We start from the raw sequence: 72,089 nt of genomic DNA on the forward strand, positions 1-72,089 counted from the left end.
AGTTCTACCTAGAACTGATCCTGACAGTTCTACCTAGAACAGTTCTAGGGTAGAACTGTTCTAGCTAGAACTGTTCTAGGACAGGTTAGAACAGTTCTATGACAGAATATTCTGACAGTTCTAATGAGAGGTTAGAAGTGATCTCCACTGTAGGTGTATTTTCACTGATATTAACATCTTTACACAATTGACTATAATTAAACACAAATTTCCGGGTAGATTTCTTGTAAATATAACAAATAAGAGGTAGCCCAGTATTGTCGAAATATCCAGGAATTTGTTCTTTAACAGAATGGTCGTTAAATATACCGGCAATATTTACAAAATCAAAGCCTTTATTGACATACTTAATTTTAATAAAATGTTTTTTATGATCTTCAGGGCGATCAATTTTGGGAAATAATTTAGAATAACAATATGCCATAATAATTTGAACAATTTCATACTTAGGACTGCTATATGAAATTGTGTTGCAATCCTCCAAAATTTTATTTAACTTATTAACCGGTAACGAACAGAGTTTTGTTAACAGATAATGTCTGCCGTTGTTTTTTGAAATAGAAATTAGGTCCGAAATATTGGTATGATTGGCCCGAAATTTTCTTTGATTGCGATTTGTTCTACGACCGTGAGAACGTTTTTTACGAACAGTTTTAGAAACTATATCCAAAATGTTAACGGAATTGGTTCTAGATATATTACCAATTCCCATGATATTATCATTTAAAATATCTTTAAATACAGATAATAATTGTTTGCATAAAAATTGATTCCAGGATCCAGCAATAATGATGTTTCTTAAAGTAAAGAAATCGAAGGAAAACGGGTAATTTTTTGCCACTGATTCAATTGAGAAAAAAATCCGTGGTCACAATGTATTTAATGTTAATAATTGTAGGTCCAAGTACGGCCTTCAAGATGGAGCCTTGGCTCACCCCGAACAACACTCTCAGCAATCTCAGCTTGTTTTTGCATAAAAATTGCTTCCAAGTCCAAGCAATCCTTAAAGTAAGGAAATCAAAGGAAAAAGGGTGATTTTTAGGCATTTTACTGAGAGAAAAAAATATGGCGGGGGGCTGCGCCCCAAACCCCTCTCAAGGGGGCCTCAGTCGGCGGCCCCCAAACCCCTGCCTCCCCTGAATTAGAACCCTAGTTACGGCCCTGTTAAACTGTCAAATGACTGTGATTTTAAAAACAAATCTTGAGATCTTTTTGTAATATTTACAAAAAAAAACGGTGCGGGAAATGGACATGATTGCATTTCCGAATGCAGGAAGCGGGAATATAAAAAAAATCTGTTTTGAAAAAAGTAGGTGTGGGCGGGTCCGTCGAACAGGGAATTAAATTAGTGTGGCCTTAGTTAAGATGACTGGCGTACTTACTTATAATCCTGGTACCTGGATTACTATTATTGTAATGCTAAATTGTTTAAATATTTTGATAAGCATGAACACATGTTTTGAATAATACATCAAAATCATATGCTTTTGATAGTTAATAAATACATTGTCATTTTGTTTATTTTCTTTGGTTACATCTTCTGACATTAGACTCAGACTTCTCATGAACTGAATTTTAATGTGAGTATTGTTATGAGTTTACTTTTCTGCATTGGCTAGAGATATAGGGGGATGGTTGAGATCTCACAAACATCTTTAACCCCGCCGCATTTTTGCGCCTGTCCCAAGTCAGGAGCCTCTGGCCTTTGTTAGTCTTGTATTATTTTAGTTTCTTGTGTACAATTTGGAGTTAAGTATGGTGTTCAATATCACTGAACTAGTATATATATTTGTCTAGGGGCCAGCTGAAGGACGCCTCCGGGTGCGGGAATTTCTCGTTACATTGAAGACCTGTTGGTGACCTTCTGCTGTTGCCTCCTTTATGGTCGGGTTGTTGTCTCTTTGGCAAATTTCCCCATTTCCATTCTCAATTTTATTGAACACAAGGAACTGATTTTTCTAAGAATAATATAGCTCATGGTTGAAATGATATCTGCCTGCACAAACAGATGATGAAAATGAACATATTAACTTGTGTTTGGTTGTTTAAGTGTGTTCTTACGTGCACAGATATATAATGAGACAAAAGTCACGCATGCTATTTTCTTTCTAAAACAGTCCAAAAACAACAAAAAACAAACAAGACCACAAAGTTAAATTATATTTGATAAGTAACGTTATTTTGACGTCATATATAGCACTTCAAGTAAGTTGTCTTTCTCACTCGGACATGCCAATAAAATAGTCCGGTTTAAACCGTTCGTCAAGGAAAATCAAAACAGATGTTGAAAATTGTCCAAGGAGTTTTCATCATCAACAGTTATTATATTCTAGTTCTATATGTTAATGTTGAAAGTATGCTAAATAAATGACGTGTTCCAGTCATACAGTAACTCTTTCTTTATCTCTAAGAATATTGATGATATTCTACTGAAAACAATGATGTATTATAAAAAAAGATACATACATTGAAACATAAAAGCCATCAACGTACAAACTACTATCTTAGATATTGTACATACTTTAATACTTTTATCTAACATGGATTTAATACTTAATTGTCGTTGAAAAAAATGTTAAATTAATGATCAGACCTCAAGATATATTTTATTTCACAAATGATAAACAATAATTTTTCAGCTTAGATTATGGCAAGTTAAAAAGTGGCTCCTCCTTTGAACAAGGTTACCATACACAAACATATACTGTTTCTGACAGTGATAAAAGCATGGCTGCCTGTAGTATTAGTTTTAAAGTAACAGGTAAGCTACAAAGTCTTCTAGTCACGTGTTGTGAAAATGTATTTAAATAATATTCTGGAAAAATTAAAATGTAAATATTGTGAAACTACAACTAAATTCAATAATTATATATGTTTTTTCGTGAAGGGTTATAGCAAAACAGAACTCTCTTCTGTATTGGCTAGTGGTATATGGGAATGGTTGGGATCTCACAAACCTGTTTAACACCGCTGCAGTTTTTCACCTTTCCCAAGTCTGGTCTTCGTAAGTCTAGTATCCTGTTCATATTTCAGTTTATTCATATGTTTGGAGTTAGGTGTGACGTCCATTTTCACTGCACTAGTACACATTTGTAGGGGCCAACTGAAGCCCGCTTGCAAATTCGGGATTTATTCTCTGTGTTGAAACCTATTGGTTGTATTCAGCTGTTTTCTGATCCTTCGTGGGAATTTTGCCTCTATAACACATTCCCCATTAACTTTGTGAATTTTATTTTCTATTTGCGTTGAGTTCGAGATTGATGATCGTAAATATGTTTTGAATAAAATATTACCACTAAATATTGGAACACATAGGCGTCACTTCTCCAATGAGACCATGGTCAAAATCGCAGTTTTATATAATTGTCGTATGTGGCACATTGTTTTTAGAATTTAGGTATTGAAAGCTCTACACTTTGTTTTTCATTTGACCGTCTAACGATTTTAATGTGTTTAATGAGTTTTACAATCAGTGGATCGATGCGCCTGTCGGTAGACGTTTCGTCTCCGAGGGCATTACCAGCTGAGTAGTCGGCAGTTTTGTGTAAACCTACAATAGCATTGAGTATTTATGTTTTCTGTACATTGACTTTAAATGAAGTGTTTAATTGTTGAGAATTCTCAGATATTTCACCCTGAAGGGATATATTAAAACAGAATGAAAAATGGAAAAGTGTCAAAGAGACATCAACCCGACTAAAGAGCAGACGAAGGCCAACAATTAATTTTCAAACAAGCGAAAAAAATCCCGCACCCGGAGACGTTCTTCAGCTGGCTGAAACAAACATATGTACTGTGAGCTTTGCGCATTGTTGAAGGCCGTACGGTTGTTGCATTTGGTCTCTTTTGGAGAGTTGTCTCATTGGCAATCATACCACATTTTCTTTTGTTTTTGTAATTCAATGATAATGGACGTCATACTTAACTCCAAAATATATAAAAGATCTCTAAACAATGCTAAAACAGCGAAAAAATACCGCATCGTAAGGCGGGTTTCAGATGTTCATATTACTAAAAAAATGTGTACTAGTCTAGTTTGCCTGAACTGCATTTGGAACAATTTGTCGGAAATGTTGGTATTAAAAGATCAAGTTCTAAGTTTATTGCCCTTCTTACTTGCTGCATGCACCAATTAAAAGAACAAAGCAGACAAAACGCGAACAAAATCGAAGACAGACACTGTATCTTTGATAAGTTTTGTTGTAATTAACCGGATTTTTGTGACAAAAATGTCGGTTATTGATTTGGGGATGTACGGCGGGCGGCCGGGCGGCCGGGCGGTCGGGCGGGCGGGCGGCAATCAAATGTTGTCCGTGCATTAACTCATGAACCGTTCAACCAAAGCTTTTAAAATTTTAATATGTTATTCCTGACAACTATACGAAGGTCAAGTTCAATAATGGCGATTTTGACTTTTACCGTTCAGGAGTTATGGTTCTTGAAAGATTGAAAAATGGAGTTGTCCGTGCATTTACGCATGAACTGTTCTACCAAAGCTTCCCAAATTTTAATATGTTGTTACTAATGAAAGAATGGAGGTCAAGTTCAATAATGACGAATTTGACTTTTACCGTTCAGGAGTTATGGTTCTTGAAAGATTGAAAAATGGAGTTTCCAGTCGTGTCCCTGCATTTATGCATGAACTGTTCTACCAAAGCTTCCGAAATTTTAATATGCTGTTACTGATGACAAAATGGAGGTCAAGTTCAATAATGACGATTTTGACTTTTACCGTTCATGAGTTATGGTTCTTGAAAGATTGAAAAATGGGTTTTCCCGTCGTGTCCGTGCATTTTCTCATGAACCATTCAACCAAAGCTTTTGAAATTTTAATATGTTGTTACTGATGACAAAATAGAGGTCAAGTTCAATAATGACGATTTTGACTTTTACCGTTCAGGAGTTATGGTTCTTGAAAGATCGTAAAATGGCGTTTCCATTCCGGTTGTTGCATTTAATCATGAACCATTCAATCTAAGCTTTTCAAATTTTAATATGTTGATACTGATGACAAAATGGAGGTCAAATTTGATTTTGACAATTTTCACTTTCACCATTCATCAGTAATGGTTCTTGTGATATTGCCAGGACACAAATAAATGTTAATAAATCCGGTTTGCTGTCGTTGTGACAGCCTCTTGTTTTCTAATTAAGATAAATATCCTCAAAAAAATAAGGTGACGACTAAATTTCGTTTGTTTTCCATTACCGAATATTTTGTGCTTAATTATAAGCCATTGATCTTTTCAACTTTTAAGAAGTCAATTGTCTACATGTCCTAAGTTGTATTACTTCCATAGAGAAATCTATAATTTTGTAATTTGACACTTTTTCCTGAAATGAAACACTTCATAAATATGCCCGCAAGTACAACAGTTACTGTTTTTTGCTCAAACGAGGCATTTCTCATTAACTGTTTGCTTTTGAAGACGCAAAAGTTCTGAATTGCAATAACTTTGTAAAACCATTGAACAAGACAGTCTAAAGTTCAAAACAGAACTTGAAAATAGCATGTTTCAATGTTGTTTTTGCCATCGAAAATTAGTACTTCATATAAAAAATGAAAATGAGTATTCATATAAAAAATTGAAAACAACTCGTTTAATAATTTCATGCGTCCGAAGCGCTTTTCTGGATTTATCTTCATCAAAAACGCTCAAAGTCAAACATTTGAAATCCGAAGTTGTATAAGTACCGAAACCGTTGAAGAGCTATATGACAAAAATACCTAAAATCAATAGCCAAATTCACCTGAAGTCAACTTTGCCTTTAGTTTCCTAATAATTTTAAAATTTGTAAACGGAAAATTTTAGAAAGGTTTTTTAAATCATGTCAGTACCGGAGTACTGACTACCTAGCTGAAAATACCGTCGGGGAATGATAGATATAGGAAGATGTGGTACGAGTGCTAATGAAACAACTCTCCATCCAAATAACAATTTATAAAAGTAAACCATTATAGATCAATGTACGGCCTTCAACACGGAGCCTTGGCTCACACCGAACAGCAAGCTATGAAGGGCCCGAAACAAATAGTAATGTAAAACCATTCAAACGGGACAACTAACGGTCTAATCTATATAGATAGTTCACCAGCAGAGGTATCAACCCAGTGGTGTACAACATTGAAAACAACACGTTTAATAATGCCATGCGTTCGAAGCGCTTTTCTAGATTTACCTTCATCTGGAACGCTCAAAGCCAAACATTTGAAATCCGAAGATGTATAAGTACCGAAACCGTTGAAGAGCTATTTGTCAAAAATACCTAAAATAAATAGCCAAATTCACCTAAAATCAACTTTGCCTGAGGGAGTTGAAACCTTAGTTTCATAATAATTTTAAAATTTGTAAACGGAAAATTTAGAGAGGTTTATTAAATCAAGTAACTGGAGTACTGACTACTGATCTGAAGATACGGGTATGCATTATAAACTGATAAATAAGTAGTTGTAAATAGACATGTATATTCTGAAACTATTAAAAAAAATATTAATACGATAATAAAACTGTTGTCATGATAGAGACAAAGCAAACAAGTGAAATCACAATTTTATAAAAGCTGAACTGAACGAGAATTTTGAGCGATATGTTTTGACAATGCGACAAATGGTTTCTTTATAATGTAGTTTGCATATTTTCAAAATGGCTACCACTATGAGGAAAATCGTAGTTGGTAGAGAATATATGTTAAATTACGATTACAACATACTTAGCTTATTGCACATACTTATTTATCTGAAAACATACACATTTGTTTACATTTTCATATTTCTTCTTTCTTTTTTTTTGTTGCTAAAATGCAAAATAGAAATAAAATGTATAGCAATTGTTATATGTCACGGAGCACTTGTCTAACTCGTATTTCTTGGGGAAATGTTATTGTCCTTATTTTCCTGGTTAAGTATTCACAAATGAGTATTTGGTCAGTATGCTAATGTGAATTTGTTATCATATAACTATTCTGTGTGGGTTTTTTTTTTCCAGTAAATTACTGTCATGAGAGCTTGTATGTAAGAAATGGATATACTGACTGTAATCCTAAAGATAAGATTTTCGGAAGTGTATGTGATATTCATTGCAATAATGGGTATAATTGGACATCTAACAGTGTACTTAAAAAAGTTTGTGAAGGAACAAGATTTTCAAGTGGACTTATTGAATGTGAAAGTAAATATCTTTAAACTTTTATTTTGATTTCTTCAAATATTAATTTGCTTAAAACATATACGTTGAAACGCTGGTTGTAGAAAAACATGGTTAAAGTATATGAAACAGCTTCTGTGCAGGTCTGATTATTAAAATGGAAAATTAATTGTTAATTATACAATGATGTTTTCTTTTTCTTTTTTACTGCGAACATTATTTTTTGTAGTTGATATATACACGAACATAATCAAGCTAAGTCAGATATTTATGGAACGCCAAAACTGTCTTGTTATGACCATTTTTCATTATATGATGTGCACTTGTCATTATATGATGTGCACTTACCTTTATATGATGTGCAAACACCTTTATATGACGTCCAAATATGCTTATATTATGTCTAAACATCTTTATATGATGTCCAAACATCTTTATATGATGTCCAAACATCTTTATATGATGTGCAACTACACTTATATGATGTGCAACTACACTTATATGATGTGCATACATACTTATATGATATGCATACATACTTATATGATGTGCATACATACTTATATGATGTGCAAATGTACTTATACGATATGCAAATGTACTTATATGATGTGTAAATGTACTTATATGATGTGCAGATGTGCAAATATACTTATAGTATGTGCAAATATCCTTATATGATGTGCATTTTCCCTTATATTATGTGCAAACATCTTTATATGATGTGGTTGTGTCATTATATTATGTGCTTGTAATCTTATATCATGTGGTTCGGTTCACTTCATTATATGATGTCGAAACGTCATTATATGATGTGCTTTCATCGTCGTTATGGTCAATGAACATGATTACGATTAGAATGATTACTGTCTACGTCATTACTGATTCCGATCTGCTTCTGTAGAATTGATATAAATCCGGATCAAATCTTAAGTTATTTAAAAAGAGAAAAACCTTGACATGTTTGTTCCTCGATTTAAGATGAAAAAAATAACACCAAGTATTGATGGAAAATTGTCAAATTATGAATTTTAATCGATGGGTCTACAATAATGAATATACGGGATCTACAATAATGAGCATACAGTTAACTTATTACGTTTTAGAAAAACATCTTTAATCTTTTCAGCGAAAGTGCATTTTTAAGATAAAGTGAGACAGTGCATTTTAACAAAAATTAACGTTTCAAACATTTCGGCGGAAGATTAAGATCAATTAATGCAGGAGCTAGTTGAAGAATTTCCCGGCAGCGGCGAAAATAAGATAAAACAAATTGTGTGGCTCTTATTTATAGCTTGGTGTTCGGTTTGAGTAAAAGCTCCGTGTTGAAGGCCGTAATTAAACCTATAATTGTTTACTTTTTACACATTATGACTTAGATGTAGAGTTGTCTCATTGGCACTCATATCATATCTTCCTATTTCTATTCATTGCAAAAGACACCAATGAACTCAAAGTCAATTTTAAAAATATTTTATAACGATAGCTATAATATTATCCTCCCTTGCATATATAATTATACCGGTATGGATGATTGGTTGATTAATTTGTTGATTGATGCTTTTTAACGCCACTTTCAACACTATCATGCTAATTCGTGGAGGTGAGTTTATATTGATGGAGGAAGCCGAAGTCCCCGGAAAGAAACACCGACTTTCGGTAGGAAAAACTAATAATTCTATTTAATTGAGATTGGAGTCGAGCTTACCTGCCACGTGTGGGATTCGAACTCACAACCTACATGTAAGTGTTGACAGGCTATATACTTGGACCACTCGGCCACCGAGCCACCCCCCCCCCCCCTTTTCACCCCAAAAAAAGAAATGAAAAGAGATATGGAATGACCTTCAACTCGGTGCATGCTATTTGCTTGCATCTTTTTATTATGTTTTCATGCATTTATTGCACACTTACATGATTATGAATGTATGTTTGACGTCTAGCGGAAAATTGATGTATAAAAGACTATGTGGTATGATTGTCAATGAGACAACTCTCCAGAGGCACCAAATGACACAGACATTAACAACAACTATAGGTCACCGTACGGCCTTCAACAATGAGCAAAGTCCATACCGCATAATCAGCTATAAAAGGCCCAAAATGACAAATGTTAAACAATTCAAACGAGAAAACTAACGGCATAATTTATGTACAAAAAATGAACGAATAACACATCAACAGACGACAACCACTGAATTACAGGCTCCTGACTTAGGACAGGTGCATATACGTACAGGAAAATATTAATGTGAAATGAATATTAACCCTGTTTTGTAATAGACCGAGTCGGATTTTTAATATGCTACTTCGCAGAAATCCATTTCACCTTACGGTGTTACATTGTACCTGGACAGATTATTCTAATTCCGAGCCGAACAAGTCTTTGATTTTACTCCTTAGTTTAGCAGGGAAGCAGCAAATATCAATTTTGAATTCTTTGGTTTTGAACCGGCCGGAATTCGAACCTACGACCAGCAACACTAGAGGCTAACATGCTACCATGAAAGCACCGCCACTAGACAGTTACTCGTAATACAAAAGGAAAGCCGTTCAGATATACAACTCCGTAAACAGGGCTAACATACTGACCATTGATTTTTTTTAGGATGATTGCGAGTGAAATGGGGCATGTTTTTTTGTAAATGTTTGTTGAAAGATATTTTATCTTTTTCAGGAGGGAATCAAAATAATTGTTTCCATTGAAAATGAGAGAAAAAATAAAACAATAATGAAATTAAAAAAAGACTATATTATTTAAAAAAAAAAGTTTTTTCATTAAAGTCGAAAAATATGTTTGTCCTGGAACAAGGAAGTACACGTCCTAATGCCCACACTTCATGTTTACATCACGATGACCGTGAGGGCATTCCGATGTATTATCGCAACAGAGATTTGACTTTCGATTTTGACTGGTACATGTAACCGATCGTATTAAAACACAGACATAATCGAGTGCAAAATGACATTCTTTGTCACATTTTTTTTAGAACTTTTGAAATTAATGATATGAAAATGTTGCGTCGTTAAAAATATATTTATACATTTGTAAGTAATATATATGCACACGTACAAAACAATTGTGTTAACACATGCAGAAATAATATCTCAAGTACGTTTATGCGGGGAAAATGAATGCCTACATAAATCCATACTATTAGAAAATCCGAATTGTTACAGAAGAGTTTTCACCATGCACTTGCACTGCACTATTATTCGAACAGTAGAAGAGAATGCTATAGCATTTGGATCAAAATAATGTATACATGTAACTGTTATATAAAAATATTAATTTAATATATAACAACAAACCAGAGTATACTGATTTGTCTCACTACAATATGATTGTGATTACGGTGAGGTTGAATTCCCTGTCATTTATTCATCATCCAAGCACGAACTTGTCTCAGAAAAAAATATATCTCTGTCAGTTAACCTCACTTTCAGGTATTGAGATGTGATTTTCTTTTAGACAAGTGCGTGTGACCATCCACGAGAACTTGCGGTCATCCGATATTCAGTACTTCAGTCCTTTGATACTGTTTGTTCTAGTAAATATTACATCAGCCAATGAAATTCAGCCTTCACATTTTTGAAGGTGTAGATAAATCCGACAAAACCGAGAATCCCAAATGGTCTTTAAACAGAAAATAGAATGGAGCGTTTTCAGATCCGCGTAAGCATAGCATGGACATATATGTACCCAATATCTGTATTTTAATTAGATTTGTGTCTGCATGAACATAAAACACTGTATTTATTTTTTGTTTACTGAGGCCTGGTGGTCTCTGACAGATGGAGAGTTGTGTTTTCAATTTTTCTAAGTGAAGATTTACGGCGGTGACTTTTAATATTTAGCGTTTATCTATAAAACTACAATAGATTAAAAAAAATAATAGTGCAATGTGTCTGAATATATTCTATGGTAAATTTTAAGGTCCCATTTTGGGCAATTTTGGCTCTTATGAGTTTTGTTGTTTTATTGCCTATTATCTTGATACATGTACTTGTTTATAGAGAAACCTTTTCTTAGTAAAACAGTTTTCTCGTTTGAATTGTTTTACATTGTCATCATGGGGCCTTTTATACTGAATATGCAGTATGGGCTTTGCTCATTGTTAAAGGCCTTACGGTTACCTATAGTTGTTAATTTCGGTGTCATTTTGGTCTCTTGTGGAGAGTTGTCTCATTTGCAATCATACCACATCTTCTTTTTTTATATTATACATGTAAGAACAGATTTAAAAATAAGTAAATTATAATTATTGTCATTTTCAATTTTCATCATTGGTGGTGGGGGCGGGGTAGGAAAGATGGGAATTCCTCTATTTTTTTTACCGTGAAATAGGGGAAAAATCATTTACACCCCCCCCCCCCCCCCCCCTTAAAAAACCCACCAGAGAACAATTACAAACACCTTTCTCAATACAATTGTTCGTAATAACAACAACAAAAAAAACGCATTGAATTCCTTTTGCATTATATAAGTTTAAAATAGCACGTCAATAGTGGATCTAGAACTTTAAGTGTGGAAGTTGTTTGCGACTTGGAATTTAATTTGGATATGCCGGCTATGGTCTCATTGGTATTTATCACACCTTCATTCAATATTACTAGCTTCAGATTAAACATACTCTGTTAGAAGAAATTATTTTGTTAAAAAAATAAGGATTTAGATTTTAACAGATGAGGCTAAAATTGACGTCTTTCGAGTCAAAACTATTAATTTTTACGGGGGGGGGGAGTACGATGAGGGTCGAACCCTAAACAGTTATGGCAAGTATGGACATAACCATTCCAGCTTTATACAGGTCTGAATTTGAATTAATTCATTATTCAATATCTGACACATCATAGGTTTGTGACACATTACCTATTATATTGTCCAATATCCGAAATCTTAATATATTGCTAGATTCAACATATCAAAGAACCCTAAGAATTGCTTGTTTTAAGTGCCGTTTTTGGCCCCTTATTTCTAAAAAGTTTTTGTCTGGCAACAAAGTATTTACGGACAATGAACACATCGCAAAAACATTGTACTGCGTCAAATCTATAAATATAAACAATTGAATACCACCATTTTATTTTAAAAAAAAATCAAAATCAAAGGCTCCCTTAATTTCTTCCTATCCCCTCTTTATGGGGTTGCAAATGACCGGTCCATTATATATATCATTACTCAGTTTCGTGTCTTTCTTCAGAAAAGTGATATATAAAGACAAACTTCCACAGCTAAAATGATCAGTAAAGCAAACTTTACAAAACAATGAACATACTGGAAATTCATGTACTTACTTCTTTAAAAAAAAAAAAAAAGCCGCTAACGCAAGATATAAATGTATTGTCAAATATAAGCCTAGTACAATGAGCATAGAGCATGGCATAAAAGAATCATTTCTTTAATTTAATAACTTTAACTGTATGCCCATTATTGCAGACCTCGTATGTTCATTAATGTAGACCAATTGATTAAAACTAAACTTTGCAATTCACAATTTGACAATTTTCCAATAATATCTGGTGTGATTTTTTTCATCTTAAATCGAGAAACAAACATGTCAAGGTTTTTTTTTTAACATCTCAACCATTTTCCAAACCATAGCTACAGATTTGATCCGCGTTTATATATTCTGCAGAAGAAGAAAGGAATCAGTTATGACGTAGACAGTAATCATTCTAATCGTAATCATGTTCATTGACCATAACGACGATGAAAGCGCACCATAGAATGACTTTTCGACATCATATAATGAATTTAACCGAACCACATGATATAAGATTACAAGCACATAATATAATGACACAACCACATCATATAAAGATGTTTGCACATAATATTAGGGAAAATGCACATCATATAAGGATGTTTGGACATCATATAAGGATGTTCGCACATCATATAAGGATGTTTGCACATCATATAAGTATATTTGCACATCATATAAGTACATTTGCACATAATATAAGTATATGTGCACATCATATTAGGATATTTGCACATCATAACTGAATGTTTGCACATCATATAAGTATATTTGCACATCATATAAGAACATTTGTACATCATATAAGTATTAATGCACATCATATAAGTATATTTGCACATCATATAAAGATGTTTGGACATCATATAATGACAAGTGCACATAATACAAGCATATTTGCACGTCATATAAAGGTGTTTGTACATCCTATAATGACAAGTGCACATCATGTAAAGGTAAATACACATCATATAATGACAAGTGCACATCATATAAAGGTAAATGCACATCATACAATGAAAATGGTCATAACAAGACAGTTTTGGCGTTCCATAGATATTATATATGCATTATATGCATTAATGCAACATACACTCATTGGTGGAGTTAAATCTTAACATATTCAAAGTATTCATTTAAAATTTCTGAATATACAAAAATCAAACTAAGAGATTAACCCAAATGTATGTATAAGATAATTTGTGTATACAGACAAACACACTGCGTATTGAAATAAATATAAGTCACAGTGTTCAAGTACTGCTATATGGGATCGGGAAAGAATTCTAATGGAGAGGACACATACAAGGTCAATGGATAATCTCATTAATTGAATTAAAGAAATATTTCAAAACAAACAAAAAATTTAAACATGTTGTTAAAAGTGATGAACTTTATGATCAGTTTCTTAGAAAATCAAAGTTTATCAGTTTAAAGTGTTATCAACGCTAAAAAAGGAGATTGCTCTTCTACATTTAAATGAAATAAAAAAAGTAAAAAAAGTTATTTATATGAATGATTTCATTACAATTCTTCGAATCATGTGTTTCTATATAATGTTTCAAATGGCTCAATGTATTTAAGGTATTACACCCTTTGAAGTTAAAAGTTTGGCCATATTATACTTTTTCAACTTACAGTTTATCAGCGCAACTCCTCTGAAACCACACACCATAATTAAATATGTACAGACTCACATGAAAAATTTATCAGTTGACTTTAATTAGAGTAATTGTTTTTTTTTTAATTGAAAATCAGGTGACATCTGTTTTATCGTAGAAAAAACTGCTTTCCTTAATAGTGAACTATATTTGTTACGAAATGGACCATTTCAAATCTCTTCTCGCCTTTAAATAATAACTCGATTTCTTTTAATTTTGATGTCAAATTGTATTAAATTGAATTTATGATAAATCAAATAGCAGTCGAGCTAGATTCCAATCACTTATTCTTTATGAAATAGGATGATGATAGAAGATCTTTGATTTGTGCAGCCAATGTTTTTACTTTTACCTGTATTTTGTCCGTGAGCATTACTGAAATATATTTATTGTCGAAATACGCATATGATGCAGAAAATAGGTACTGTTGATATTATTGCCTTTTTAGGTGGAGGGTACTAGAAACTCATATTAAATTCTTTTCATATATTTTGACATCGATTATCACTGAGGAGGCATTAATTGATGATATGCATATCTTGGAATTAAGGTTTATATTATTACTTCAACCTGTTTAAACACGCCGTTAATTAACGTATACCAACTCAGTAATCAGTGCATCGTTACTACTATGAACATGGATCATTGGTGTTCGATGTTATGAAATTTAAAAGTCATGTGAATTTTCCAGTTTTTCCCTTGAAGGTTTCTTGTAAAATTGTCTAATCTATATCATTTAAAATATGCATCTGTTGTATATCTATTGAATAAAATTGTGTGTCTTAAAAAAATTCTACTGATTAATTTTATTATTAGGGTTGATCTTCCAAAATGATTCAGTTTTTGTATTTTAGGAAAGAAATGCAGTGCACCAATGAAAATTTGCAACGGCAACTTCACATGTACAAACAGTTTGTATGAATTCGAAACTGTTTGTTATCCAGAGTGTAATGAAGGGTACAAAACGGAAATGAACCAGCACATACAATGCATTGGAGATAGATGGAATGGAACAGAACACATAACATGTGAAGGTCTGAAAACTGTTTGTCATATCACCAATTGAAACTAAAACGTAAAAACGTAACAAAGTTTTTGTCCGATGACGTCGAAACAAATAAGAGTTTAGGTAGATTCATGGTATATCGGCATCTTAGATTATACTATCCCAGTATAAAATCAGTCTAGTTATTGCCCAAATCAGCAAATTTGGAGACAGATGTGCAATTCATTGGTTAGATAATTATTTGTGTAAAGAAAACTTGGTCATTAATTGTATCAATCAACAGAATTTAACAAAAATCAAATTATGTGTTTTTAGAATCATTTTTGTTTGCATATTAAGCCACTTCAAAGATATATACTGGACTGATAGGGAAATTTACTTGTAGCAAGAAAAAAAGTTCGGTGACACCATTTTCTATCTTTATTTCCTTAAAACATATTATAAATCTATCTTCTCACAATTCATCTAATTGATATTTTTTTATGCACATAAATGTATTTTTTGCAATTCTAAACTATTCTTACCTTAAAAAATAGCACGGATGACCATACTTTTTATTTTTATTTTTGAAAAAAAACATAGTTAAATCTTCTTTGTGGCAAATATAAGAAAATTTAACTCAAGAAATATATACCTATGATCTATCGTAACTAATTCAATAAAAACATAAACACGAGGAACACATGTCAAATAATTTGTATACTAGTACTCTAGTTTTAGTCTACATTATGAATACTCCATGTATTGCAAGTCTTTCATTTATTATCACATTCGTTATTCGTCAGTCGGAAATATATACGTGTATATACTGTCCACTTTAGAAATTAACGATAAGTTCAAAGATATATGTTAGTTTGATATACTGAAAAGACTTAACGTTTTTAGATATTCAAAACGGTATTTTTGAATTTCAACCGCATTGGTCGTTTCAAATGCTTGACTTGTGTTAAGAAATGTAAATACTGCAGAGCATGTCTCTTTCACTTCCTTTACCTTTAAGTTAAAAGCAACTATCTTTACCAAAATATGTTAATTTGCCACAATATGACAGTATAATAGTACTTCATTGTTGGGCATGTCACTCATAGTTCAAAATGTTTATGTTAGTTACAAGCAGCAGAAGATTACCGATGATCGAACTTCATAGATACAAATCTTAGCGAAAAATAAAGGACCACAAGGATTTAAAAGAAACAGTCGGTAGAAAAGGTAGGCTTCACCTGAGAAAAATGAACATAATTTGCTGTTAAATGGGCTGTTATGCCCAAATCAGTCAGTTATGAATGATATTTCGAAAAAAAATTACTATCCTTTATTATGAAACCACTTATCAATAAATTGCGAACATAATTATTTTTGTTAACGATTTCAGGGGCCAAATAGTGATAATTTGTTTCTTCCTCATACGGAAACACTAGAAGATGCAGTTTTAAACAGGCTTACAGAAATTCGCATCAAGATCGATTTTTGAAAGATTAACTTAATTTTTTTAAGGCAGAGAAGAATGTACGCTCTTATATATAGTGAATAAAACGAAACATTTCCACATATTCAGGGGGTTAATACCAGTCCTTTTAGTTTTGCTACTTGAACTTTCCCATTCATGCCATTGTATAAATACAATATAAATTGTTCCCAATAGACTTTGTAAATCTGATCTCCATTTTTTTCTTTTCAAAGACAATCATGAATAATATTTGATTAATTTAGCTAAACGAAAATTTTAAATCACAGTGATAAAAATGCATTACCTTTACTTCAAATACTGTATATGTTCCATTTTCCAGGTGATCTAATTGAAATATGGTTTAATTTGAACTTTTATTCTTTGAGATTGATGAGACAAGACAAAAAAGAAGGCATGAAAAAGTCATATTTTAAACAAACTCTACAAGTGCGTTTATGTTTGATGTGTTTTGATCATTTTTATTATATTTAGACGCAGAACCACCTGTATTTGATAACTTTCCTCGCTCCATTGTCCGTTATGCTGATAGAGGAAGTGATACTGCAACTAATGTTACTTGGGATGAACCAATCATAATGGACAATGCTCAAAAAGGCGAAGCATGTGGGGATCGAAGTAAACCTTCATTAAAACAGGTTGGAGGGTCGCTACCAAAATCAGACTTTTCCAAAGGCTCTCATCTAATCAAATACGAAGCAATAGATGGAAATGAACAGACAGCTTCTTTCAGTTTTAACATCATTGTCGAAAGTAAACTATGTTAATTTTGAAAAAATGTAATGTCCTGCCTAAGTAAGGATTGTTTGGTATTTTTGGTATGTGTGTCCGTTCGTTTGTTAGTCCTGTAACGGGCTATAGTTTGTAGGTCGAGGTAGTGCTATTTGTTGACATCAAATTTGAAACACATATTTATCCAATTTAGTGTTTGATTATATTTTCCTATTGTTCGTGCGAGGATAGTGTCATATTCCATTCTTGTTTTATGAAATGTTTTGTTTTCAATTGTTCTCCTATAAATAAAATTATGCTTGAAAATGAAATGAGGAGCAACTTGCGACCCAATGACAGAGACATCTTCCAAGAATTAGTAAAAATTCAGACCTTTTAGTAAATAAAAAAAATGAAGGTGACATGAAAAATACAAAATAATTCAAACAAAACAACCAACAGTTAATTAAAAGTATCTGTTTGTTTTTTAATGTCAGACATTGATTAAGAAAGAACATCTTGTGAATTATAAGCTCCAGATTTTGACTTACATAAGCACAATTCGGATAGATGTGTTACTGCTTTTTAAGTTGTATGCCCAAATCTTGTTGAAAAGAAACATTTTTATATATTTTGAATACAGAACTTTATCAAAATCATGGAAAATATATCTGGGTACAATAACATGAGACTTATTTTCATCTTTACTAAATTGTTATTTACAGCTATTTCGTGTGACCCTTTGATGCCAGCAGACAAATTCTTAATATCCCGATGTCCAACAGGATACACTTATGGATCAACATGTTATTTCACTTGCTTCCTCAGCTATATTCTTAATGGGAGCAAAAGTGTCTCTTGTGAGATAGATAAAACCGGTAAACACGGAATATGGGCTTGGGCTAATGATACGGAATCATTCTGTGAAAAGCTAAGTTAGTATATCTTGTTTTTATAAGAATTTATATATTAGGTTATAGTCATAAGTCATCAGATTTCAAGAATGACATTTTTTAAGTAGCACATGTGTAATAATCTAGAATAAAAAGTGTTGGGGACACTTTTTATACCCTGACTATTGTTGAATTCCAGATGTATTTTTACATTGCCTTAATTTCGTAGAAATGTAAGATAACATATCAAGTATTGCTGTGATATCATACATGGGTACAGTTATGTGCACTCTGTAAATGTTTTTTTTTTTGGTTCAATATTTTGTTTGTATTTCGTGATGACGACGATTTCTGAAGAAAAAAAATTATCGTTCAAATGAGGATAAAAAAATCGTCTGTTCCAATTTCAATAAAACATTTATCATGAATCAGATTCATGTTACTAGTTTAGAATTCTATATCATTTAAACGTCTTTCCACTTTTCTGTATTCTTTGTTTTTACCGCTCAAAACCGTTTCTTGCGGCTTAAAGTAGGTTTTTTTTTCGCAAGATGTCGCTAAATATTTTGAATATTGTTTCGAAAAGTTATTGCGTTTTTAAGACTCACTCTCTTTAGCCGAACATTTTTCGTCGTAAGAGTTTTTTACTCTTGCACTGTTTTTCTTGTTTGTGTATCTCCTCTGAAACCCAGAAAGATAACGACAAAATTCATTTTTCTATATTTTTTGTTGCATTATCAGGATTTGTGGCTGATTTTGGATCGCACAGATCGTTCAAATCTTTTTATAATAGGAGTTTTCCATATTAACCAAATATTTAGTTATGTTTTTTGTAACTCACAAACCGCAAGTTGTCTCAAACTTGAGTCTTTTTAATTGAGGTCATTGGGTCCTTACTTAGAAAAGGAGGTCAGATCAATAGTTATCAAAGGTACCATGCTTATAATTTAATACGCTAGACGCGACTTCCGTCTACATAAGACTGATCAGTGACGATTAGATCTAAAATGTTATAAAGCCAAACAAGGACTAAGTTGAAGAGCATTGAGGACCCAAAATTTCAAAAAAATGTGCCAAAGACGGCTAAGGTTATCTATGCCTGGAATAAGAAAGTCCTTAGTATTTTGAAAAATTCATACTTTTGTAAACAGGAAATTTATCAAAATGACCAAAATGACCATATAATTGATATTAATATTAACAGCGAAGTGTTGACTTTTGGGCTGGTGATACAAAGTCAAGATAATGTTTTAAATTTAAATTTTGTTAAATTTTAACGTTATATATGAAAGAATTAGTGCGAAATATTTTTTCTTTATTGTGATAAAAATATGATATATTTGGTCTGAAAAAATCCAATGACATCGTATAGGAGTTATTGCCCCTGAAATGTTTTATTGTAAGGTAAATTTACTATTACTTCAGATCGGTTCAAGCAAATTTTTTGGTGACATATGAATTTGAAAAAATGACGACTAGAAGTGACCTTTAGTGAAATGGTCATTTACACTTATTTCATTGAAAATAACTTAGACACCATACAGTTTTACATGGGCATACATAAACCTTTCATTCGAAACCGAATGTGACATTCTTTATACCGAAAGTTGCCAATTATCTCCCGTATTACAAATATAGTTATATACAAAATCTTTATTTTTGGAATCAGTCCTAAGACATTTAAGTGACGTTTTCTAAACTGGAAATAGTCAATTATCTCTTTTTATACAGGCAAAAAATATATATAAACATTATATTTTTGAAACATTGTTAATTTATCTATCATACATGTATGATACCGAAGTGTCATTTTCTAAACCTGAAGTTAAAATTGTTTTCCTTATTAAGGACAATAATATAAATGCATGATATATTTATATTTACGAATCAAAGTTAAAAAAAACTTTTTGAGCTGGACCAAATCACAATTTCCTTTAAAAAAAAATTACAGTGTAATTCTCCACCCTACTTGCAATTTGTGGCATTACACATGGGTTACTAAATTTGTAAGGGGTATTAAAAAAATTGGCAAGTAACCCACTGTCCACACTAGGAACTATATTCGTGGACAACGAAAATCAAGGAACGACAATTGTGGTCCCGGACCTAATGATCATTATCAATTAAGTAAAAGATGTATAATTTTAAAATTGAACTTTACATTTTTTTAGTGTGTCCAGATCTACCAGCTCCAGGCAATGGTTCTCTAGCTTGCTCAACAGTTTTAGGTAATAAAGTTTGCACAATGGGCTGCAATGAAAAGTTTCAGATACCTCGGAAATCTACAGAGAAACCAATGCCAAGTGAATTTGTGTGTAATCAAAATCAAGAGTGGAACGGATTGCCTCCAAACTGCACAGGTATTTACACAAAGTCATTTTAATCCACCTAACAGCATTCAACACAAATGCAATTTACAAAGGACAACTAATGTAAGGGTCAACTGTAGAATACGTACTAAACCCGTTTTCAATGGAATGTACATTGTAGTTAGCTTTTGTTTCATTTTCAGTTTGACACAGTACTAAAGATTTTTGATTTTTTTTTTAAACGCAGTATCGTTATTTAAAGTCATAAGAAACGAGTGACTGGTGAAAAATAATGTTCATCCAATTCTTGAACCAATGCATGAATATATCATAAACTTAGTCCTCTGTGCACGATTTTATCATTTTTTACGCAAATATATCGTATAATCGTCAATTATTTTCTATCTCTCTGTTATAATTTAACAAATATGGCTACTCATTAAATGCCGTGTTTTGAAGCCGAAGTTTACCGATTGTCACCTTATAGTAAATAATCAACAAAAAGCATGGGTATTTAGCACGTGTTTAACATATACAATCAGGTAATTGTTTATTTTAATGACAGATGCTATCACCGGATTTTTACGAGGAGGGTCACGCGTAGGTCACTATGCATACGGAAAATATGTCGGCGAATTGCTTCCTGGCAGCAAGCAAATAAAAATAGGTAAACTTCTTCTAAATGTGGACAAATCAAAGAATTTTCTTCAGAAAAATGTATATGTACATAAGTTGTATAATGAAAACTATCCATTTAGTTTTAAAAAAACATATGCATATTATTTTTTTAATTTGAGGTTTCATATGACTTTAAACGTTCCTTGTTTACCCTACTAACCCTTATGTTCTCATTTGCTATGCTCATACGAACATAAAGATTGTCTTAATAATACTTACAAAATGGGATGAAACATTGCACTGATCAGTTTAATATTAATAAATAAGGACAACTCTGTAAACATGGAAAATCATAGTCTATAAATCTCCGAATCAATGGTAGGAAATCTACAAACACAAACATGAAAAATGGGGAAATTTATTTTTTATAACATATCATGAATGTAAAATATACGTGTCGATCTAATCAATGAAGTTTTGTCGTCAAGAGAAAAGGCGCGAAATTGAAATATATATTTGTATGAAAACCAAACTACCGAGTCTAGACGTATGCAAATATTTGTACGTCAAATCAAGAATGAATTTATTGTGATTTGTGATATCTTTAGACATAGGTCGATGGGGGCTTTGTAAAATTTCATTTATTTCTTTAATAATTTGACAAAATGTAGTTTTTATCACACAATTTGAACTGTTACCAATTGAAACATATTATAGACGTCTTTTTTAATTTATCTGTACGCATATTAAAAATTAGAAATTGAAGTACATTCAATTTGCTGAAAAGTACATAACATGTGTGAATAAAATTGAATCATAAAAGGTGAAAGATAAAGTTTAACATCAAATATACGTTATACTAAGGTGTTTGTAATCATATCCATTTATTTTAAAAGCTAAAAGAAATCCAAACGTGTCTTATAAACCGGGAGAACTTCTGTACTTCTATTCCGGAGATTGTAGTGACACGAGCGTACAGCAAGGAATCAAAGAACATTTTATAACTGTTGTTGAAGATATGACATACAACAGAAACTATGATAATATCTGTCCAACATTTTGTAATATAAGCAATGTAATTGTAACATGTGGTCCCACTGCTGGGAGGAGACGAAGAGAAAGTGAGGGGACACATTTTGAGAAATACTTCAGACGATCAACAAATGAAATTACACTTACATTCGTGTTAACAATGGAGTGGATTGCGACAGAGGACTACTGGTCTAATGATGCTAAAATCTCTGCTGTAAGTGAAACCATCAAAACCATATCGGCAAATGGTGAATTCGATTATAATGGTCTTTCACCTTCGACCATTGCATTTTCCTTCAGCTCTATAGGATGTGAAGAAGGTACTGCCCCCAACTACTACACAGAAACTTGCAGTAAGTGATGTATATATATTTTTTTTTTATCGTACAAAATGAAAAGTATGTAAATTAATCCGTCAGTGGTTTATTGACGCTCATATCTCGTATATCAGTTGGGAAGAGAAAAATTAAGTAAATGTAAACCAAAAAAAAAAGGAAATAGTGTGCATTTTAAAAGACCTGAGATTTTAATCATCAACAAAAGTAAGCATCTCCCAAGCGTTACAAGCCATGAGAATTCACTCTCAATCAAAATGTCACAATCGTTATTGCGACACAATCTGTTAAAATATAGATCAGACTATTATACTGGTCTCCGAGGATCAAATAACATAAAAACATGTCGCTGATAAGTAAATAAAACGTTTGATACCGACTTGAATAAGCATTTTTTAAATTAAAAAAAAACAAGATGCAGATAGTATGCCATTCTCTTTTTGAAATAACAGTTAGTTACCAATTTTACTGCACCTAATGCCACATGCATTTTTTAACGTAGCATGTCTCTTTAGTGAAGTGCAATTCGACAGTTATTGTCTCTTTTAAGATTAATACTTGATTTATGATGAACATGATGAGTAACTGTAAATAAAGTCGTCCAAGTTATCCTGGTATAAATATAAATTTAACCATATTATTTCAACTAGTGAATGGTTTTGTGTTGACTAAGGTCGCACTTCCTCATAAATCTTTTGGAGCAGGCTTTGTATTAAGAGAAATCTGATAGAGGGTTTATTCCAAAAAAAAATTGAGTTATATATTCGTTATCGTTCAATTCCACATTGCATGTTAACTATTGGCCACTTTATAAAGTAGACTCCCAACCCTTGCTCCTCTAAAACCTCTACATTTGTCCTCACAAGAGGATATTTTTAACTAAGCCGCTAGGTTGATGAATAAAGCAAAAATAACAGAATTTGTAAAAGGGTCGTCTTCTTTTATAATTCAAAATGACCTAAACATTCGTCATAGCTGCGATAATTCGATGTAGCTTTGATTTCAATGTCCTATTAGATGTAAGAACGTACAGCTTACTAAGAAAAAAGTCATTCGAGAAATTCAGGAATATTAAATATATTTCCCCTAATCAAAACCTATTGGAAACTTTTTGTACCTGTTTGTTGATTAACAAATAGAACAAATTAAATAAAGCATACTGTTGAGAACTAAATGTTTTCCAACTAACATCGTCATGAAATATTTTTTTCCAAAGTTATGAATTTTTGTGCAGTATGCGGAATGAATTTGAAAGATTGTACAATAACTTTGGTTTGGGGACAGTAAATAAGCCGATTTTGCGGTTTTTCAGTAATCAAGGACTGGGTTGTGACAAGATAAACGCATTTAGTATATAAAGGTAGAAGTTGTTGTTTTTCGCTGTTTTTTGATATTTGTAGTTTTGTTTTTTTTATACTATAGTACAGTATTTTAATGTGTTGTGCTCTATTTGTGGATTATGTATTACTGAACATGATTTTGTTTGAGATTCTACCAGGCGTGAATCTTGTGGTGTTGTTTTCGGTGGACATTAAAGGCAGATACTATTTTCTTAAAGAATAGAATTTGATGCGGTTACGGTTCCTTTCAGTGTCCAAACTTGTCTTTGTTTTATTGTATTTAGAAATCTAATACAGAAGTGAACTTAATTCCATGCATATATGTTCAAAATAGATGGAACATTTAGCACATAAATACGTTAGATAAACAAAACATGCAAAAGGCATTAGCTTATTGGTGTCAATGATAGATCTTTAGACATTTTTATTTACTTTTCATATCAGCTGGGTGTGCTCCAGGTTCATATTTAATAAAGACGACAGAAGAGTGTCAAGATTGTTCCAAGGGCTACTATCAGGATGAAGAATATCAATCAGCATGTAAACAATGTCCTCCTGGTATGTCTACTGAAGACGTTGGATCTAGTAGTATGGCTGACTGTAAAGGTAAATACATTGAAAACTTCATTAAAAAAATAGATCATCCTAAATCTAACATGTGCCTGTTTATTTAAATAGAAATATTATCAATTCCTAGCATAATGTACAGAATCTGGCTATACAACTGAAAAAAAGACAAGGTGGTACAGCGATTCATTTTGCAGTGCAAAAAAGTGATAGTTATCAATTTGATGACAGGCCTTTGTTAGTCTTCAATGATTTTCAATTTTAGTTTCTTGTGAAGATAATTATCAAAGGTACCAGGCTCATAATTTTTATAATTTTATACGCCAGACGCGCGTTTCGTCTTCATAATAACGGCGTCACACAATGGAGTATAGACTAACGTGCACCAGGCGTACAGAGAAAGATGTTTGGGTCCGTATACGTTAGGTGTACGCAAAAGGAACGATATACAATCGTTGGACGCGCGTTGCATACGTTTAAGGTACGTCGAAATACAAAGGTATACGCTTGATGAACACTATAACTCAAGGATATTTGTATGCTGCATATTTCATCTACTTCTAGCGTTTGTCAAGTGTATACATGTTCGATACATGCACGTACTACAGTATAACGTTACAAGCGCGTCGAAAATCTCTTCAGATAAGTTTAAGACATGTTTAGGGCACGTTGCATACGTCTCAAGATCGTTGATTTTTACATGGAATTTTACTTGTACGTATGTGGTGCTTGCTTGTAACATACGCCTAGCGTAGTTATACCTCATACATCAGCGTATAACTCCGACGTACGCCGGGCGTGTTAAAAGAGCATGTACGCTGCCAACACACTAGTAATTTTGGATGCATTCAACCTGTCAATCTTATCTGTAACTTGTTCACAACGAGCTTTAAGCGTGTATTGGGCGTACGAGAAGGTACCTAAGCGGTTATCGGGCGTTCAAAAAACGTATGTTGGCGTATGCCTGGCATTTGTCTAACGTAGATGGAATGCACGCTACCAAGGAAAGTATTTGAGACGCGTCGCCGTCGTATCTTGGACGTTCTATTATGGTGTGCTTGTTACAATTACACCCGCACACGTTTTAGTTAAAGTCGACCTTGAAGCATAAACAACGTGCCCTAAACGTGTCTCAAACTTATCTGTAGCGTTTTCAACGCACTTGTAGCGTGTGTATTAAGTGCGTGTAGCGTACAAGTATACACTAGACACACGCTTGAGCAGGATGAAAATGTTTATGCTGTTTAAAAATTTCCTCGAGTTGTAGCGTTCACCAAGCGTATACCTTTGTATTTATACGTATTTCGAACTTATGCAACGCGCGTTCAATGATTGTTAGGGTTCCTCTGGCAAGCTACTAACGTATACCGACTTTGTCAATTTCTCTGTACGTTTGGTGCACGCCGGTCTTTACTCCAATGTGTGATGCCGGCATTACCGCGTTCCGTGAACGTATAAAACCCCCATAATAACACATCACAGACACGCCGAAAGCACGTCTCAAATACGTTCAAGGGATTTTTTCTTCTGCGTTAGATAAAAGCTCGACATGCGGCAATATACAGTATTTGGACGCCCGATAAATGCTGATGTACGCTTCTCGTAAGCCCTATACACGCTTAAGCTCGTGTTGTTCAATATATATACGTAGCATACACTAGTAACCCGAATTTAACTTGATCGGACAAAAACGTGTTAACGCTATTTAAATGAAATTGATCGTTATTTGATAAAGATTGACAAAAATTAAAAATTATATTTAATTCAATTCAATTCATATCAATTCATTTTAACGCCAGTCAAATAGATTTCTCTGCAGTCGATCAATTGAAATCAAGTTAGTGGTTAGTTGCGTCAAACTAATAGGCCACGCCCCTGTTAAGCGTTTTAAACATTGATGAGACCCGGGCTTTTTACAGGTAAATCACTCAAGCAAAACGACCTCGATGTATCTATCGTAAGTAACGTGTGGTCCTTTGCAACTATTTACGAAACTTTATGTATTCCTGTATATTTATCGTTTCTCTTTTTTTCTGTTTACTATATTGTACTCGTAAATCAAATGTAGACACGGAAAACTACACAGAAATTATTTATTGTGTACATAATTTAAATCGATGTGTCTTATATTTCCGGGAAGCAACATATATGCATTCTCTTGCTGTATATTGATATTTGGAAAAGCTTCTAATGAAAAACAAGATATTGTTGAATAATAGAATTGACGAAGATAATATTGACGTTGAATATGATAAACAGAAAGGCATGCTGAAAATTCTAAATGAAGTAGCAGCCCACTGAACTTTTAAAACTGTGTTAAATTGTAATACCGGTCAATGGCCAAATCGGGCGTTAATTGTGGAAGAGAAACAAATACCAAACAAAAATATTGTTCTTACGATTCTGTAAAAAGATTATTGTGCTGTCATGCACCCTGACGTACTTGTAATAAATGAACATGTATTCTGTATATATGAGATAAATTTTAGTCTACGATAAAGATGGGTAAGTTGATTTAAGTTTAGCGACCTTGACAGGCTATTTGTCGGCATACTTTTACGTTTTTTAATGTTTTAAAGAAAACATACATTTACGTTTTGGGCATTTAATATAAGTCTACTTACCAAATTGAAATGAACATATACATTGTTAAAAAAAACAAAAAATGGAAAAGAAACATTCTGCATTGTTGCTTTCATATAATTTTATTTCCTATATATTTGAGCGGAAATTTCTAAGTTAAAACTGATTGTAGTATAGTTAAAATATTTCATCTAGGTGCTCTCGTTGAAGTTCTCTCGTTACATATTAAAATGAATTTCATTGGTCGGAACGTTTGCAAACTTTCAATCCAGGTGTTCTCATCGAGGTCCGCGTTCATGTTTCAAATCAATACACAATATGAAGTCCAGTTCGGCAAAAAGAAATCAAATTCAGACTCTACGATGTCCGATTAAACAAACAGAATTAAGAAAAATAACACTTTTACGATTCTTTCAATCACGACAAAAATATCTATCTTTTTCTCCGATGAAAATCATTACTATTTATATTAGAACAAGTCAAAAGTTGCCGGAGCTTGATTTATGATGCATACGAAACTTTAATAAATAATTATCCGGTTTGTATTTTTTCAAATAACTATTATATCCGATAAAAATCGAAAAATAAATTATCGGTAAAAAATACCGATTTTTCTATGAGACAAAAGTTATCCTTATTGGAGTCAAATTTGTAATAAAGGACAAACCATATCCTCATGTTTTTTTATGCAGCAATAGTAAGCATAGTTCGTCTGTTCTCGCTTCAAACCAAGCCATCATAAATACACCAGAGATTACTAAAATGAAAGTCTTTTCGCTCATTGAGATTTTTTTCGTAGGTATTAAGCTTCAATTCGACCATTGAATTTTTCAGAATGACGAAAAATATGTTATAATCCTTGACCTTCCCGAAGCTTATACTTCGTTCAGTCGATTGTATGAAAGTTTTTTTTAAAGAAACCGGTCTTTTACTGCAAAAAATAAAAGATAAAAGCGATTTTTGTTTGAAGTAAAGAATGTTATTCTTAAAAAAAAAAAGTTTTCGTGTTTTAGGTCCTCCTGATGCAAACGTAAAAGTTGAAATAAAAATTACACTCCGAGATTACACTAAAGACATTTCGCTAGCACACATGGGACTAGATTTATTAATCGTTCATTTGTAAGTCAAAAATAATAATTATGCAAAACAAATGATAAAACTTCCCAATTTAAAATTGAGAAAAATCTGACAGGAAACCAAAGTACAAAGGTACGGCATTTATTTAAAAACAGTCTCCATCCAACTTCAAAATGTGAGGTAAATCGATTAGTTTACGCTAGCCAAGCAACCAACAGACAAAATAAATCTTGCCTCCCCGATGAAGACTATCTATAGACACGGAATACAAAATAAGGAAATAATAGCATGTTAGATTGGTTACAAACACATTTATGCAAACATGAAGCAGCTGTTTCTTTACTGAACTGGTCAGTGGTAATACAAAACCAGGGTTTCAAAAAGATGAAGAAAAAGAAAAAGACATTTAAACATGTTAAAATTTATTTAAAAGCAAATCAGAAATAGTGTTTCACTGAAATTGATAAAAAAGAATCATAATAGTCTATAATATGTAAAAATTTATATCAGAAAGCTAACAGCAAAATGAAAGGAAAATATGTGTTGCTTAAGAACATTGACCTGGGCCGTAACAGCCTCATGTTTGAAAATTTAAAACAAAGTTGAAATAAAGGCTTGTCTTCATATCAAATTGTTTTCACGGCGAATGTCTTGCAAGAAGAAAACTCCCATTACTCCGGTGTCGCCCCTGCATAATTTTGCGTGATCCATGCATGATCATGCATGTTTCTGAATTACTTGTCTTTTGTGCATTTACTTTCCTACTAAATGGCTATAGTATAAGTGTTAATTTTCATTTGTAAATGTCTGGTTTCGCAATGATGCATGTCCACCAATATTCATACATTGTGCGAAAAAATATAGTTTAGAAGATATGATTATATGCTGAATACAGAAAACATATAGTCGTTTCTTCATGAAGAATTGAACTCTAACATTACAGAATACCAAACTGGCTCTCCTTTTTGAGTATTTCCATCTGGTGTTTTACATTTAAGGGTTTAACTTGTATTAAGTCGTGTCAACTTACTGTCAAGACAGACGCCTTTATAGAAAATAAAGGAATATGGAGTAAAAGTACACGGGACCTTAAATCGAACACAAAGTCAGAGCTTAACAAAAATACAAATTATCAATGGTCAGCGTTTTATTCCTGTTCATCTTTATAGTCGCTAGAGGGTCTTCAACAATGAAAGAATCACTTGTTTACCAGAAGAACAAAACGACAATAGCACGAAAGGATCTAAGAGTACTTAAGTTTCTGACAGCTAGTTCACACTGTTACGTTTGAAGTCTTCCTGTCCGTCATCCCGCAATCGTTATTTTTGAAGACCATAAGTGAATGAATAATTTGATTTTCTGTCTCTGGACCTGTGCATACATAAAATACTTGCCACTGAACATTGAACCAAGTAAAATCAATACACATCGTTTCATATATAAAAATCAATCTTCAGATGATAAAGTATTTCTTTGTTGGTTAGACTCCCTTTTTTGGGAGTTGAACACTGTGCGGGACAAATTTCTTCTCATGGGAAGATATATTTTTCCCATGGGAATATTAGTTTTTTCTTTTTCTTTTTTTTTTTCAGAATTTGTAAAAGTGCATGAAATATCGAAATGGACTGACAATCACTAGTAACCAATGACTGGAACAATATTAATTTAACAGGCATTTCAATAAATTAAAAGTATTTCTATCATACTTTTACACTCAAAAGTCTTTTTATATCGTTGAATGATTGATAGAAATTCTACCGTTCAGCGGCTGATTTTACAATTTGAATCTTTCACCTTTGTTTTCGGTCAATATCATCGTGCATTTCATGTAATAGTGTTCTCTGAACTGTCAAGTATCAGAAACATGTCTTTTGAATTTCAGAATTTAATTTAAGAATTAAAATTATAATTCTGTTTTAATCTATCCACATGGGGAATGACGAATCGTGTTTTAGATTGTTTTCTAATTATAACCTTATAATTTCGTGAATTTACATCATAATCATTATGAATGTACTTATTCTTTTTCGTCTACGTAACTCGATATGCGTGTTTTTCGCCACTAGAAAGATGTGCACTTACATTTTTTGTTAAATTTCCTAATTATGCTTATGCAATGTTGTAACTCGTCTACACAAAAATCTTTTATTTCAATTAATTTTTTGGCAAACACCTTTGGAAGTCTTTTCTAACCTCTCGGGTAATTATCAAAGAAAATCCAGAGTTTTGCATTTACAAGGACGCGTACGGATGATCTTTGTGATATATTCACTTGTACTTTACCCGTAGGCTGTCTTCGTGTACTGTAATTTATGGTTTAAAGGAATACGACTACTTTATTTCTCATAAAACTTCAATTACTAGTTATCAAGAACATACATAAACATAACTATAAGGTAAAATTAGTACATGCATGTGTAAACGATACAATTAAATTAACTTGGAGGACTGACTTTCACATTTATAACTTTTACATAGTTTTTCCAGAGACATATATACACATATATGTCTCTGGTTCTTCTAATATTACAATATTTGATGAGTTTAACTGTTGAACAGCTTTAAAGATATAAGGGTTTGACTAACAGTAGTTCCTTAAACATTTCCTTCTTTTTCTATAGTTTAAATGTTTTACAATTCATAATGTAATGGTACTCGTCATCAATGTTGTTTGTGTCACAGAGACGGCATATTCTGTCTTCTCTGTGTAAATCCTGACACCTTCTAGACTCAATCGGCAACTACCACATCTATATCTGCGTAATATATGAATTTAGAAAGGTAAAAAGGAAAAGTAGTTTTCAAATTGATAATTCTTTTTGAAAATACGACAACATTATGTTTTATGCGATTCTGCAATAAAAGCAAAGAATTCTTCTTGAAACTGGTATTTGGGTTTTTGTTTAATACATTTTGACACCCATTTATCACAAACTGTGCACAAGGACGGATAACTAATATACGTCCTTGCTGTGCATTATAGTTGTAATTTGCAATTGTTTTAAATTTTAATTTTTTCCTCACTAGGTGAAAGTATGAATAAAATTTAATGTAAATTGCGAAATTACGAGCATTAATCTATACTTTTAAGTTAGAATTTAGAGTCTCAACTTTTTTCAAAATCTCTGTAATATTACCCATGTATTATTTATGTTTATGTCAAAGGCGTTTGATTGGATAATAGTTAAAGGTAGGCGTGGTTTTTGGTAACTTTCCTCCAATCAACTGGCCTATTCGATAAACCTGTGTGCGCTGATGCGTGTTAACTGGGTATTGTAACGGTACGTGTCTTACATCAGAATCTATCGTGCGTGACCAATGTATATTGTATAATTTCTTGTCATGTGGTCAAATTATCTGAAAAAGTTTCAAAGGTTACAACTTTTTGAAAGATTTTTTTCGGCAGAAACCAACAGCACTATTTGACGGGACTAAATTGTTTTAAATTACGTGTTCCCAGAATATTTAAAATTGCTATCAAATTAATTATTATGAATAATATGTTTCTTTCAAATCAGTTGCAACAGAGATGTGTCTGGTTGCAACTAGCGGACGCTTAAAAGTGACTGCAGGGTCATCATGTTCATTTAATAATGACAAGATGATTTCTTAGAACGGCTAATAAATATATTATTTTACTTTTTCCATAAATATTTACGATTTTACTTCTCGTGCTTCGTTTTTTTCGATTTTTATATTCCGTGCAACGTTTTTGCGATTTTTATTTATTCAATGACCATCATCATGTTCATATTAATAAGTGACTGAAATATATATTTTTTTAAACCTTTTAATTCACATATATATATTGTGAAAGTACGTGTTGAAGTTTGGATAGCCGGCAGAGATATTTGTTGCTTTTTCATTAAACTCATCTTGATCTTGGCTGCCTTAAGTCCGGTAAAACCTAAAATTGAATCTTATATTTCGTAGCCTTCTTTGTCGTTGGAAATTATTTTATTTATCAGGTGGTCGGCCACATGACCTATGATGTGTTTTGTACACGTATCTCTCTACTGTTTATTTTTCTTGCAAGCGTGTTTTATTGTGATGACAGGCGACGACAGACATGCGTTCGAACAATAGACAGTATTTATTATGTAACTGGAACACTTAAGTTTGTTTCTTGTGGTGCACTTTTCAAAATTTAAGTTCATATATGAAGACGTTAAGCACTGTATTGCTGGACAAAAAGAAACCAATAAGATAATACATTTTTACTACATGCAATCCCACTTAGTCTATATATGACCTGTTTGGGCAGAGATTATCTTAAATGCGTTATTTAAAAGCACATACCACATAGTTATTATTTAATAAATTATTTCATACAATATGTTAAGCATACAATTTAAAAAAAAATGCAAATCGGATTATCTTCTGACATACTTGTTCTTCTTTAAGAAAAACAGATTTAAAGAAATTATAGTTGAAAATATTTCTGTCGGCTGAAAATTTTCATTTTTTCATGCTTTAAATATTCAGATTATATTGTATTACAAAAATTATTATTTACACAGTGTATGTAAAGTGCGGATCCTAAAATATCATTTGCACGGTATATGACAGAAATTTTTGATGTAGAATGATAAATAAACAGACGACTTTTTATTTTTTATTTTTGAAGAAAATGAAGAAAAATAGTTAAAAAGTATATGTTAAGAAACACATAATACTAATAAAACAAAGTAAGAGATGCGAACGGGTTTTTTTCGCGCCTAAATCCAAATAGCTGTGAAATATATACCAAAATAGGTGAATATTTAGTACATTTCACGAACAGATCGTGCAGGTGTTTTATAACTAACAGGTAAGATGTTGTTGCAGAAAAAATATTCATTTCAACACAATTATTAAAGTTGTATAACGTAGAATAGAATTTGTCATTCAGTTTCTTTATATTGAACTGAATTCCACTTAGATGCTTTCTTTATGCGAGTCATGTTTACTGTCGAATAATGATACTATTCTTTCATTTTCACTCGGCAATGGACATTTGAGCGCATTGACAGGACATTTGAGCGAAAAAAAAGGACGTTTGAGCGCCAAAGTATAGGACATTTGAGCGCCTAAATTTTAGGACATTTGAGCGAAAATAAGAATAAGCGTAGGACATTTGAGCGAAAACAAGTCTTGGATAGAGAATTGTCTTATTGGCAATCATACCACATTTTCTTACGAATATAGTTCATTAAATGAGGAGTTTACTAACAAAAAGATTAAAACATATTTTAATTGTAAAAAACAAAGCACTAAAAACAAAGCACAGTCATAAAACAGGAGTTTACCAACAAAAAGATTAAAACATCTTTTAATTGTAAACAAAGCACTAAAAACAAAGCACTGTCATAAAACATAAAACTCGGCAACGGCATTATTTACAAGTCTGTTCGGGCTTGGAACTTATATCCCAGGCTTCTGACATAAAAATCCCTCGTAATTTCCTGCTGGCAGTATTTCGAATGCAAATCCCGGAGATTCTGTTCCTTCTCCTTTTTTCACTTAATAGATATATATATAAGAATTTTAGAACAAAGAAAATTTGCATAGCCAATGAATTATAGTAGAATTGATTGGTAAATAGAGATCAACTTAGGATTTCACTTACATAAACCAGCCAGAACCGGTCGAATTACTCGGGTGTGAAATAAAATAAAAAATATTTATAACTAAATCTTACTTTTTTTTCTTACTTTTAAAAAAAAATCTTAATTCGTGTAAAATTATCAGGGAAAATTTCGCTCAAATGTCCTGTCTGAAAACTCAGGTAAGGTTAATATCCCGGCGCTCAAATGTCCTATGAAGTCGGCGCTCAAATGACCCTATGTGCTTTTTTCTTTTTCGCTCAAATGTCCTATGCCCTTTTCACTGTAGAGCGATTCATTATTTTTGTATATGCGGCGCATTTTCACTGTATTATATATATTCTTTTTTTTTTATCTATTACAGCGTATTTTTTTAAGCATGTAAAGCAAGACTTTAGTTAGCGTGCTTGCTTTGAGTTTTTTTTTGTACAATCATTATGATACCACCCAATTTAATTCAAATATAATAATTATATAAATACAGGTTAAACTATGCCGATATGGTTTAAAGATGTCAATCTTATTTACAAAGTTTGTATAAAAAAAATATACAAACTTAGCAAGCAAGTAAACCAAAGTTTTGCTTTACATGCATTAGGAAATTAGCTGTAAAGCCTTAATTTAGCCGACTTGCAGAAACAATTATTATAGATAAAATAAGAGACGGATTTGATAAAATTTAACTTACGGAGGAAAGTTTGGTTTTAAAACACTCTAAATAAATTCAATAGAAATAACATTTATTTCAAATGTATTCCATTTAATTTCTTATAAATCGTATAGGGATCTTTATCCTTGTTTTTTTTTATCCATTTCCATATCCTTCCTTGTTTTTTTATCCATTTCCATGACACTTCACCACTAATTACGTACATCTTGATATAGATTGAATCGTTGGTTTTCCCGTTTAAAAGGTTTTACACTGGGGCCCTTTATAACTTGCCCGGTTCGGTGTGAGCCAAGTCTCCATGTTGAAGACCGTATTTTGACGTTAAAGGTATACTTTTATAAATTGTGACTCGGATGGAGAGTTGTCTCATTGTCACATAAGACATCTTATCTATCTATGGCTCAAACCGAAACGAGACGGGATAAAAAGGGATAAAAAACACCCTTTTTTTAATATATTTATAATGGGCTTAATATGAGTCAGAAAAGAGTATAGATTAGTGGGTCGCGTTGGGGTATAAGCGTGGTATTTTTAAAACGTAAACAAATACAGTTTTCCCATGATCCTTTATTCTACAATAGACATACCCGCATATGACAGTAAAAATGAACTAGCTGGATTCGCACTTTATATACACTGTTTACACATCATGGGGTAAAGACATGTTTTCAAGGCGTTCATACGAAGCAATCTCTTTCTCTGTCAAAATTATAATTTTAGCTCTAAATTAACACAAACTGAAATTTTTTCGTGAATAATGCACTAAAAACTGTGGAACATTTAAAAAAAAATTGTCTTTGTTATATATTTGAAAATGAACTAAATCTGACTAAAAATCTGGAAATGATTTTTTCAACTTCTTTTACTTTTAGAAAAAAAAATCGAACATATACACACAAATAAGTACCGCATGAAGCCTTTGTAAACAGATATCAAACTGTTTGAAAGCTAAGTTGTTATGATAAACCCAAGGACGCCACATGAATTTTTTTCTCTCAATTCAATCGTATTTTTTTTACTGAAACCATTTGTATATACACGCATCTTTGTCGAAATCAAAATAAATCAAAACACTTATAAATATATCTATTCTTTGTGTCTCCGTTTCTCTTACATAGCAAGCTAACTACCCTTCAACTTATCAGTCATTTAGTTGGCACACATCAAAGTCGTGCACCTATGGCAAATAACTTTGTTGGAAAAGAAATAAAACAAAAACAAAATTATTTGTCCTTTTAATCATTTTTGATAAGAATAACATATAATTATAAATATTAAGCATAAATCTTTTCAACACTATTGTTTATTACTGAATAAAAAGATTATGATTGTTTAATCAGTTGTTATGTTATTGGCCAGTGTCAAACGGTTCATTGATTTTCGGCATATCAAAGAAAAACGGGCATGTGCCTAAATAATGTTGAATATCTTGTTTATTTATGATTATTTTTCTATAAAATTTGAAATTTATGCATTAAATATCGATCTCTAACATAATTTGTAAAAATAATACACATAACAACACCCCTTCTAGTCCTTAGTGGCATTGTATAGTCCTTAGTGCACTAAGGAGTCCTTAGCAGTGTTTAGACGTACCGGAAAAAATCAAATTACGACTTAACTACAATTTCTAATGACTAAAAAAGTCAGATACATTATCTTCATGAAAAACAGCGTCCGATGGTATCTTTTTTACATTCATAGCACCATCCCATCATGGGCTTAGTGCAATTTCTTGAGCTTAGACTGACAGTGCACCAAGGCGGCCGAGGTGGTGTTTAGACGCTCCCCAATATAGCGTCGTATATTACAAAAATTGAGAATGGAAATGGGGAATGTGTAAAAGAGACAAAAACCAGACTATAGAGCAGACAAAAGAGGAAGGCCTATATAACAGGTCTTCAATGTAGCGAGAAACTCATGCGTATACATACATGCATTATTGTATGCACATGCTTGGACTTATAGATGCATATATATACTTGTACAAGATTGTGTTATAAAGTATTTCTTATAAAAATACAGGAACATTTTAATGCTAATCCAAACGCACAGGTGTCAATATCTGCAAATCTTCCGGTAATTACAAGTTGTCATTTAAAAAAAGTGAAATTATAGTGAATTTTCTACTAAAGGCTACAATTGTTATATTATTAATCAACAACTATTGCATGAACAATGTAAAATTGGGGATTTCTAGAATGTATTTTAAGTAACATGCTGTATGCCCTGTGCAATATGATGTTTTTGACCTACGAAAAGCTTAACCTTACAGTATTGGCGTGCTGGCGTGCAATCTGAGTAAATACAAATGTACATGTTATCAAGTTTTAACGAATCACAAATTCTTAAAAATATTCGATTAATAATATACATGTATAACACGTGATATCTACATGTACAATATACGGAAATGACACGGCTGGGTATTGTAAAGTTACTGAAGTTAGATTACTGCACGATGAAAGGGAAAAGTTTGGTGCGTCGATAAAAATTTCATGGATGCACTTGATAATTGTAAAATTTTAAGTCTTTAAATAACATCCATTTGTAGAACTGATTATTTCGATCCTTCAAATATATGTAGAATAATAATATAAAAATATATCATTAAGTCTCTTTCATATAAATACTGTAGATTTGTATTTGATCATCGATTGCAAACATAACGTTCAGTGAGAAATATTTCATGTATTCGTACAGAGAACAAATCAACTTCTTTCAGAATTTAATTGATTGGTTAAATCATAATTTTGATAATTATTGTAACTATGAAACTAATGTATTAAATAAGAGTATTATTGTACAATTAGAAACAATAATGTTTGATAAATATAAAATAGAATGGAGTAATAGAGTATCTGCGTATGCTCAAGGTAATAAATTAAGAACTTATAAGTTATTTAAACATGATTATTGTACTGAACCTTACTTAAAGTATAAAATGCCACTTAAATTTAGAAGTTCTTTTGCTAAGTTTAGATGCGGAGTTGCTCCCCTTAGAATAGAAACTGGTAGATATGAAAGAAAAGAAATACACGAAAGAACATGTTTTTATTGTAATGATAGTATTGAAGATGAACTACATGTTTTATTGAAATGTCCACTATATGAAGATCTTAGACATATATTGTTTTATGAAGTTTCAAATTTTAATGTGGATTTTAACATTTTATCAGATAATGAAAAATAATTTTTTTTATTCAATAATGATAAAGTTTTTGACAGTGTCGCCAGAACCTGCTATAGTATTTTAATCAGAAGGAATGGTTTTTTATATAATTGATTATGCTGTATTTTAATGGTATTCATAAGCAAATATATAATATATATAAAATGTACAATATTTTATTGTTTTTTAAATAATATTGGTTATACAGTCTCTCATAAATCTTTTAAGATTGGCACATACAATGTGAATTTAAAGTTTGTTGTTATACATGTATGTTTTACGTACCTGTATGAATATTTTATTGTGTAAATATATGTAATTGTATGTGGTGAGACTTTAATAAAATATTGAATCTGAATCTGAATCTTGAAGTAAATGATTTGCGACAGAATAAGTGAAACATGGCCAGCAGCTTACCTCTAAAATAAAGAAGTATAAAAAAGGTAGAGTTAATTCTGTATTTTACTCATACTGCACTTAAGCTCTTTTTACAGTCAATACCGAAAATATGAAATACATCGATTTAAATTATGTACACAATAAATAATTTCTGTGTAGTTTTCCGTGTCTACATTTACATACGAGTACAATACAGTAAACTGTATAATTTGTGTATGTATTTGATCCTATGAGCTGTATATTTTCTTACGGAATAAAGAATTATTATAGTAAAACAGAAAAAAGAGAAACGGTAAATATACAGGAATACAAAAAATGTTGTGAATAGTTGCAAAGGACCACACGTAACCTACATGCCACGAGTTTTCATAGAATTTGGCAATTTTTGAAACGCATGTATATATGCGATAAAGATGTAGTGCATTTGAGCAAATTAAATTCATGTTATATATCTAACTATTTTATTTTCAACAGATTCACAAGTTTTGCATTTTTAAACCGCGTGTGCATATATATTTTAATGTCTTTTATTATAATTCCTTATATATATATCTGAACATGTCACGTGTATTATTCGGGCGCCCTATTATTCATTCGCTTGTTTAAATTGTGAAACATGTGACTTTACTAAGACTGTACGCATTTAAAGTTTGAAACAAAAAACTGATTCTGCCCAAACGATATTCACCACACAGATATGAAAATTGTATCTTAAATCTGAATTTAGAATTTTCTCTTCCCTTTTAAATAAAAAAATATATACTTTTAATAAAAACATACATTATAAACAATTCCTATAATGCGAGTTCTGTAAATGATGATTTTTCTTATTTCAAAATAGCAGTTAGTTTTCTCATTTCCAATCATGTCACATCTCTTTGTTTTTATACTATTGGTTGAAATTTTCAATTTTGTGTCCAGTTTTATTTTGACTAAATAATCAAATTTTATGTTTTAGACATTTGTCAGCCGGGAACGTATTCAAATACTGGTGTAGTACCCTGTGCCATGTGTGCTATTGGAGAATATCAACCATTAGAAAGATCAAATAGTACTTGTTTGAAGTGTACAAAGGGAACGTTTACGGAAAAACTTGGTTCTGCTGATGTAACAGATTGTAAAGGTAGCGTTTATTTGGTATCATATGTTGTAAACCTTTGTTTTAATTCAAGCGAAGATAGGAAAGAATTGCAATAGTGTCATCATTAGAAAAATAATCAACCAATGATACTGTAGACTGGAAAATCAGTTTAACAATCTACAAGTCTACAAGTGCAAACGTGTTGATATTTTTGAAAGTTATATTGAACATGTTGAAATATCAATAGGAAAAATTGTAATGTAATTTTTTTTCTACTTCTAAAAAAAGAACTGTTCTTTATTTATACATGTACATGTTATAGTTTTACATTTAGAGAAAAGTATTATACTGTTTTATTCATTAATGTACATGTTAAATTAAATTCTACGGTTTTCTTAATTTTGAAGGTAGCATTTACAGTATCAAATGACTATTGAATTTTCTTACAAGTGTACCTCTTCATACAAAGTCTATCACCTCGAACATGCTTTTCTTGAGAAAAAGTTTTGTATGACCATGACACAAAAAGAACTTAAAAGAAAATAGAACAGGCAAAACCCTCTTAGGTCAACCTTACTTATACCTGATGACGTTGCAACAACAGCTATGGTAGAATAAATTATACGATTCACAAATAACACATTATTGTCTCCAAGTATAGATTCTATGTACTGACGTTGTTTGTCATCTCAATTACGTGTTTTAGTGTTCTTTTATTTATTTTTGGTAAATTTTACGTTTAGTGCATTTTTGATAATATCCTTTTGGCGTTGCTCGATACCTATACATCCCGCCGTTGAGTAGTTGTATTATAGTCATTTTGTTATTATTGTCTTTAATTTTGGCCTATGTGTTTTGTCTATATGCCATGTTGTTTGTCTTTGTTAACATATATGGATTTTATTTAAAGTAATTGAGATTATATCGCAATGATGATTGCTGTACCCCTATTTTGCACATTTTCACCTATTATGTCAGTTTGTTTTGTTCGGACATTGTTGTCAATATACTGGAATTTTATGCAAGTGTTATACAAGTGAGAGGTAAAGTAAACTAGAAACCATAAGGAAATGCGTGTTCAGTTTGCCTTAGCTGTATTTGGAACAATTTTTCGGAAATTTCGTGTTTAAAAGCTCAAATTCAGATATGATTTGCTTATCTTACTATTTTGATGCTTGCGCCAATTATAAACCTAATGGAGACGAAACGCGTACAAAATCATAGTTAATGTAGTTTTGATAAGTTTCGTTGTATATTTTTAATAAGCATAAACTTCCTCAACAAACTAAGGTGATGACTAAATTTCGGGTTTTTTTCCATCACCTAATATTTTGTGCTTGATTATCAGCCATTGATCTTAAAAACTTTTCAACATTTGAGAAGTCAATTTCGACATGTTCTTGGTTGAATTACTTCCATAGAGAAAACTCCAATTTTGAAAACCGACAGTTAAGGTACATGTAGCACTACAGTCTAACAATGATGTTTTGAAGCTATTTTTTTATCACATAATTTTGAAGTAAGTATTATTCTGCACAGTTTGTGAAAATCCCAAAGTCATTATCATATCACAACATGGTGTAATAATGAACTTATGTAAATAAAAGCACATGGTAATTAATCTAAATATATAGGCATTTGGGAGGGGCTAATATGTCAATCATCTGTTGATACCAGTGTCCAGCTGTTAATCCCTGACCACAAGATAAATATTGTAGTCTTATCTCATTTTCTTGCAACAAAAATTATTTATATAACATGGAAGTTAACAGAGAAAAAGAAAAAATCTAATGGGGAAAAATATACCAAAAATAAAAAAACAAATACTTAAGTGTTTTTGAAAACCTCTGACTGCCAGTATAAATTTCTTCTCTTTGGTTTTTTTTCATTTAAATACAGCTTTATGCATTCTAACTAATTTTCAGTTTATGTGTAATTTTTTAGTTCCATTAAATAAAAAAATCATGTGGAAAAATTTATGTTCAAGAAGAAGGTGGTGTTGATCCTTTTATGAACATGTTTTTTGGTGCACACTTTTAATGTTCTAGCTTATTTCAGACAAAGTTTATTTCTTTTTAAAAATTCAAATGAAAATTATGCTTTATATATAGAGAATAATGATGTTAAACATTGATTATATGCAGCTGGTCAATCATGTTATTCTCTTATCTTAGACTGTCTGGAAAGAGGCGGAGCTTTGTCTATATTCAATTACTACATCATAGATGTTGGTCAAATCTGTGACGTCAAACTCCCGCCAAATATCAAATTAGTGTTGGACAGTTCACATATAATGCAAAATTTACAGCATTAGAGTATCAAAGACACAAAGTGTGTGGTTCTATTGATATAGTAATGGTATCATAACACTCCTGGGTGATCCCAGTGGAATGTTTGTATTTATTATGACTTGATAGGGGTTCTAACGAGGAAATTGTGTTTTTAGGTCATTTTTCAGAACAGTTTCTCATGAGAATTGTGAGGAAAGAATGAAAATAGAAACTTTATGGGTACCCCCTTTTGCTTGACTTTGATATATATGATTAAAGGGTGTATTTTCTACAATACCGTGTCCCAGTTTTTGAATAATTTGTTTCTAAATGAATTTATAGGTCTCCAAAGATGAAAGATGACATGAGGTTTGGCACCCAGCAGTTAAATCAATATATCTTCTTACTGGAGGCATATATAAAAAATCTAAGACACGGTTTTGGAGATTGTATATGGTTGATTAAAAGATGAAAACAAATTTTTACTACCATTTGACATGAATGTGCCATTTTCATCCAAGTTAGAAGACCACTTTATTGGCAATTAATGAGCTGTATTTTGAGATCAATCAAACCAAAAATAAATATATATATTAAGAAAGAGTTATATTTCGGCTTTAAAATGAGTTAAAGATTTTAAAAATCCATTGAGTAGTTTTGGAGAAATTAATCTTTAAAGACTGTTGATTGGAGTCAGAAAATTCTTACTGTAGTGCTACATTAGAAGAGGCATTTCTCATAACCTGCTTGCTTTTGAAGATGACGTAATATATGTGCCAAAAGTTCACAAAGGATGATAAGTTTTTGTTAACTTAAATGTCCGTAAATGAAAAAAAATTGACAAATAAAAAACAAATTATTCTATTTACGCTAACTACTAAAACTTTTGATTATCATAGTCTGCGTTCTCTGGTTATAACATTTTCACGTAGATGGTCGCAATGCATTATTTTAAAAGTCTTCAAAATAAATTCAGTATGAACTATTCACTATAATAGTTACTGACTTCTACATCAGTTAGACTCCGGTTGATATAGTTGCGTCTTTTGCAATCAAACAACAACTACTCATTCTATTTCAACTCTTACAGATTTTGATGTCATGATTCACGCAGATACACAAATCAGCTTCAATTCTGTTGATTTAAGTGCGCATGATTTTGCACTCAGCTTCTGGGTGTTTTGCCCGGAGAACTGCACATCATTCATTATTCTACAAATAATGGGTTTTACCTTTGATGTTGGAAAAACCCTTACTATTTCTCATTCAAGGTAAGTGATTTTAAATTATACATTTGAAAACAATAAGGTGACAGTTCATTTATCTTACTGATCTTCAAAATCCAAGTAAGATAAAGTGTCTGACCTATGAAATAACAAAAACACTCATCAAAATCATTATGTCGAATTGCAAAGAGATTGTACATGAAAGTGTACTGAAACATTGGCATTTTTTAAAGAAAACAAACATTAGGAACTGACATATCTGTTCACTAGAAAAGTAAAACCCTCTTCTTGAGAACGTTCTTAATATATTAATTTCAGAACGAACCAGTGTTTTAAAGGACTACTTTTGCACTACACCTTTCCCTTGCACTGTTATTATCTTGTACGAATCGGAAATTTCACTTCAAAAGTCCGGTATGACACCAACATTACTTCAGAATCAAGAGGTCACCGTCAAGTAAATACACTTCAAACAATGTCATGAACCTATGAAAGGTACCCTGCATGGTTTAAACATCACAATATGCCAACACGTGAACAATAAATAAGCTTACGAGTGCGGAAATGTCTCGCTGCATTGAAAACCTGTTGGTGACCTTCTGCTGTTGTCTGTTCTGTAGTCAGGTTGTTGTCTCTTTGACACAGTCCCCATTTCCATTCTGAATTTTATTAATATCATTGTTTTTACGCATTATTTTATTGACGGTTTATCAGCAACCTTCAGAAAGGTTTCATTGTATAAACAGAATTTCAGGGCAAAGTAACTAAGCTTGACTAAGCTTACTTATACCGCAACTCCTAAATTTTGTTCTTCTGGCAATTTTATGTAAGTCAAAAGAATAGAATGTAATTATGTCTATGCGTTTAGTTTTGTTTTCTAAAAAATATTGTTGTTCATTCTCAGGATTAAAGTATTTAAATATTTTTAAATTATCCGTAATTGATAACTGATATTTACAATTGAAATTTTCTTAGCTCTTCTAAACAGAAATCTGATTTGGATTCCGAAAACGCTCCTAAAATGGCAGTTTTAGTTTAAAGATTAAACGAAACAATTTAATTAATTCTATGTCGATTTTTTCTTTAAATTGCAATTATCCCATTGAGCACTGAGAAGTTAACACAAAATAACATTTGATCTATCATCTTAATTTAAACATCCTGTGTCATGTTTGTGGCTTGAAACGTTCTATTCCCACTGAGTAATTTAAATATTGCAAAACTTTCAGTAAACGTAGAAATCATTCGTATAATATGTCAACATTTTGGTCTTATGTGATTTCATTTAATGTAAAAGAGAGGCGAACGAAGAAAAATCCTATTTTAATACAATACTTCGATGTTATACGTTTAATTAAGTCTTTGACTTTTAAGAGATCACCTTTTTGCAATTAAAAACAAACATCGGACATACATCCGCGTATTATTGGTTTTCGTGCTATTAAGAATATTTGTGACGTCACAATATCCATTAAAAATATACTTAGTACGAATTAAAACATATGATTTGACCATATTAATATTTAGGTTCGGAAATACAATTTACAGTTCTCCACATAATCTTGTGTCTATCCAAATAAAAAAAGACCTTCAGTGGTTATGATACATATACGTTATATCGTATGTGGTTTTTATTCGTTTTGATGGAGATCTCTGACAGTTTCTGTCCCCTCATTTGAATGTTTTTCATCTATTTGAGGGCTCACTTTGGCATTAAACCTTCATAAAACAGCTTGACATATTATACAGATTCATGAAAAATGCAATATCAATGTGATTTTTAGGACACACGCAACGAAATTGCTAGACGAACTCAATTTTAAGACTTGGAACAAAGTGATACTTGCATGGACGCAGTCAAATAGTGAACTGAATGTACATGTAAACGAGAAAATCGTATTAACTAAGGTTTTTTCTAGTGGAATCGATGGAACTGCAGGACAAAAATTAATAATATTGTCTTCCACATATAGTAAGTTCTAATATTCTCATTGTTATTCGTAAACAAAGAATCACAGCTGGTTTTTTTAGAAATATGGATTCCTTCGGGTTCAGGACGATTAGAGAGTTTATTTTTCTATCACTGACATTGCGCTGTTTTTGTGGTTGAGGAAGAAGAATGTATAATTAACTCATCATAAATACCATAATTGAAACTTTATGTATAACCGTCAATATGACAAAAGAAAAAAACTTCTGCAACACCGAACTAAAAATTGTTAAATAGAGATGAGTGTTAAATATAACGAAAAATTGCGAACACTGTGTTTTTAACAAAGGGATATCCTAAATTTACTTTAAGATAACGTAAACTATAAGATATCAATACAACAGTATCCATAGATCCAACAATATCAAAATTTCAAAACTGACAAAAAAGATGAAAAGCATTTAATTCCACAAACCTTATATGTAATAGGAACAAAGGTTATGAATGCTGCTCGAATATTTTGAAATAGTAAAAAATGTTGGTTCAGAACAGAGGGTCTTCTAAGGCGGAATAGCCTTTCAAATTCAATACCCAATGATCTATTACAATTCGGTATGAAATTGATTCAAAGTCAGTATTTTATGTATTCCTATTTCAGAAATTTACTTGTCGGGTTTAGTACTGCATACACATATCACATCAGATATCTATACCAGAACCTGCACACCGGTGACAACAGATGCAGTGTACACAATGTCAGATTTTTTAACAACAGCCAACAGTGGTATTGATTTTATGGAATCTCAGTGTGATGGTAAGGATACTTTAAAAATACAAGAAAATCATTTCTAGAGCAGATTTCATAAATGAAAAAAATCTTTCCTATCTTTGGAATAAATACAAGCGTTTAGCAAAATGATCACATATCAATAGAAATAAGAAGATGTTGTATGAGCACCAATGAGACAACTCTCCATTCAGGTTACTTATTAGTTATGTATTGTTTTGCTTGACTACATTCTTGTTATGGCAATCTACAATTGCATATTTTTTATCTTTACTGTTCTGAATATTTTGATATAGTCACAACTTGTAATAAAAGAGGAAGTTCTGACAAGCTTTATTGCATTTTAAACATGTCATCTGTGAAACATATATCCAAAAACGATGATACCAATTCGTGATGGTGTCGATAAAATTTATGAAGGGTTGGTTACAACTTCACCACTTGATACTCTTGGTTTAAAAGCTTTCCTGTGTAAAGAATAGAGTAAAACTAAAAGTTTCGTTGTGCTATGTGTGTATAGCTGCATTATACTTGATATTTAGAGTAAAAAACTTAACTTCAACATGTTAAAGGCCAGATTGGGTTTAACATGGTCATGTTTTAATACATAATAATTCAGTTTAAAAAAAGAAGATTAACATTGGAATGAATAATCTAAGATGTTGGTAGAATAAAATTAAGAATGGAAATGGGGTATGTCTCAAAGTGACAACAATCCGTGCTTCAGCTGACTCCTAAAGAAATATGTTTACAAGTTTGGTAATAATGGCCGTCATACTAAACTCCAAAATATTTAAAGGAAAAAATATTAAAATTCATAAAAGACGAACAAAGGCAAAAGGCTCTTGACTTAGGACAGGCGAAAAAATGCGGCGGGGTTAAACATGTTTTATGATATCTCAATTTCACCCTATACCTCTAGCCAATGAAGAAATACAAACACACAGCACAACGCTCAGTACAACTCACTTTTAAAGTCCAAGTCCGATGTCAGAATATGTAACAAAAGGAATTCGTCAAAATGACAATTATACATTCATTTACAAAGGACTACTAGCAATTACTGACATGCCAGCTCTAGACTTCAATTAAACTGATTGAAAGATTATGTATTCATCATCTAACAATAAGACACAATCCCTCCTGTTAGAGTTTTAAGTATGATAAAATAATTGACTATAACATAACCCGTATCCTTTTGAGGCGAATGCCGACTTTTGTGTTCGTTGTATAAGTAGAATATTGCCATAAATAAAGGCAACAGTAGTATACCGCTGTTCAAACTCATAAATCCATGGACAAAAAACAAAATCGGGGTAACAAACTAAAACTAACGGGAAACGCATTAAATATAAGAGGAGAACAACGACACAACACTACAATGTAACACACACAGAAACGGACCAGGCATCAGACAAAATCCCACGAGAATAACAAATGTAACATCAAAACCAAATGCATGAATTTGTGATAGACAAGTACCGTGACACGTCTTATCGCAATGTGAATTTACACTTAAAAATAAGATAAAACAAACGATGCAACGTTAAAATGTAACACACGCAGAAACGAACTATAATATAACAATGGCCATATTCCTGACTTGGTACAGGACATTTTTAAAGGAAAAAATGGTGGGTTGAACCTGGTTTTGTGGCATGCCAAACCTCCCTCTTTTATAGCCATGTGAAATATAACATTAAAATGACAACTCAACACCACAGGACTACTGCCATAAAAGATTGGATGTGGAATACCTGAAGGTACTAGATGTCTGCATGTTGATTTATATTTACGAATGATGTCCTTGTACCGATGGTAAAATTTGGTAAATGTTTTGACTAGTTTCTGATATCGAAAACCCGATGTTATCCGTAATGCATAGATTTCTTTCGTTAAAATTTATTACCTTGTTTCAAATACGAGCGAATCGAACACATTGCGAAATATAAACACATACGATGGTGATAAGGAAACGTCATTATCTTAAAATCGATAATAAACAAAACGTTTTGAAAATGGAGTCTCCTTTTTCTTTTTATATCAGTTGGAATTGTGGTGAACTCTAGATTTCCTTTTGCAGAACCTAAAAGTAAAATTTACGTCAACAATAATGATATTATTAGCAGCCTTATCAACCGGCCCAAAAACAAGTTCCTTGGCAAGTTCTTTTAGTTTATGTCTGGTACGAGAAATAGGGTTATTATGGTTATTGCTAGGAGTAAAAAGTAAAATCACAAAAATACTGAACTCCGAAGAAAATTCATGACGAAAAGTCCCTAATCAAAAAGCAAAATCAAAAGCTCAAACACATCAAACGGATGGATAACAAAATGTTCTTTAAAATGTTGTATTTGTATCAACTATGTTCATTACTGAATTTAAAAAAATGAGTCCTTGGATTTTTGCCAGCTTTATCTTGATTTATCCATTTCAAGCAGTAAGAACGAAACATGTTTTAAGTGATCCTTTTTTTCAAAATAATAGCGGGAAATTATTTTCTGTCTGTCCTACAACTTTGTCTTTATCTTTTATTACATCTTAGAAATGAATGAGTGTTCTATAAATCCATGCGGAGGTGGCAACATATGCTACAACAAGAAAAATGGTTATAATTGTACCTGTTTAAATGGATACAGAGGTAGTAACTGTCAGACACCACCAGACTTCTGTATTGGACATACCTGTGCAAATGGAGCAACGTGTGAGAGCCAGCAAACAAATTACACTTGTCAATGTGCAAATGGATATAAAGGTCCTTTCTGTGAAATGGAAATAGGTAAGGTCATTAACTGAAGAAAAAAGGAACAACAATGTAAAACTGTATCTACTTTATATCGGTATATTTTCTTTGATGCATGTCATAAAAAAAATGCTTCTTATATTTCAATTTGTTATGTAAGTAGATTATGGGTGAAAGTTCGATATCAACTACTTTGGTTTAATAGTTTTTTTGAAGTTCCGTTGATATTTCAATCTAAAAAAACCTAAACCTTTACTTTTAGTACTCTACATATCTTAAACTTTATAAGATAAATGTAACGAACTTTCGTCATGGAGTTCTCTTACCAGAATCACTCTTGTATTCAGCACTTTTTGTTTTTTGTTTCGGCATGAAGTGTCATTGATATGTATATTTTCTGTATGTTTTGTGTTATTTAAAAATATCAAGCACAAACTGTTTAAGACGTTTTTGTACAATTTTTTTAATGGAGTTAGTTATATAGGCCTAAAATGATCCCGATTTTTTTTTTTTTTTTCAATTATTTAGAATATATTATAATTGAATATTCACGTACTTTTAACAACGTTGCAAAAGGTACTTTTTTTTATTTTTCACGACGATCAATACAAATGTCTAAACTTATATTGATTTTATGGACAGAAAACAAATCAAATCAAATCAAATAATTTTATTGGTGTAAATTCCTATACAAAAATGATACCAGCCGACATTTACAAAATACAAATATAAAAAATAAACAAACAAACAAACAAACGAACAAACAAAAAAACAACCAAACATATTTTCTCAATGATCATGATAAGAGATATATATTTTATATTTACATTGCGTGGAGGTGTTATTCATACAATATTATTAATACAAGCTGTTACAATCAGCTTTAATACTATAAAAGCTCTTAACAACATTATGTTTGCTTTAAATGAATGTTCAAATCATACATATCTGATGTACAGTAGTTGTCGTTTGTTTATGTAATATATACGTGTTTCTCGTTTTTCGTTTTGTTTATATAGATTAGACCGTTGGTTTTCTCGTTTGAATGGTTTTACACTAGTAATTTTGGGGCCCTTTATAGCTTGTTGTTCGGTGTGAGCCAAGGCTCCGTGTTGAAGGCCGTACTTTAACCTATAATGGTTTACTTTTTAAATTGTTATTTGTATGGAGAGTTGTCTCATTGGCACTCACACCACATCTTCCTATATCTATATATCACTTATTCCAGCTACACTTACGTACTAATGTCCGTATCATTACTTTTCAAAGTGAAACTAAACTTATCTTGTTCACTCATATTAACAAAAGATGGAACTATATCACTTAAATTACAAAAGAATACATTTCTATTACGTTCTAATGCTTTACATTGAATGAGGAAATGGAACTCATCTTCAATTCCATCCTTACAAATTGGACAAATTCTCTGTTCTAAAGGTGTTCTAGTATATCTACCAACTTCTATTAGTAATTTACTATTACTAATTCTGATTTTTACCATATTAGAAATAACACTTTTGTTAAGGTCCAGTAGAAGATATTTTTCAAATTAAAAAAAAAAACATGAAGAGCAGAAAAAACAAAGTTATTCAAACATAACGTTTTACATATCTTACTTCAATATTGAGTTTGATGAAGAATGATTGGAAATTAGATTGAAATCAGGACCAGTTTTTCAGATTAACAACAAAACTTTACGTTTGGCCTACTTGTGTTGTAAATATAAACGATTTATGTGAAAACCTATTCGAACAACGGTTCCATTTTACTTTCATTCGTGTTTTTTTCTTTATTATTTTAAATATTTTCTAAGCATGTATTTAATGGTCATAGGCGAAACAAACTTGATCCTTTTTGCTTTTGGTTGTATTCAACTTCGTAATTAATTAAGTCTTCCATCTATTCAAATACGAGTTTGCCCAGTACTGTTTACGACTGTTTGCATAGGTAAAAAAATATCTTTTGACACACAATTAAAAATGTTTCAGTCAACGGTGGATGGAGTTTTTGGTCAGGATGGTCTGAATGTTCAAAGTCCTGTGATGGAGGAACTAGATCACGTGTTAGATTTTGTGACAGCCCTACTCCTGAATCAGATGGACAATTTTGCATTGGAAATGACACTGGTATAGGAAATTGTAATAACAATTCATGTCCAGGTATAACTTCTCCAATATTGTAAGTGGTATAAAATAGTAACGGACATCAAAGAAACAAAGCTAGTTTACATTTTTTTCAATTTCATTTTCTATATAAACTGCAATACACATTTCGTCATCAAGAGATTGTCTAACTAAATGTTTACAGTTTGAAAGTCGAACTGTTTACGTCACATTTAATTTTTAAATCTCATGGTAGACTGAAGCTCTAGACTACTCCTCACCAATGAAGGAGTTATCATCGAAATCAATGCCTTTTTGTAAACATCTCAAAAATGTATGAAAGAAAAGTTTGCCAATTCTGTTTGGCAATATTCGGGTCCTGTGTTATCCCTTTTGATTTGGCCGCTGTCTACCAAATTATGGTCTTCTTTGGCAATTACACGGTTGAAACTATAGGCTTCAAAATGTGTTTCCACAGTCATTTATTCATATTCTTTGGTATTTCAGTATATGGGAAATGTTGTTCGTATGAATCTGATGAACATTCACCGTCTTTGTACGCAGTTGACGTTAAAGGTTGCATTTTGTAAACACATCTGTTCCTTAAACCACGCCTCTTTCGGGGAGATATATGATATTCATAGATAATGTTTACATACTGATTCCCAATTATGATCTCTATGTTTCACCTCATATAAACATCACTTGGGAATGTTACCAGTATATATACATATGCATATTAGTCATATTGAAATTTGTGGTAACCCCCATGTCAAGGTAGGGGAAGTTAAGAAATTTACTGTCAGTTAAAACTGTTAGACATTCGGGGCAAACGTTTAAAATATGCTGCACAGCCCTATATTTTGACCTTTGAAAAATATAGTATTGCTTATGAACTTTCAATTCTAAGATATCACTTTTTCAAAACTTCATAGTTAAAGTGGTACAGTTTTCGCCGTAAAAGGATTTCCTATGGCAAATTGTGTTGTCGATAATGACAGAAATGCTACCTACAACATGTCTCACACACGGCGTTTCGTGAGAAAAAAATATTGACGTGCACATGACGTTGTCACTTCGGGTTGATCTGGTCATGAATGGTTATTTGTCAAGTCGTGTTTGCCGGCATAGTTTTTCTAACGACTGTAAGAGTTTCTAATGTGACATTGTCTAGTAACAGCACGTTGACATATTTCTATCTGCATTATTTTTTGGCCCATTTTCATTGTCAGTCTTTGCAATAAAGCAAAGAAATATTTTTGATTAATTTAAATGAAGGAAGGGATATAAAAAATGTTCACGAAGTTAAACAAAATGTAAAATATCATGAATAGAGTTTCAAATATTGTTATAGTATATTATATACGTATATATGTAGTCATGCGACATCCAATATGTTCAATTGCCTTGGGTACTGAATTTTTTTTCGAAAAAGAAACAAGTGTGATAAGAATAAATTGCAATTATAATGAACATAAATTATGGTTAGGAATAAACTCATCATAGATACCAGGACTAAATTTAGTATATACGCCAGTCGCGCGTTTCGTCTACAAAAGACTCATCAGTGACGCTCGAATCCAAAAAAATTTAAAAAAAAGGCCAAATAAAGTACGAAGTTGAAGAGCATTGAGGACACGAATCACCTAATTATGTGTCCGTAAATTTGATATTCAAACAAAAACCTTAAATATTAAACATCAAATAGTAAAAAAACTCTGCAATTTGCATTGTAAAATCTATAATTTGCATTGTAAAAGACATTGATGACGATATGGGTATTACAAGCTGTTCTAGCTATCTAACAAACGAACGAGTAAAGTCTTTGAAGGTTGCACTTTGTAAATACAGCTGTTTCTCAAACCACGCCTCTTTTGGGGAGATCTTGATTCATAGAAAATTAATTTTGTTTACATACTGGTTCCCAGTTATGCTCTCTGTGTTCCATCTCACAGAGACATAACTTGGGAATGTTACCAGTAAATAAACATGTGCATATTGTTTACATTGAAATCTGTGGTAACCTTTCATTCGAGGTAGGGGTAGTTAAGAAAATTAGTGTTAGTTTAAACACGGGAAGTTCAGGGCAAATAAACGTTGAAAATATGCCGCACAGCCCTATATTCTGACTTTTGAAGAAAAAAAAATGTAGTGCATATGAACTTTCAATTGTAGGATAAGATTTTTTTCAAAACTTCATAGTAAAAGTGGTACAGTTTTAGCCGTAAAAGGAGCTCCTATGGGAAATTGCATCGTCAATATTTACAGAAATGCAACCTGCAAGTGGATAGTTTTGATACTTTTCATTATTGGAGATTAGTTTCGATTAAAATACTTTATCAAAATGTCGAGTCATTACTGTAAAATGCATTTAATATATATCTTCTAGGATAACACACTCTGAAGTAGTTGTAATATCAAGACAGTAGTATCAATATATAAGATAGTTTTAATGTTCTGTTCACAAAACCAAACTCCTAGACGTAAGGATTACACGAAAGGGAATTACTGTCGATATCAATTTTGAGTAATAAGATTCTTACAGAAATCAATAATTTAATAATAGCTAAAGCTGGAAATATTAGTTAAACGATGGTTCGTCAATTTAATTGTCGACTTTTGAATTTGAATGATCCTTTAATATCTTTTCGTCGAATGTTTGCAAGTACATTGAATGAAAATAACACAAAATAAATTTCGTGCGCCCGAACTGCTTTCACCAGGAACGCTCAAACACAAACACTTGAAAGCGGAGGATGTATAAATACATGAAAATTTAAAGAACTAAATATTCAAAAGGGGCATAAAATTATAGTCAAATTTATCCAAGATCAACTTTATCTGAGCAGGTGGTAAAATTAAATAATTGTTATAATTTGTAGGGATAAAATTTCAAGTCATGACAAATTCATGATATCTTTATACCTGCTGCTAAGTTTAAGAAATGATGTGAATCCTTAAAATCTGCGACGCAACTCAAAATACGGAAACATCAAACCAGAAATTTAAATTCATTAGAATAAAAAGTAGACATCAAAACGACGTTAATTGTAAATTTTGAAATGATCTTAACGATTAATATTTGAAATGATCTTAACGATTTAACATTTGAAATGATCTTAACGATTAACATTTGAAATGTTGATAGCGATTCTTCATAAGGATATCGGACATTTTTTTTAGTTAAAAAGAATTAACTGTGGATATTTTTTTCTAAATATAGTAAAGTCTATAAATTATATTAAAACATGTCGCAAACTATTTAAGAGAATATGCGTGTACCTTGTAACCATCTGTAGTTATTTTTGAATACCGCGTGGTGTTTTTTCATGAATTTTAGCTACAGATTGGTCAAATCGAATTGCGAATCGCTTGACGATAAACTGTATCTCCAAAATGAATAAAATAACCTTCCGGCATTAGTCACATGATTGTAAGAAGTTCTTTTTGTAATTCATTTATATGTTTCAGAATTAAGTGTGACGTGCATTTTCACTGAACGAATTCACATTTCGTGCTAGGTAAACCCCAATTCATGTGCAAGATTCTCTCGTTGTGTTGAAAGCACGTTAATGGTCTTTTTGTGTGTTCTCTGTTCTTTGCGTGGGTTGTTGTCTCTTTGGCACAGTCTCCGTTTCCATATTGTTATATTCCTTTTGTTGCGAAACAAATATTCAGACAGTGTTTTGCTTTTTTGCAGTTTGCAAACCGTACTATGAAATAAAACAGTTCAAGAACTACTTCAATTGCACAACAATAAATGACCATATATCATGCACTGTGACGTGTCAAAATGGATACTTATTTCTACCTGAGTTCTCACCACGTGATAAATATGAATGTGGGAATAATACCAACTACGAATGGTACGATAAACCACCTGCGTGTGCTCGTGAGTAACCTAACGTCTAATTGATATATTTGTCGATTCTCATTTAAACCCTTACGACTCATCTAGTAGAACATATATATGGTTAAGGAGTTGGAAATCCTACCCATTTTCAAAATTGTGAACTTTCGCATTTGACAGGGGATTGGGAAAACTCCTTCGGGGACTTCTTTTATATCTCAATATTATTTTGTTTAATTTCAAACAGGAAATTAAATGTTTAAATGTTGGGGTCTTGATCACTTACATATTTGAATTTTTCCAAATGACAGATGACGGGGATGACCAATATGAAATTAACAGTATATCAATTACAATATATTTGAACCATGCCAAATCAAAGGGCACTTGAATGACCCATGGGGACTAAATCCCGTATATTATGCAATGCATATTGGAATGATAAACCTGAATTTCCATGGCTAAGGGGTAGCAATTTTGATCACTTTCATCATGTCAGAACATTCTCAAATAGTAGGGTGTGATGTATTTTTTGGGAGGAACCCAATACTTTTTAATTTTTGCGATATTGAGAAAAATCCTCTTAAATTCATATAAAAAAAATTAAAATGCGAGTTTAAATTATTGCAATTATAACCCTGTCGCATTTTTCGCAATGACAAAAAAAAAACATCGCAATAATAAAAACATCGCAATAATTTCTGAATGTACAGTATATTGTGTTATCAAGCGGAAGATTTTCAATTCTTAAGCATGTTACATATTTTTTTTAAAGTTCTGAATTGCCTAAGTGATCATAGACCATTTAACCTTGAAGTATGCAACATGGCTCTATGATTATAATTAAAGAACACATGTGTGTATGACTATCTAATCTCAAGTTATAATTATTTAAGCATAATAAAATAAGTTCCATAGGGTTCTTTGATAAACCACTTCCTTCTTTTAGACCCTCAATTTACCCATTGATAGACTCTGGTTGCAGGACTAAACTGCAAACAAGAAAGCAAAGAATTAGAAGAAGTCACCTACCATTGTGTGGGAGAATTTATAAAGGTGAATCTAATTCAGTTGTATCCGATGCACATCAAGACGTTAACATTGCGAGAATGGGACATTTACAATTTCTTTTGAAAAGATTCACAAGTTTCGTTGGTTAATCTTCTTTAAAAATGACCGTTTTTTCTCTATAATCAATATTTAACACTACACTAATTAAAATAATATCAACTATTATTACACAGCAATTACTTTTCCAATCAAACTGCAAACGAAGTATACGATAAAGTACGAGAGCTCATCATGTACAAACAAAGTGGAAATTAAAAATGAAATGACCGATCGGGTACAAAGTCTTCAGTGCGTTGCAAATGCAACGTGCCAAGTTTCAGTGGACACCAATGGCTGTGATGATGATATTAGAAGAAAACGTAGATCTACACATGACCTCGAAGTTATTGTTACCTTTATTTCAACACTTAATGATAGTAATGCCTTTGATATGGAAGCAGTGTATGAATCAAATATAGGTATGTAAAGTATAAAGTTATGAAATACATAACTAATTCAGAAACAGGGTTGCAAAATTGTAACGTCACTATTTTTGCAGAAAAAGTTGATTTGCGTGGTATCGAAGACTGTCATAGTTCTTTATCAAGGACGAAGATACATTTATGATCTGATAAAGTCATTCCCTTTTCACAAATGGAAATTAAAAATCAAATTTCCCATTTCCTTTCTTAATTTTAAGATACAGATTTTACGCACACACAAATCAGATTTCTTTCTTTTTTCTATCTTTATTCGGTAAGATGAGAAAACATAGTTTTTTTTAATTATTATTCATGCTAAATGCTACATTCTAAGTTACACAATCAAACCATACAGTAAATATGAATTTCTAATTCAGTGTCCCCGGAACTAGACCAGGTAATACAAAAATACACAGATCAAGGTATCACAGCACAACAAATGATCAACAACACGGACTTATATACTATAGATGTCAATGGTGACGTATATACAACAAATGTATCCAATATCAACCTAACGTTTACTGTTAGTTGTTCTCCAGGGAAAGTAGATTACCAAGCAGTTTGTGGTAAAATTGCTTGCATTTATGATAGATGCAATAATAGTTATATTGCCACATTAAAATAATCATTTTTTTTCTTCAAATTTATAAATGCCAACCTCCAGGCAATCTAAATATTTGTATTTCAAAAAGGAAGATTTTAAGCTATGTTCTAGAACGTTAAAATATATCAAGGTGCGTTGTGTTATGAATATTAACATTAACTACTGATTATTGCTAATCATAAGAAGGAAACACTTGAAGTCGAAGGTAATAAAAAAAACAAATGAGATACCAGAAGCCTAACGCGCGTTTCGTCTCTCTATAGAACACTTTTCAGTGACGATCGAATCAAAACTGTTGGAATGTTCGAACATGTATGTTGTTATTTGTGGCACGATATAAATCTATAAGTAACTGTCGACATAAACGCCATCTTAAAAGTTATTTCTGATTGCTTGTTTATTGTTGAGGCAGACATTTTGAGAAAAAACGTAGTACTTTTTTTTTATAAAGAAACCCCTTTTCGAAATGTTAAATAGATGCATATGATAACGTTATATCAAATACATAAATGACATTAAATTTTTTTCTATTAGGTAGCATTTTCATGTAATTTTGCCTATTTTTGGTTAGATGCTTCTCTAAATTAGCATTAAAAATGAAAGACGATATATATACATCTACGTGACTAATAATTACTTAAACTAAATGTTATTTTACATTGTAGTTGCATGTCCTGTTGGTACATATTGGATTGATGGGTTTTGCATACGATGTGCTGTCGGTACATACCAAAATGAAACAGGACAGCAGAAATGTGAAACTTGTCCAAACGGGTATACTACATTATATACATCTTCGAAAAAAAGAACAGATTGTTCTGGTAAGTGGCATATATCTCAGACTCAGTTCGATTGTAAATCTGGAAAGTGAAAACAAAATATCTGGAATAAAATCATTGCTTATTCATTGTTTTTTCAACGGACCTATACTTCTAAAGAAAAAAAAATCAAATCAACGTACATTTTTTACGGCCAAAATAAATAAGGGGAAGGTTCCTAAATTACTACACACATTTGGGGTTTAGTTTATAGGTATATGTTTACCTGAGGTGCGTATTGATTAAAAAAATTAATGAATTCCCTTTTTTTTTTTAAATAGACACTTTAGATTTCCAAAGTTGAATTTGTAATTTGTCTAGTATGTTTTTTCAAGTACCATTTTCATATACTTTTTAGAAAAGAGTACGTTTACAAGGTCAACTGCTTCTACAACCTCTATTAAAACTCTATTATCAAGTACCTCAAACGCTGCGTCACCGGTGTCCGAAGCGCCTCGTGACACTGATGAAGAAAGTGTGCCAGGTAATAGTTGTTTAATTTATCGAAAAATAATTCTATTTTGCTGCATCAAATAATGGTGTTATATCTTACTGTTACAAACATGGAACGGTGAAATTTTACCAATGTTAGTCAGATATAAGATGTATTTAATAAATTTTACCGTTAAAATATATTTTTCAATTTGATGAAAGTTATTTTGATTAATAACTCTCGATTTTTAAAAACTTTCACCACGGAAATTGCCTTTATTACTAGTAGTATAGATGTAAGTAGAAGTATCTTTATTTCAAAAACTAAACTGAAAGGCACTAGTAATAATATTAAATGTTCTAAAGTTTGACTTTTTATAGTTTCTTTGTTACGCGAGAACCTGACCTGCTTATTAAGATAACAAAAATGTGTGGTGTGTATGTATTGAAGAATAAAACTGTTTCTCGTTTTAGCCATAACTGAAGTGATCATTCCAGGTTTAATTGTTACTTTATTACTTGCAACAATCATAATGATGTTAGTGGCCTTGTTTAAATATAGAAAACATATCAGGTAATTGATATAATGCCTCATAGGTTACATTTAAAGTATACTTTTTGTTTATTATTTTTAGATACAAAATGTTCCATTCAATACAATAGAGACTTCAACTATCATTTATCTGAAAAAGAATTATCTCAATTTGTAAGCACCTGAGATCCATCCTAAATTTTTTTGTAGCCGCAAGTATTGCTCAGTCTTGTTTCTATTTTAATTAACCACACTTTGGCTAATCTATATAGGCCCTTTTTTGGGGAAAATTACTACCGGTGCAGCGTATCTACGAATTCCTGTCAGTTAAATGTTTGATTTCGAGCTTACCATGATGTAATATTTGTTATTCTCGTCGGATTTTGTTTGGTTCGTTTCTGTGTGTGTTTTTTGATGTTGTGTCGTTATTCTCTTATATTTAATGCGTTTTCCTCAGTTTTAGTTTGTAACCCGTATTTGGTTTTTGTTCTATCGATTTATGAGTTTTGAACAGCGGTATACTACTGCTGCCTTTAATTACCAGATACAGGTAAAGTTAGAAAAGCGCGTCAGAAGACCAGAATTTCAGAGTGTTTATTTCATTTCCTTGCTCTGGGTCGAAACCGCTGATGGAGACCCGGAGGTTATCATCGGCTCTGTAGTAAAAGAGGGACGAAAAAAACCAGAGGGACAGTCAAACTCATAAATCGAAAATAAACTGACAACGTCATGGCTAAAAATAAAAAGGACAAACATACAAACAATAGTACACATGACACAACATAGAAAACTAAAGAATAAACAACACGAACCCCTCCAAAAGCTAGGGATGATCTCGGGTGCTCCCGAAGGGTAAGCAGATCCTGCTCCACATGTGGCACCCTCCGTGTTGCTTATGGGTAACAAATCCTGTAAATAGTCTAATTCAGTAGGTCACATTTATGATAAGGAAGGGTATTGTAGTTACGACGTAAGGAACATATCCGATATCATTTGTGAAACGGTTATTCCATAACGGTCAACCAACTCGTGATGGCGTCCGTAAAATGATAGTTAATGATTCGGTTCTCACACGATTTATCACATATACTTATATAAAAGAGGACGAAAGATACCAGAGGAACAGTCGAACTCATAAATCGAAAATAAACCCCGACAACGCAATGGCTAAAAATGACAAAGACAGACAATTAATAGTACACAAGAAACAACATAAAAAACTAAAGACTTAGCAAATACAATATCCTGTTTTAGTAATTGAGACATTAATGAAAAAACTTAGATTTCCAACTTCAGAACAATTGACATAAGAAGAATATTGCTATTCTGGTAAGATACTATTTTGAACAGATAGATACTAGCATTGCAACGAATATACGAAACCCTGGCTTTTATATGTTAAGGCTTGAGCTTTTCTTGTGAATAAAACAAGACATTCGACGCACGAAATTGTAGAGCATGTTTATCATATTATAGTTAACTAAACGTGAAAAATATCGAAATATAATAAAAGTTTGAAAAGAAAATGGAATGAAGCAGCATGAGAGGTCAATATTTCATAGAGAAAAATGCTCAAGTGAAAAACAAAAGTCAAATGATAATTGTCATGTCCAATCTACCAATAACGCTCTCTCTTGTTTTAAATTTATTTTGTTTTTTTTTTATTCAGAAGTTTTGTCCGGTCAGACTTATTTTGATTTATTTTTTCCACCATTTTATTTTATTTTCAGAAGACTTAATAGAAAAAGGCAAGCTACAAGTCAAAGCATAGCTAGTTTAAATATGATCGACCCAGTATTTGCAGTGACATCAAATGACAATGGTTCACCACCTGTCAGTACATATACTCGCGAGCAGTAGATTTTTTGATGGGTCTTTAAAAAATGCTTTATTTTTGTAGTACTATAATACAATCGAAGAGCATGATTGCCCTGAGGGATACGATTGCCATTTTTTTTTATTTATATTAGTATTATTCTTAAAAATAATTCAACTGCACATGTAAAATGTACCTGTGTTTTCTTTTTAATTTACGTAATCTGAATAGTTTTTCAACTTTAAAAAAAATAGCCAATCCTCGATACAATGTTAATATTGTGTTTTATTTTTGTACTATCAAGTTTACTTTCAACAGAAGTCACTGAGAGTGAGAGAAGATATCTCACTTCGTACCTCATCACCATTTTCATTTTCTTACGTGAATTCTAGGAGGGATATCATTTTTAATTCATTAAATATTTAATTTCATTTAGGTCAGTGGCCATGACTATTACCGTACACATTCCTCTGTTTAAATTGCCATCGCTTTTAATATAATTCGACGTCTATTGACAAAACGAGTTAATTTTTTCTCGACATATCGTCGTGTTTTGATTCTAACATTGACGTAAGTAGAAAGGCGACAACTCGAAGCGATATAATGGAAGAATCCATTTCGGCTGAAGGAGTGTTCTAGTAACACCTTCACGCTGTTAACTACATTTTTTTTATTAATTAAAATGTTGCACATGATTTAAAATTATGCAACAACAATAACCCTCAATAGCAGACAGACTTAAAAATGATCTCTTGAGTTTGAAATTAATCAATGGATTAATGGGGAATCAGTCTGATACCCCTGGGGGTCAAGAAAACTATACGCATAATTACCTAAACCATAGATCTAGACTTATGATTTTAGCAAGGACGTATATTAAATGTTAATCAAACGACCTAGATGGTTTTCCATTTCTTTATGGAATTTCATTATCAAATATCAGTTTCATAACGGTGACATATATAAGAAAACTCCACATTAGTTCTTATCTGACAGAAATAGCTTTATCGGAATTCGAAGAACTCTCGCATTTTATCAACACTCCGAAATTCCTCCTGTGAGTGTTTCTAAATATATAAAAACACTAAATATAAATACTGCTTAATTCTGATTTTCCGTGTTGAAAAAAACAAATATAAAAAAGGGAAATATCAAAACGTAAAGATTATGAGAAGAAAATAATAGGAAAAGTTGTTTAAATTCAATCCGTTTGTTTGTTTTTGTCTTTTAAATCAAGACAATCTAAGGAATATGAGATGTTCCTAAATATTTAGAACAAAACGGTTGGCGTGAGGGCATTGACAGAATTGAAAAGGAGTCAATGGCAAAAGTCTACAGATTGCTTGACAGCAATCGTATAACAAAAACATTGAATTCCAGACAGATATTCCTCTAACAGTTCTTAACTGCAATACATCATGTGTCTGTCTTTTCAAGAAAAAAGAAAAAAAGGTCTGCATAAAAACAAACTAATGGCTATAAATTGAGGTTGATCTTTGTATTTTCCAGTGAAAAAACGAATACATGTAGTATAAAATATGACACTATGTCATTTAGACACTTTTTCTAATATGAATATCTTCAAATTTTCTAAAATGGTACACACTCATTTAAAGAAATGTTAACAACCATCATGACCTACATGTATTTTTGGACGAAAAAATGTTTCATATATCGAATATATTATGATTAAATATAAGCATAACATGTCCAATAATGTCTGCTATGTTAGCGTTATGATGAAAACGCTTATGTTGAACAATGTATCCACAATAAACACATGCAATGCGTGGATTGAATCTTCACCAGACATGTTTTACATTATGTAATGTTTAATAGGGACACAAAAATACAGGGAAAATCTTTTTTATCTAATAATATACGAGGCAAAAAATAATCCCAAGATTAAAGTCATTTGAAACTTCAAACAAACAAAAAATAAAGCATATGTTTTTTATAACTAAATGGTTAGTTTTTATCATAAAACTTGTGTACAACTGATTCATTCTCAAGAAAATTCTATGATTTGTCCAAATTTAAAAAAAGAAGTTTATTAATTTTTAATTGCTTGCTTCATAGATATAATAGCCATAGATCTATGACTATTATATCTATGCTTGCTTCCAGCTGACATGTTTTCCGTATGCAGCTATTTCAGCGTGACCCTTCTCGTAAAATTCCGGTGATCGCAATACGTAAGTGCGAATGGAAAACCAAACGTAAACATCGCTCTGGCAACAAGATGAACCGTATCTTATTGTACCTGTTATACACTTTCTTACAGGAATACCCATGCTTCTTTGTTGGTTGTTTAAAAACGGATGACAATCGTTAAATTTCGGCTTCAAAACTCGACCATTAGTTCGCTGCCATATTTTTAAAACAACACCGACCGATTGAAAATTTGTTTGACGATTATACGAAATGTATGAGAAAAAAAAATCGTGCACAGATGACTTAGTTTATGATATATGTATGCATTGGTTCAAGAATTGGATTAATATTATTTTTCACCGGTCACTCGTTTCATGACTTTAAAATATAAAAATAATGATGAGTTAAATAAAAGAATTTATAATTGTATTTAATTAATCACTGATGCTTCCTTTACTGCTTAACATTATTTAATCCAATGTTGTTCTATTTTCAATTATAACCTGTGGTTGGTTTTTTAAGGGTGGGGTGGAGGGTATGAACTGTTGATTTTATTTTCGTCTGTCTACAATTTGATAACCGTGCTGTGTGTTTGTATTCAATAATGGTTTGGGATTGTCTCCTTCGTATTTTATAACTTTTGTATCTGATTTTAACCAAAAGTGCAGGAAGTATCTTCATTTATATATTCACCAGTCCTCTCGGAATTTGATATTTATACCATATATTTGATGATTTCAATTAAATTTCTTCATTTTGGTTGGACTCATTGCATGTTAGACCTGTACTTATTATAAAGACACTTGTCTATCAATTATCACAACCTGAGTGTAAACCTTTAAAACTTGTCTTTGTGTGTGATAGTGGGTATCTTCCTCAGTGAGAAATATCCCACATCTACCTTTAATCATCTTTCTTCTTTCAGCGTTAAACAATACCTAAATTAAAGTAATTGGTACATAACGGCATGTTATGAAATAATGTAACTTGCTTTATACAATAATACGAAAGTTGTAGTGACAATAACATATCCGTTTTAAAGAAAACTCTTTTTATACATTTTTTTATTTTTTGGTGAAAACGTCTTTTAAGGTAAAGCAGGTACATATATATTAGATATACTGTTCCCATGGCAAAGTTCTTCCTTTTTTTTTTGCGATAGTTACGCCCATCATATACATTACTTCATACGACGAAATATTATAAAAAAAATCATTTCCGAAAGTCAAAAACATACAAATTGTATATTTATTCGATATTCACATGCATTTCAAATTCTATAAAATTCCTTCAGTTTGCCCATACTTCAACAAAAAGGTTATGCATGTGATTCTTTGAATGAACTTTTTTTTTTAATTTGTGTTGTTTTTTTGTGGGTTTTTATTTGTACAGGTTTACGATGGAAATTAACTTGGGTTATCTAACTTTAAAAGATGGCCTTAATGGATACTCGATTTGCTCCTGTTTGGATTTTTGACCGCAATCTCTCAATGTATTATAAAGGATTAAACATCAGTTATATTTCAACTTTAAAATTCTTAGAACTCAGAATAAAAACCAAAAAAAACCGTTGAAATTTAAGGTAAACGTATCATTATTTACGGGGAAAAGTTTCATTTTTTTGAAAACTATTATAATACGAAATATATGTCTCAAAAAGGAAACCGTTATCTCATGAAAGAGGTTTATCCACGATATCAGATCTTAATAGATTAGAATTGTCTGTTTGTAAATCTACTTTTTGTTTCCTTTTTCCGACATAACATTTTATACCCGAGTTTTTATTCGCATGGAGAATGGTGCAGATACATTCCACTTGTCGCCGAACCGTGCACTGCTTCGTTTGGAGTAAAAACGATTCTGTCAGGATATTTTCGTTGTTTGAATATATTCAACTGGATTTGCAGAGATTTTAAAATCGGTAAACTGCTCATTTATATTAAAATGGATACCTTAACTATAGATAAAAACGTATTTAGAAGATATACCATTTAAGATTTTTCAATAACTATATTCTGTCAAACCTATACACAATGGTTCTAATAAATCTGATTATTAAAAAAAAACATTTTTACTTTACTTTATTATGACTTCGGTGACTATCTTTAGTTGTATGGACTAGTTCTCGGAGATTAGCTTCCCAATGCTACTACAAAAGCATTGATATTAACACCATAAGTCATGATACCATCCAACATTTCAAATCCATAATCTACCCAAAATGTATCAGCTCTGTGCAAATTAAGTATTGAATTCTTTTTAAAAGTGCTGCTGGTCTTTATATGTAGAAATCAGAATTGGTTTTGTTTTCAAATAATTAAGCATTGCACTATGCTCGCTAAAAGGAGGACTCAAAAAGTAACGCTTTATTATGTAAACACAGTTGATCGTTATAGATTATTGATGCACATAATTTGTGATAAGTTTTATGTACAAAAAAAAAACTCATCATAGATACCAGGATTAAATTAATTAAACTTTTATAAAAATTGATATCAAGCTGATAACGAAATGACACAAATACGAAAAACGCCCAATAGACAGTATACAATACATCACACAACACAACATAGCAAACTAATGAATGAGAAACACAATTCCAAACAAAATCCAAGAGGGGATCTCAGTATTCCCTAAAAATATTCAGAATATACCCCACACATGGCATCCGTCGTGTTAAATACTCTGTAATAAGACTAATACAGTGATTTCACATGGTAGGAAAAGAGAAACGGACTATGATTACGACACATTTGTGTGTTTATGGACAAAGAAAAATTCAATCAATACATCTAATTGTTATTTATACATCCAATTTTTAGCGATATGTTCACCATTTATGAAAATTCACAAATGCTAAAAAAGACAGACAAAAGACAACATCATATTCTTGTGACCAGGTAAAGGCACTGAATTTGATGAAGCTAAAGTAGTTTTGTGTGTTCATAAACCTCCCCCTTTGCAAATCTAGATCGTATAATCTCGATGATTTTATAAAACACAATAACCAGTTAGCACTGCATAATAGTCCGGCTACTATAAAAAATGATCACTACAGGAAAAATAAATTGATTTTCATTGGAAAGGGCAAAAGAGGACTGATAGATAATTGGAAATAAAATAAACGTATCATATAGAGGAGGCATGAACATATAGATTATGCTATGATAAATGTGTATAAACTCGAATTCAAAGTAAATAAGACAGCTGAAATTAATCCGTCGTTAAATCTTACTCCTTGAATTCTCTCACTGGGTTAATACCTCTGCTAATGGAGTAGTTTATCTCGGGGTATCATTATTTCAGAAATCATAACTTCGTTACTAACATGATTTATAACAAACCGTCATAAAAATATCTTTTAAAATATTTTTAAATTATAAAGGAATAATAGTTTCAACCTCCTCATGATGTTGTCCATTGATGGAATTGGCTATTTTGTATGTCGTTTTTGTCATATAGCTCTACAACTGTTTCTGGTATTATACAGTCATAGGACAAAAGTGAGTTCCCACTCGATACATGTCCAATCAATTCAATTAAAATCGATAGTTTTCAAAAAAATATTACAAAGTAACTGTATGAGCGATTTTAACAAAATAGATACCATAAGATGCAGAAATGTCTTTAGTGTTATTGTTTATTTGGATATAATTTTTGTCAGGTTCGTGCTCATTATCTGATGGGTTAAACACAAATGCAAATTTTTACGATTTCAATTTGTTTAGAATACATAACAATCTTTTCAATAAATATTTTTCTCTGTGTTCAACTTGTCAAAAAATTAGAATAAGCATGAATAATATCTTGGCAAAAAAACAAAAAAAACTTTAAACATTTCTACATCTTATGGTATTTATATGATATAAATCAGTCATGTAGTTAGTTACTTGGCTTTCAAACATTCAGCTTTGAGTATTCCTAATAAAGGTAAAACCAGAAAACACTTCGGTCACATTTATAAAAAAAAAATGTTAATACTAATTGTGTTGTGAAGTGAATGTCAGCTTATCATTATTGATGACATTTTACCTGATCGAATGAGTTCTCCTGATAGGTGACCCTTTTGTTCAACAACAAATATGTTCAAAGCAGGTCAGTTTCTCTTAATGAACAGTTTGTTGAAAAGATATATGACTTTTTGTAGTGTGTATTGACTTCAAAAGGTTTAGGTCTACAAGGTTTAGGATCGTGACCTCAACTTGACCTTTGATCTTTCCACAACTATTTCGTAGTGCGTTTCTTTTAGAAGATTAATGAAAATTAAAAAAAAATCCCACCTGCGCTTTCTCAATGAAATTTTTACAGTGTGTTGTACTACTTTTGGGACAAATTATATCAAAATTATAGAAAACTTCATCAGCTCTAACTCAAAATATGGACAATTTTATGTTTATGGCGTCTTGAAATCTTTAGACAGCTTCCGAAGTGCTGATTTTCAACCTTTTTCAGCTGGACCAAATCACTACTTTCCTTTAAAATTCTGAACCCAAATTTTTTAACAGTGTAATTTCACCCCCTTCTTGCAATTTGAGGCATTAAACATGGAGAAATAAATTTCGAAGAGGTATAAAAATTAATGGCAAGTAACCCACTGTCAACACTAGGGACTATATTTGAACAACGAAAATCAAGGGACAACAATTGTGATCTTGGACCTAATAGGATAGAAAGAGTTGACCAATCTTAAAAACACTTGGTATGAACAAAGCTTAATAAATTATAACACTGCTTACAAAGTTTCATAACAAAAGGATATATATTATAGACAATATGTTAAATTCTTTATTCATCTTTGCGTGTTAAATTTTGACGAGGTATGATAAGGGCCGTTTCTGGCCCCCCTTTTTCCAGAATTTTTAAACTTTGAAGTTAAAACCCATCACGCCTGTTTAATGAACTGCAGTATCTGATCGTTCATGTAGAACTTATTTCTAGGTGTTATGTACTCAAATATGTTCAAACTGAGACCTTAAAAGCCCTAAACGACGAAAAGTGTAAAAAATCTACAATTTCGTCATGTTCGGAGACAAAATTTGACATCAGCGACAACGTAGACCATCAACTGTACTCTTATGTATCTTTTACATAATAAATAAACCGAGGGTTTCTTATCGTCGAGTTGCAAGTTGCGAGTTAAGAAAGTCGAGTTGCGAGTTAAGCAAGTCGAGTTTCGAGTTACAAAAGTCGAGTTGCGAGTTACGAAAGTCGAGTTGCGAGTTACGAAAGTCGAGTTGCGAGTTACGAAAGTCGAGTTGCGAGTTACGAAAGTCGAGTTGCGAGTTACGAAAGTCGAGTTGCGAGTTACAAAAGTCGAGTTGCGAGTTACAAAAGTCGAGTTGCGAGTTACGAAAGTCGAGTTGCGAGTTACGAAAGTCGAGTTGCGAGTTACGAAAGTCGAGTTGCGAGTTACGAAAGTCGAGTTGCGAGTTACGAAAGTCGAGTTGCGAGTTACGAAAGTCGAGTTGCGAGTTACAAAAGTCGAGTTGCGAGTTAAGAAAGTCGAGTTGCGAGTTTCAAAAGTCGAGTTGCGAGTTACAAAAGTCGAGATGCGAGTTACAAAAGTCGAGTTGCGAGTTAAGAAAGTCGAGTTGCGAGTTAAAAAAATATTGTTTACACCGAATTTTCAGGCTTGATTCACATTTGATAAACAAAACATGCATGCACCTGAACTTAGTTATTCCCGTGATTGTGGGATTTGAAACAGTTTATGTGATTTATTTATTAGAGTCTAATATAAGTTAAGTTCTGGAAGCATTTAAAAAAAATAATGTATCCTTAATGGACGAGATCGATCTTATTTAATTCAATGCGTTTACACTACAACAAAAAAAGAACCGATCTGACCATAAATTACCTTTCGTAAACAAATAATCCTAAAAATAGAATAGTAAAGGAAATTCTGCATCTCGCGCAAACTATAACACATTGCAAAATCATTGAGAAAATAGTTTGCTCATTGGAATTTCGTATGGACTTATTAATCATTATTTTGGATCGTACATCACAAGTCATTAAACAAAGATATATGTGTGTAAACTATATATCTATCGCTAAATAACGAACGGCCAATGCGTTTGAAGATGAGGATTTGCAGCAAACAAATTGATTTAGAAGATAATAAAAAAATAGCCGAATCTATGTTTATTTTTCGTATTCCATCCATCATTTTTAAACACGCCGAACATGCGCAGATTTATTTTCATATCTGAATATATATTAAAATTCACTTGACAAAAGCGATCGATCTAAACATTTAAACCTTGAAAAAAGATCGATTCAAATAAGATTAATCTTTTTAAAACTACATCGATATATATATATACATACTGTAGACTTTTTAAATCCGATTGAAGATCGATATTTTCCGTTTTCATTATTACATCCATCGTTTTGAAAAACGTGTGTTTTTGCCGCCAAACATAGGTAGTAATTTCCATGCAATCGTGACAGATATGTATAATAAAAGTGAATTATGTGCGAAAATAGATAATGTGCTTACTTCTAATTTGTATTCCCAAATTGAAGTAAACGAAGGGGATATTTTGAATCCCAACCTTTTTAAGATTTTTATAAAAGAATTTAACCGGATGCATTAAATGAAACCCTAGATGCTGTTGATATAAATGACCGCAAAATTGAGTGCCTCATGTATGCAGAGGATCTTGTTATTTTTTGTCTAGTTCCAAGGCAAGTCGTTCAAACACGAGTGTTTAGAGGTCACTCTATCTAAAACCAAAGTTAAAGTCATAAGAAACGAGTGACCGGTGAAAAATAATGTTCTTCCAATTCTTGAACCAATGCATACAAACATCATAAACTTAGTCTTCTGTGCACGAATTTCTCATTTTTTTCGTGTAGATTTCGTATAATCGTCAATTTTTTTTCAATCGGCCAGTGTTGGTGTGAAAATATGGCAGGTAATTAAAGTTCGTGTTTTGAATCCGAAGTTTAACGATTGTCACCTGTTTGTCAACAATCGACATAAAATCAACAAAAAGCATGGAAATTGAGCACGTGTTTAACATGTAAATTCAGATAATAGTTTATTTTAAGGACATTCATGCGTATTGTGATCACCGGATTTTTACGAGGTGGGTCACACTGAGGTCACTTTGCATACGGAAAATATGTCGGGGGAATTGCTTGCTGGCAGCAAGCAATTAAAATAAAGTAAACTTCTTCTAAATATGAATGAATTAAAGAATTTTCTTCAGAAAAAAGTATATGTACATAAGTTTTATAATGAAAACTATCCATTGAGTTATAAAAAACTTATGCATTATTTTTTTTGATTTGAGGTTTCTTATGACTTTAATATGTTTAACAAACCTGGAAAAATTTTAAAAGAATATTTGTATTGCGAAAAAGATATAATAGAATGTGTTTACAATTATAAGTATCTAGGTTTAAAATGTATATTGACTTTTTAAGAATGGAAAGGGAGAGCTATACAAAAAATCACTATAAGCAATATTCAAATTGCGAACTTCATCATCTTACAATCCAAGTAATTTTACTCTATAACATATATATATAGTGCAGGCGATTTGGTGTCACGATATCACAGTAGCATGGGTTCGAATCCCGGCGAGGGAAGAACCAAAAATTTGCGAAAGCAAATTTACAGATCGAACATTGTTGGGTTGATGTTTAATTTAATTAAGTTTAAAATAACTTATAATTGACAATATCAAACATGTGAACACGTCTATATAACTCAAGTTTAAACCTAAGTGACTCAGTTTAATAAGTTACCCAATACTTTCAGAGGCGGATTTAGGAGGGGGCGGGGCCAGGAGCCCCCTTTTTGGGAAAAAAAAGTTTGCTTATATAGGGAATCACTGAAGCGTGACTGGAGCGGGCCCCCTCTTAGGTCAGTCAGTGGGCCCCCACTTATGAAAATTTCTGGATCTGCCACCGACTTTAAAAAAATACGTATGAAATCACGATGTAGCAATAATCATTTTATACTTTCCAATTAAATCTTACCTGTAAATGGCGCAAATATAGTTTTTACAATAGTATCTTTGACAGCTACATTTATAAAATAAAGAATAAAAATGGGGAATGAGTCAAAAAGACAGCAACCAAATCAAAATATACAATTCAACCAAAGGTCATTAGGTCTACAAATTAACACAGCGAAAAATCACACACCTAGAGGGAGCCCTGAGCAGGCCCGAAACACAATATAGATAGATAAAGAATGTAGACGCCATTCTATGCTGCTAAATATAAAGATGAACCAAAATTAAAATGTATACAAGAGCAACAAAGGCTAAAGGTTCCTGAAATTGGTTAGACACAAAAAAGCGGCGTGTTTAAACTGGTTTTATTCACGCCCATCATATCCCCTTCATTTCTAGCCAATGCATAAGACATATATAATTTTAACATCCTTAATTTTGAGTGTCACTGACAAACAATAAATTTTGCGGTCCCTAACGAATATTGCCCGGCTCCGCAGCTGCCCCAAAAAGCCCACTTTAAACGAAATCTGCAGAAGGGTCGTTTTACATATATGAAATATAGTTTAGTTGCTATGTCCCTTTACGTTTAATACGACGGTGCTATGTATGAAATTTAAAAATAATTAAAATGCAAGCCATCTGCTGTATTTCAAAAGGCTATCTGCTTCTTCAGAAAATACTAAACGTAGTGATTATCTTGTCCATTTTATTTTTACAAGAGACTCAGATAGAGTCCAAACCACAAAAATAATCAACAACACTATATACAATTCTATAAGAAATCATCATTCCGAAATGTTATCAGTTACACCAAAAAATTGAAATATTTAGTTTCTACATTTTTACGCAATTCGACGTTTGTAACTCGCAACTCGACTTTCTTAACTCGCAACTCGATTTTCTAATCTCGCAACTCAACTTTTGTAACTCGCAACTCGACTTTCGTAACTCGCAACTCGACTTTTGTAACTCGCAACTCGACTTTTTTAACTCGCAACTCGAATTTTGTAACTCGCAACTCGACTTTCGTAACTCGCAACTCGACTTTCTTAACTCGCAACTCGACTTTTGTAACTCGCAAGTCGACTTTCGTAACTCGCAACTCGACTTTCGTAACTCGCAACTCGACTTTCGTAACTCGCAACTCGACTTTTGTAACTCGCAACTCGACTTTTGTAACTCGCAACTCGACTTTTGTAACTCGCAACTCGACTTTCGTAACTCGCAACTCGACTTTCGTTACTCGCAACTCGACTTTTGTAACTCGCAACTCGACTTTTGTAACTCGCAACTCGACTTTTGTAACTCGCAACTCGACTTTCGTAACTCGCAACTCGACTTTCTTAACTTGCAACTCGATTTTCTTAACTCGCAACTCGATACTCGACAACAAGTGAATCTCATATAATGGTGGTATACGTTGGCGCTCATGTCTAAAAATTTGAAAAATAATCCGATTGTTTACATATTTTGACAAGTCATTATAATACGTCAAAGTGAACGGAACGGGTACGAAATTATTCCGGGATCCATAATTGATCAGAATATCACGTACGGATTGTTTTATGTCGTATCCAGTCATCAGGACATGTCTTACAAATGAATTTTATTATAAATTCTCTATATATATTCAAACTATTTTTGTAGTTCTGAAGAAAATTATTTCATCAAAACGTATATATTTTGCACTTTGAAGTTTTCTATTTAACCTTCTACAGAAAAATAGATTGATCATGTATCATGTCCATTTCGTGCACATTTTCTGCCATAACTTTAAGAAAGTTCACATGTGCATTGTCCATAATTTAGTAGTTATTTGAACAGAAAATTTAGAATATTAAAATCACTTGTTGATAAACAAAATTCTGCGTACAGTACTAAACTAAAACGTTATGCATGTGCAGTCAGTTTTAAATCCAAAGTATGAAATGTAATTATAAACATAATTCCATGTAAAGAGTAGTTGACACTGAAATTAAGTTATGGACGTCAAGTTGGTTATCTATCCTTATTCCCTATTCGTTACCTATTCCCTATTACCTATTCGTTACCTATTCGTTACCTATTCCCTATTCCCTATTCGTTACCTATTCCCTATTCCCTATTCGTTACCTATTCGTTACCTATTCACTATTCCCTATTCGTTACCTATTCCCTATTCCCTATTCGTTACCTAATCGTTACCTATTCCCTATTCCCTATTCGTTACCTATTCGTTACCTATTCCCTATTCCCCATTCGTTACCGATTCGTTACCTATTCCCTATTCCCTATTCGTTACCTATTCGTTACTTATTCCCTATTCCTTATTCGTTACTTATTCGATTTTTAATATCCTTCCCCCTTTTTGATTAAGTCTCCCAAACAAAGTTTGGAGACTTATTGTTTTTGCTCAGTTCTT

The 72,089-nt window shown here is 31.9% G+C and overlaps 1 protein-coding gene across 1 annotated transcript; it reads left to right on the forward strand.

Moving 5' to 3' along the window:
- The first annotated feature begins 788 nt into the window (after positions 1-788).
- Positions 789-59,605, forward strand: LOC139489343 (sushi, von Willebrand factor type A, EGF and pentraxin domain-containing protein 1-like). The gene is made up of 19 exons (XM_071275652.1): positions 789-826; positions 2,640-2,761; positions 6,987-7,169; positions 17,019-17,297; positions 17,981-18,190; positions 20,320-20,508; positions 21,972-22,460; positions 24,227-24,388; positions 37,078-37,140; positions 38,794-38,958; positions 45,001-45,156; positions 47,675-47,908; positions 49,861-50,031; positions 55,069-55,353; positions 55,734-55,925; positions 56,629-56,784; positions 57,140-57,265; positions 57,688-57,787; positions 59,476-59,605. Exons 1-19 carry the CDS (start codon positions 789-791, stop codon positions 59,603-59,605), a joined length of 3,450 nt encoding a protein of 1,149 aa, XP_071131753.1.
- The last annotated feature ends 12,484 nt before the right edge of the window (positions 59,606-72,089 follow it).

The sequence above is a fragment of the Mytilus edulis genome, chromosome 9 (assembly GCF_963676685.1).
Source record: "Mytilus edulis chromosome 9, xbMytEdul2.2, whole genome shotgun sequence".
Classification (NCBI taxonomy): domain Eukaryota; kingdom Metazoa; phylum Mollusca; class Bivalvia; order Mytilida; family Mytilidae; genus Mytilus; species Mytilus edulis.

Bases quoted from the DNA above. Each gene is read 5' to 3' on its own strand.
- LOC139489343 (XM_071275652.1), top strand. From the start codon at position 789: ATGATGTTTCTTAAAGTAAAGAAATCGAAGGAAAACGG. The intron at 7,170-17,018 runs GTAAATATCTTT...TATTATATTTAG, and splicing joins TGGACTTATTGAATGTGAAA to ACGCAGAACCACCTGTATTT. The intron at 18,191-20,319 runs GTTAGTATATCT...ACATTTTTTTAG, and splicing joins ATCATTCTGTGAAAAGCTAA to TGTGTCCAGATCTACCAGCT.